Source organism: Sceloporus occidentalis, unplaced genomic scaffold, assembly GCF_023333645.1.
Source record: "Sceloporus occidentalis isolate IW3139 unplaced genomic scaffold, rSceOcc1.0.p SCAF_7, whole genome shotgun sequence".
NCBI classification, from domain to species: Eukaryota; Metazoa; Chordata; class Lepidosauria; order Squamata; family Phrynosomatidae; genus Sceloporus; species Sceloporus occidentalis.
In genome coordinates this window covers 87,109,446-87,181,534 of record NW_028316987.1, presented here as the reverse complement: position 1 = coordinate 87,181,534, position 72,089 = coordinate 87,109,446, and the positions used below count along the sequence as shown (strand labels likewise).

Genomic DNA, 72,089 nt, shown 5'->3' with positions numbered 1-72,089 from the left:
CATAATGGGACTTGAGCATTAACAGATTTTGGTATCCAAGGGGTTCCTAGAAGCAAACCCCAGCAGATCCCAATGGCCCGCTGTACCATCTCCCCAAGTAAGTGAGAAGGAATAATCCACTCATTTCATCTAGATCTGGGAACAACCCCTTTAGCTAATATTTCTGTTCAAACTGGGTAATATGTCCAGTGTGTGTGTACATGTCTAAACAACAAGCTATGAGCAAGTATAGTTGGTTGGTGTATGTGACTTTGAGTCATCTGTCAACTTATATTGTCCCCATTAATTTCATTCAGTTTTTTTAGGCAAGGAATACTCATAGGTGGCTTTGTTACTTAATGTGTTTTTAATTACAAAATGCTTAATAATATCACCAAGGACTGCCTCTAGAACTCAGGTTTGGGTCTGGAAACCTCAGGACCTGGGACAATCCCCAACTGGAAATCCTGAAAGAACCATCTCACAATAAACTGTCATTTTTTAATTAAGCAAACAGTACATTGCATAACAGCCATAGGTGGTCAAATTAAAATATAGAAACAATCCGTATACAATGAAGCATGAAAACAAACCAGGAGCATCAGATAACAATAACCATTCCTAACAAAAAGGCAAAAAACAGAATGAGAAGGCAAACCCCAGATCATTTACTGGCCGGACAAGAGGCCTGCCAGAATAAAAAGGTCTTCAGCAGACAATGAAATGCCATTAGGGAGAGGACCCAATGGATCTCGTGGTTTAATCAATTGGTTAATTAAAGGATTCATCAGTTAATGAGAGGACAGTTAATCAACTGAATTAATTAACTGATTAATCAGTTAAAAACCGGACAGTTCATCGTCTAGGAAAGGGGAACTTTAATCAGCTAATGGAAGCTCTCCTATCGGATAGAAAATGAAATCTAAATAATAATAGTAACAGTAAACAACAACAGAATATTTGCATATGCTTAAGACTGCAGAACCTTTCTAGGGAAGCCACTATTTGTTGCAGAATGGTGAGAGAGAGAGAGAGAGAGAGAGCAGTAGAAGCAGGTGAAATCAGGAATGTAAAAGAAGACACTTCTTTTCCTGTGCAAGTCCTTTGGGTCTTTGCATCTTTACAATCCGGGAATTGGATGGTAGGTCAAAGAGCAAAATGGGCAGCTTCCCTATTCTGTTTAAACATAACCATTAAACATGGGCTGCTTTTCGATTCACACAGAGGAATGGGGCTTCCTGCTGCTCCTGCTTGTGTGCATCAGTTTGAACGTAGAAGTCTCTCATGCTCTGTCCCTTTTGTTAAGCAATGCTTTGTCTGAAGCTAACAGGATAACTACAGTGTTGTTCTTCAGGGATCTGTATTGACTGTGCCAAAGGCAGGGCAGCACTGCTCAAGGGCACTGCAACATTCTGGGGGAAAATCAACACTCTGTGTACCTGGGATAAATTTGCACACACACAGGGGACTGGAGCAAGTCTGTATTTGTGTCTGTGTGTGTTCACAAATGCACAAACACACACACTGAGGCCAACTCCCAGAAGTCAACTATGCCTTGCTTTGCCTTGTCATTATCTCCCTCCCCCTTTTGGGCTGCAGTCCTGTACATCATTTAGCTGTCTGAATCCCATCAAAGTAAGATGCAGAAAAATGACCAGGGCCGTGTCTGCAATGACAGGAAAACCCAGCTTACCGTCAAGGCTTCCAGATCTGCAGGGAGGACAAGCTGTCTGCACAACTGGCACCCACAATGGGCCAATACAAGGAGCACTGCCTGTACACATTGTTGTGTGAATGTGTGCTTGTGTGATCAATTTGCATTGGCATGCTGTTCTGATGATATTGTTGTGCACTTGTGCAATCAACTTGAAGATATAGAAAAGGAATGGCACTCGGGGAACCATGCAGCCTAGAAAGTTAAAGTGTTATAGCAGAAAGGTGGAAGTTCCCAGTGGGAAGAGGTCAGTAGCTCACCCATCTGCCAATGCTTTGCTCCTGTCTCTGCAGCGGCATGCAGTCCGCACACTCAGGGGATTATCCTACAATTCCACCCTGATTCAGGACAAAAGGGGATTCTTTTTATAGCGGAGAACCACCCTGAAATACAGTTTGGACCTGTGTTCTGTCCATTTGTCCTGTGCATTGTCTTTACAGGTCAACATAGGAATGGCAGGAACATTTCTTTTCTTCCATATGGACACAGCCCAGGATTGCAACTAGAGACTGTTGAGAAAATGAGCAAGGACTTTCCCACTGTCTTATGCCATCCTCTGTCTAATATCCAGGACTGTGAAGAACATCAAAATGAGAACATCTTTTTGAAATTATAGAATAAGGACTACAGCAGCTTATCTCCCTAAGATATACCTACATTTCTTTTTATTATGACAATCTTATTTCCTTATGCACTAACTAGTAACATAATGTGTAAGGCCTTTCTTTCTTTCTTTCTTTCTTTCTTTCTTTCTTTCTTTCTTTGGAGCATGTATATACTAATGTTTGTTGCAGCCTCAAGGTGGTTTTCAACTGTAAAAAATGAATAAAATACAGTTTTACAAAACCAGCAGACTGGCAGCCCAAGCAGCAAATTAAAAGGTGAAAGCAAAACATTTACCTGAAGGATCTTGAACATCAGTAAAGGCACAGGAGAAGAAGGTAGTCTTAGACCTGTGCCTGAAAAAAACACTGAGGTGTAGCCAGATGAAACTACCAAGGAGACAGGTCCATCAGGTTGGGTAACATTTTATAGATGATGATGATGATGATGATGATGATGATGATGATGATGATGATGATTATTATTATTATTTCTTACCCACCTCTGCCCATATATCAGGTGAAGGAACAAAAACCAATCAACAATGAACAACATCAATTCAAACAGATTAATAAAAACATGCAACAGTTTAAAAGGAAAAATAAGACATACACATTTTAAAATGGCCCACATTTAAAATTCAGCATCTAAATTCACAATTTAAAAACCAACTGGATAAGCCTACTGGAAACGACTGGTCTTCACTGCTGTTTTGAATTTGGGCAGTGTATTCTGCTGTCAAATTGCTTATATTCCACCAGCCCTGTTTCAGGTAATGCAAACCTGTCTCTTATGAGCTAGAAGAGCAGCAGAAGTAGAAAGTTACTTTTCTGGACCACAGTTCCCAGAATCTTTGACATGTTACCCAAAAAGGAACCTTCACAAGCTCTACTTTCCCAGATTTGCTATGTGAAATCCTTGCAGGGGCAGTGAATTCATGCTTAGCTTCACCACCATTCTTCCTGCAAAACTAATTGGCATGGTGTAGTGATCTGAGTTCAAGTGACTGAAAGTCCAGGTAGTAGCCCCACTTAGCCAGAGAAACTCACAGAGTGACTGTGAGCTAGTTCCAGTCTTCTATCGCCCTTAAAGGAAGGCAATGGTAAACCTCCTCTGAAGAAATCTTGCCAAGAAAGCCATATGATAGGATCACCATAAGCCAGAGTTCACTTGAAGGCTCATGATAGCAATATCTTCCTGCAGATGCTCCCAGCAAAACTGGAGTTCTCCCAGTGCTGGATCCTATCAGTTCATAATGGTTGCAGGAAGAGGGCTGCTCTTGGATCCTTCATTAAATTAATGATAGTGGAGATTATTTCTCTTATATACTTCTTTTCTTTCAATGCAAGACCCAGGACACATTATAATCATACAACAAAATACATCTAAAAGTCAAGACTGGAATCCTCTTTCTTCATGGAAAGTATGAGCAACACCAATGAACTATGGTATCTCCCCATTTAACAGTTGGGGTGAATGCAGAGCACAAAGTGCTCTTTTGTTGTTCTTTCCTTCTCCCATGTTTAGGTAAACTGGAATAAGCTGTGCACTAATGTGTATCACTTTGTATATGTATTAATGAAACATATGCTACACACTTACATTTAAAACAGATGGCATCTTGGAACAGTAGTATTAATAGTATTAGTAGTAAATTTATTTCTTACTCGCCTTTTCCTAAGGCTTGAGGTGGGGTACATCATAGATTAAAGCACACATGACCACTAAAACACATAAAACACATAAATTAAAACACATAAAACACATAGGACATATTCAAATCGTCCAACATAAAATTTAAAATATACCAATTTAAAATTAATAGTTTAAACTGATTGGGTAGGCATTTAATACTGTTTTAAATTCAGATAGCATATTTAGCTGTCTAATCAATTCTGGCAGGTCATTCCACAATCTAGGCCGATGAAAAGGTCCTCTGGGTAACAGTTGCATCCAGAGGAACTTTTCACAACATATTCACAAGATTCACTATTTTCCTAATGCTGATTTTTCTAGGATAGTTCCGATATGCCATCTGGCTTTTGCCTTAAGCATAAAGGCCATGAGCTGATAATGGAAAGTGCTTAGTGAGAACTGAGTAAGTTATATATCCACATCATCTCTCCGCTGCTGCTGGGATATCCATGTGTCTCAATTTACATGGGCCAATTCTCTATTGAAAGGGCTGTTAGAAGTCAGGCCTTCATTGGCTACTCTACCTAAGTCCAGTTTAAAGCAAATCATCACAAAATGGGGGAGCAGGAACACCATGGAGTTACCTATCAGAAACTGGCCACTGAACAGCAGGCAGGAAACGCTCACTTGGGGACAAAACAGACTGGCACAATATGCCAGCTTGGGGGCAGAGTGGTGTTTAGACAACCTCCTGACACCACCCCCAAGCTGACATCATGACCAAACAGCAGGCAGCATTGCGGTGCTCCGGCAGCTTGGCATTTATATGCCGCACACTGCAGGAGCGCCAAAAAGCCATTGCCGTAGTGGTGGATAATCTGCCCTTTTTCCAGTGCAAAGGGGTGACATGACACTGTCTCTGAAAGAGCTGGGTGGGCACCATGGCAACTACACCCAGCCCCACTCCAGATTTTTTCCATCACAAAAAGAGGTGGCAAAATGCCTCTCCTTTTTGCATCAGGAAAAGGGTGGCTTTTCTGCCATGGTGGTGCCTTTTCAGCTCTCCTGAGGCAGGCAGCATATGAATGCTGTACTGCCAGAGCACTATAACACTGCCCACTGTCTGGGTGGTAGGCAGCATGACCCCAGCATTGGGGTGACGTTGCAGCCGGCAGCGTCTGTACACCATGCCCCCATGGTGCCAGGAAGCCAGCATATTGTGCTGGTCTGTACTGGCCCAAAAAAGAGCAGCGTTTTGCTGCTTTTTTTTTTTTGCACTGATCTCGATATTCAAAGGGGTGGTGTCAAGCCACCCCTATATGGCCGTCTGTTTCCCTAGTATGAGGAAGCTCTTTAAATAACAGAAATGTATTCAAAATTTTCACTTACTCGTATAATATATGCAAATGTAAAGCTGATCAGTATCTTCTTTGTCCCCTTTTTGTTCTTTTCTTGGTGATGTCTACATGTACTTTAGCTTCCTAAATAGCCCAAAGACACCAGATCTCACATCTTGGAAGCTAAGTAAGGTCACTACGTGATTGGGGGACTGCCAATGAAAACCAGGTGCTGTAAGCGATATTTCAGAGGAAGGAACTGGCCAAACCATCTCTGAGTATTACTTGCCCAAGAAAGGCCTGTGGAATTCATGGCATTGTCACTAGTGAACAGGTAACTTGAAGGCACATTTACATACAAGTGTGCTTTCTAATGACTTTACATGAGAATGGAATGAGGTGCCTTTCTGCACCCAAACCTAGGAGGTCCTGATGCCTAGGCTTGTCTTACCCACCGAGCTAAGAAATCCAGAATAACACAATGTTCCAAGCCTCTTCTTCCAAAGAAAGCAGCCATTTTCAAGGCAAGAATAGTGTGGACAGAAGGATATGATTTACCTCCACATTTTGTGGTGTTCTGCTTTATTTATCTGACTTGACTCACCTCTTAGGTTGTCTGTTTTGTAATCCTCTTGGAGTATTGGGGGCTACATTCCTATAACAGCCCTTGCAGCCTGACCTCATAATCACTTTAACAATCCACAGATTATTGGAGTTGTGCGTTCTTATATGAAAGCATGCTTGTTTAAGACCGAGAAAGCCTTCCACTCATGAGAATTTAAAATAACTAATTTAAGGCTTGCCTTAAAACACTCTTTACATTCAGATTTATTGGTCTAGGGTTAAATTTTCCAATTTTTAAATTGTTTTCTTCCTTGCACTTTCTTACAAAAGAAAGAGAGGATACAAATTTTATGACACAACAGCAACACAATACCCCTTTGAATCTATGTAGCTTTATTAGCTAGTCGTAGCAGCAAAAGAAACATAACATCGAGTAAGTGCTTAAAGACCACTATATTTATTGCAGTTCAAGCATTCATAGGCTAGAGCTGCCTTCATTAAAAGTAATGTAACAGAGTTTGGAATGTCAATTTTTAAAGAGCAATTCATTTCTTGTTACTTTTCTATTTGTTGTTGTGTGCCTTCAAGTAATTTTCAACTTCTAGCAACCCTAAGGCAACCCTAACATGGGGTTTTCTTGTTGTTCAGAGGAGGTTTGCCATTGTTTTCTGCTGAGGCTGAGAGTATGTGATTTACCCAAGGTACTCAGTGGTTTCATGGCTGAGTGCAGAATCGAATCCTGGTCTCCAGAGTCATACTCCAACACTCAAACCATTATGTATCAATGTACCATGATGCTTTTTTTTTTTTTAAATGATGTTTAAACTCTTAAATATATTATTGGTTAAATGGCCTAAAACCTCCTCAGAATCACTTGAAAATGCTTCCCATATATAATATTTTAAACTAATGAATAAATGGTCCTTTTCTGGACATTACAGGTCATTGCACTGGTTCATCCCTTTTTATCCACCCATCCCACAGTCACATATGTAAAGGAAATCCTTACTCCTTAGATGTAATGAGTTACTTCCAAACTAGAAGGTTATGGGTAGATGTCAGAGTTGAAAGGGATGGCAACTTCAGCCCCTGTTTGCTTCAGGTAAATGAAAGGAATAATGAAAACAAACTAATATATGGGCTCTTATGCTAGCAGGATAAAGGGAAATTGGTCTAGGAAGAATGGTTGTAATGTCCTTGCCTTGAATTCATTTGTTTAAACTCAGTCGTCACTTGAGTAGACTCAATGAATCAATTGAAACCTATGTTAAATTTTGACTTATCAAGTTCCTACTGAGATTGTGACTAATAATTAGATTTAGGGCCTTGTTTCGGTGTGCTCGAAGGGTGTACTGAAAACCAACTACATGCAATTGTCTCTCTGATTTAATACTCAAAAAAGGGTGCTCTCCTGGTGTATCTGGTCATCATTGTAGAACTGAACAGTGGCACCTCCATGTGGCTCTAAGGGTTATGGAACATGAATACTGGAGGAAGCTTCAATCTTATAAAAGCAGGCCTGCTAATTACCAGGGATGGGAACAGGGCCAACTCAATACATTTTGCTTTCCAAGCCAAAGGACAATCTGACTGCTCACTCCCCATCTCAGTACACAGAACTCAACTGCCCGGTCAGTGTCTTCAACACAGTAGAAACTGGACAACTTCTTCCTTTACATCGGAGAACAGCAGCTTGGCTCAGAGGGTTCTGGGACACATGGCTCTGCCCTTCAATGCCTCACTGTCATTCTACCTTTCAACCTAGTGTTTGTGTACCTCCTGCTCAAAGCATTGCATATATGCTTTGTTTCTTAGGCCAGAGCTAGGAAAAAATACTTTTTACAGGACAACACCAAAACTTGCACAACTAGTGGCTGTGCTGGTTGGGGGAATCCTGGGAGTTGTAGCCCAACAAAGTAATAGTGCTACACTGGGCTCTACAGCCTGCAAACTCACTTGGTCAGGAGCCTTATCTAATGGTATTCTCTGTTCGGAGAGAATGAACTGAATTCTTTTGTTGGGCCACATCTAGAGGCCTAAATCCCATTGGGATTTATCTAGGCACTGATTACAATCAAAGATTTGAGTCACTAGGTCTATTCTAGTTAGGACTAAACAATAGGATTGAGGTCAGCAAGTAGGTGAAACAGTGAACCAGCCATCTCACAAACAAATGGCTCAAAAGAAGAGGAACAGCTAGGAAAAGGACAAAAGAGACCTCAGTCACCTTCACCCTCTTGCCCTCAACATCTGCTGCCTGCCGAATGGTAGGGCTGGCCCTGCCAAGGGAAATAAACCAGGATGGGTACTCATACTTATATGCTGCTGGACTGAGCATTAACCCATATTAATTTGGGATGCCAGACTAGTGTACTTGTTTAGAAAACCTATTAGATTATGCAAATATCCACATTAAAAAGAATCCAGTTCAGCACCATTGTTTGTCCTGGCTGCTGCTTCTGATTGGCACCAGTTTTACCCATTGGGCTGTTTCTTCTTACATGGTTAATCCCCCTCAATCAGGGATCATGCAATGAATGGGAATGTCATATATATGGTAATATCACTGGAAGTCTGTTTGGGGAGGAACAATCTGCAACCAATCAAATTTGACTAGATGTTGAAGTCACTGAGGGCACAGAAGCACAACTGAGAATAAAGGCAAGGGATGACAATTTAAACTATTTTTTCCAGGGAATCTCCCAAAAATATCAACCAGGGAAGGTGTTTTTTTCAATATCATCTGGGGGAAAAACCCATTTCTGATTACTTTTGACTTCATTGAAAATAAACTCCAGATTGGGGCAAATAAGCATTTATTAAATTCTGAGCATTCTCACATTTCTTTGATAGCATTTTGAATTTGAAAAAAAGGGAAGGAAGGAAAAAAGGGTGAGGGTTAATACATCTAAGAAATATTGCCTTCTTGGAAACTTGGCTTTTTCTCTCCACCAATTTGTGTGTTACCTCCAGGTTTGCTATAATTCTTTATTGGATGTTCTTCCAGTTCTTTTTTTTTTTAAATAATCTTCAGCAGGTGCAGAGAGGCCTGCAACATGGAGAGCAAGCAATATAAAAAGTCACAATTGAAAGATGAATCCCCCTTCCTCCTCTGCTGCCATGAAACCAGCTCCTCATAAAGTTTGAAACTGATATTAATATTTAACTTTTAAACTCACAAGATCTTTCATGGTCTCAGCCTGACTTAATTAGCTGACATTTAGTTCCCAATATTCCACAGCGCACTCTTTGGAGTCCTTGGGTACTAGTTTATTAACATTCCCCCACAGTCGACTGGCAAAGGCAGCTTCCAGATTCTTTATCAATTGTTCCTGTAGGCAACCAAATTCATTGCTGAACGCCATTAAACCAGCCTATTCTGTAAATATGTTTAAAGGCACAGAAAGAAGCCTTCCTTTTCCATTTCATTTAAATGAACTTGGTGAAATGCAACCTTTCCTTCTCTTCTCTTCTCCATGCCATCTCCTTACCGCAAGGGCTCCTTATGTTATTCCTAAAATACATACCATGGGCCTTTGGTATTCACTAGGGTTTGGTTCCAAAATCCGCCATGGATACCAAAATCCATGGATGTTCAAGTCACATTAAATACAATGGATAATAAAATGGTGTCCCTTAAATAAAACAGCACAATCAAGGTTTGATTATACATATATATATATATATATATATATAGCAAAAAGTAAACCTTGATTTTGCCCTTTTATAAAGGGACACCATTTATTATCCAGTGTGTGAGTGTGTGTGTGTATGTGTGTGTATTTTCAAACCATGGATGCTTGAATCCATGGATAAAGAATCTGTATATAGAAAGTTGACTATATTAAAAAGCACCACATTTACTTTTATGGGCAGTGGTGGTTTTGCCTTGAATGAAGACCTTTATCAAACTATTTAATGTGACCTTGACAAATACTCCTAAGCAAGATAGCACAAGGCTTCATCTTTCTTCCTTGCTGTATATAACTTCATCTTCCTTTATACGCCCTTCATCTTGGTGAAGGTGGTTGGTGATGCTGCATTTGAATTGGCTGTGAATGTATACAGTATTTGCTGGATGCATATGGATGGCTGCCCTGTTCACTCTTCTAATGGCGATATCTAGCTTTCTAAACCATACTAGATTTTCTTGCTGGACGCTTCAATGTTAAAAGTTTGCTTGCCATTCCTAATCCATTTTGGGAAATGAAACAATGTTCCCCACTGCGCCTCACCTCTGTGGATAGTCAGGAAGCATGCTTTTCTATGTTCATGGCTTGATGTCTGAGCCCAAACTTGCATGTTCAAAGAAAAAGGACCTGAAAAAAGATACTATGTATTGAATACTATGCAGAATGCAGAATGTACACCTTCCATAGTGTACTTTTGATTTCTTTATTGTGGCCCCCAGTTTGCAATGTTAGCTACCAAAAATTGAAGTGATAATAGTGGCTTTCTGTCCAGCTTCACAGTTTCCAAGAAAACCCTATCTAGGGCCCGTTACAAACGGGCATAAAGTATGGACTGGGTCTGTATTAGGATTGGAAAGGGGCGTCACTTCCAGACGCCCCTAACCCTAATATGGACCGAGTCTGTACAAAATGGCGGTGCCCGTTCCACACGGGGCCCGCCATGCTTACATAGCGGACATGCTGCGTCTGCATGTCGCACAGCGCATATGATGCTGTGAGTGCGCCATTGGCACCTTGCTGCATCATATCCGTGCCACAAAGAGAAGCGCCATTTTGGCGCTTCTTATTTGCAGCGCGGAGGAGCCTCGTGGTTTGGACGCTGGGGCTCCTCCGCGCTGCAAATGAAGGCGGTGGCAGACCTCCCCTTCTGGGCGGTCTGTAACGTGCCAACATTATCTTACTTTGTGGTACACTGTGTGTCTAATATGTACACATCTCAGAAGATATATGGGCAGAGTTGAGCAAACATAAAAACCCTAAAGTATTTGGTGTTGAACAGAAATCCATATCTTGTGAATCTCTCCTAAAGGATTTCCATGCACAGGGCTGGAGAGTCACTGTTCAGTGTTCCTTCTTGTCATTGATGTTCTGTGCCTCCACTCATTTCTGACTTGAATTTGTTTAAAAAGAAGGTGGGAGGGGGTGCCTCTAGGTCATTTCTGACTCATGGTGACCCTAAGGCAAACCTCCTGCTGCAATTGCTTCTCTCAGTACATCCATGACCATGAAAGCCCTGTATTCATCATTCATCATCTCCTCAAACCGTAGCACCTCCAAAACCCTGTTTGGGTGTTGCCTGGCTTAAGAGGTAGATATTTGGGGACGCATCCAGTCACTAAACACCATGAATTTGAAACTCAAAAGTTATGAGATCAATTACTGCTTGTGATTTCATAAACATTGAACAGAATTGTTGTTGTTGTGTACCCTCAAGTTGTTTTTGACTTATAGTGACCCTAAGGCAAACTTATCATGTGGTTTTCTTGGCAAGATTTGTTCACAGGGAGTTTCTCATTGCGTTCTTCTGGGGCTAAGAGAGTATGACTTGCCCGAGGCCACCCAGTGGGTCTCCATGGCTAAGCAGGATTTGAACCCTGGTCTCCCAAGGTTCATGGTCTTCAAAACTTCTAATCTCTTCCTATAATTAGCTGGGATGCCATACATTTTGCCCAAAAAATGCATGCATATTTATAATGCAATTCTATATATGTTTACTGCTCGTGTATGCAAATATATCTGCAGGTGTAAACGTGCATAAACTGTAGCTTACCTTGATGAAGAAGTTTCTTTTCTTGTAGTGCAAAACTACACACAGGCCTGAGCTTATCCTTCAGCAACAGCATATAAATTCTGGCGTAGTTGTGACAGATCCACAAACGATATCTAGCAACTGAATAACTTTAGCTCTAATTATCTAGTTAAGCTACCATAACAAAACATGCTGTATATGGTTGTGTTCAGTATAATTACAGAGTATTTCACACAGAAGTGCGATTAATAGTATTTCATTACATTTCGATGCGGCTTCCCTAATTTGTGAGGAATTTAATGCGTGCTGGGTGTCTACTTTATGTGTTAATATTCTTCCATCATATTTATTGACTTATGTCAATAAGATGCAAAAAAAAAATACAGCCAGACTAGTATACATTTTGTTATAAGAGGCTGTGTGTCTGTGGGTTCACATGCATGTGAAAGAGTGTGTGTACATATTTGTGCGTGTATGTGTGTGTGTGGCAGAGAGAGAGAGAGAGAGAGAGAGCACACCAGGAGACAAATGTGAGGAGAAAAATATGACTTGTTATTGAACAATCTTGTTTTTAGGGCTTATCTTAGTAAATAAAGTATTGATCTTTTCCATTGGGGACCTTTGGTTCGATTCCACTATCCATCCCTCAGTGATATGTATACAATGGTGGCAGCTCATTCCTAGCAAACAGTATCAGTCCACATTAAATATAATATCAGTCACAGCAACCTGAGTTCTTTGCTTGATAGACCCGATACGGAAAATGAAATCAGCCATTAAAAATAAGTGTATAATTCTAACTGTTGCCATCTTTGTTTCAAAAGAAAACAGAAGCTGGGGATTTAGCTGTTGCGCAGTCACACAGCTCCCTTACTCTTAGCTCAATGATGGCCTTTTATTAAACCATTCTCTGGCTTCCTTGAACAGTTATTTTGAACAAATGTTATTCATATATTTTTAAATATTTAACCACATTTTAGAATTTATTAAAAATTAACAATATTTCTCATCAGGATAATTCATCATTTCCCCCCAAGGATTTTTATTTTATTTTATTTTATTTTTCTCCTATACATTGTAGGGAAGTAACTATCAACACCAACTTCCCATTTGCAATAATTATACTGAATGAGTCTTAACTGATATTTAAACAGAAACATTTCACCTAGTGATATTATGGAAGTGAGCACCATCAGTATATACTGAAAATGCTTACTAGCAAGTAAGATGTATTGACATCAACCAAAATTCATTCCAAGTAAATGATTAGAATCAAAGCTTACAGTTTTGTCCCGAAATAAATGGACTTCAAAGGAAATCCCATAAATTTCAGTAAAAACCCTCCACTTCCATGGAATTGTGCATAAGGTTGCCTCATTCAGTGATGATTTGGTTTCCTTAAGTAGTGTTGATGTGACATATTCTACAGCATTGTCTGAAGATAGCATATGTTTTACATTAGTGATCTACAACGTTTTGCATTGTTCAACCTAGTTTTGAAAATATTCACTCCAAATATTTCAATTTAACATAGTAACCCTTACAGAGTGGCACTGCAGTTATGGAATTCCCTTCCATGAGAGATCTGTTTGTATCCACGCTTTTGTTTCTCAGGCACCCACCAAAAGCATATCTATTGCTACAAGGTTTGGAGGTGGGGAATAAGGAAATATTTACTATGTCTTTTATTGATGCTTGCTGTCCTTTGTCTTAGTGTACTTCAGCAGACATTTTTCTTTTTGATTTTAGATATTTGTAAAAGGAGATGTGTAATTTTGGATTTCAGTGCATTTCCTTTTAGATATGTGTAAATTTAGACGTTCATTTTGTGGGTTTTAGATTTGTGCTACTATATATTTGAAATTTGTGACTTCATGGTTTGTGTCAATTACTAGCCTCCCTGGGGTCTTATTTATTGATTTATTTTGTTAAAATGTTTATATTGCACCTGATAGTCAAAGATCACAGATCTGTTTACAGTAAAATCAGATTAAGACAATGAATAATAAAAATAATTTTATGGGGAAAGACTGGGTATAAAGTGAATAAATAGCCATACAAACTAGAATATTCTTAGCACTGACGCTGTCTGATGTACTATCATCATAGGGCCATTTTGTTACTTTTAGAAGATCTGGGCCTAACCATCCAGGTCTCAAGATGCAGAAAAATGTAATATAGGTTTAATAATATTGCTTTTTCCTACTGGACTTCTTTGGCGTTCATTACTCAAACACCTGTGGTGCCACTGGTAGCCTTTTTATGTGGAAATGCTATCTGTAGCTGCTCCCAGATTTTGGAAGTCCTGTTCTAGGGAGGCTAAGTTGGCTACCTTTTTGTTGTGCTTTTATCAGATGATAAAGGCATTTTTATTAAAACATTTTTATTAAAACTAATTGTTTTACACAAAAAGTGCTCTCTAAGTTGTACTGTACAATGTTTACCCTTTGCTTTTCAATCATTTTTTCAAATGCTGTTAATTCAAGAGACAGTTTAAGCTATTTTAATCATAGCATCATTTATCCTTTTGGCCACATCTGTTTTCCTCTGTGATATTTTTTATTTTATTTTGTATGCCTCAGCATTGAGGGAAAACTTATGCAAATGCATCAAGAGATGGAAATAGAATGGTGTTGCCACCATTACTCTGGATTCTTTTTGAAGGTTGTGGATTGAAGGCTTTAAGATGCAAGGTACAATTGTCCCTTCATATTCATGGTGGATCTCTTCCGGACCCCTTTGTGGATAAGAAAAAATGCTGGACCTCATGTCCTCTTGTTTCCTATGGCCATGTACATGTGCATCCATTAAACAACGGAGCTTGCTGTCCGCAGAAGCTCAAATCTGCCGACGGCAATCTCTCGGATAAGAAGAGTTCACGTAATATCATGCAGTTTAATAAAGGGGCACAAGTGGCCCTTCTGCATTGGTAGCCCTTGTCCCACTAGAGCTTCAAGTTAGACATCTGGATATCCTACTCCTTCATTTTCATTTAGTCAATGTCTACAGCATCCATAGTTTGCTTGGAAAATAATTTGCCTGGGTTGCAACCTGTGTATGCATACACTTAAGGCTGCAACCCAATTGATGATATTTATTTGATTTCTATACTACTTTTTCTCCCAAAATTTGAACCACTTTCCAAGAAATGAGTCCAAATGAACTAAGTGGGACATATAACATGGAAATGCATCAAAATACAGGGGGCCCATGGTATCTTCTGGAATTTGGTTCCTGAAACCCCCATGGATACCAAATACCATAGATGTTTAGGTCACATTATAAACAATGGCATAGCAAAATGGTATCCCTCATATAAAATGCCAAAATCAAGGTTTACCTTTTGGAATTTACATATTTTTTTAATATTTTCAAGCCACGACTGCTTGAATCCTTAGATAAAGAATCCATGGATACAGAGGGCCAACTGTGTCCTTGTAGAATTATTGGCATATAGGTGGATCAGGGCAACCATTTCCTAAGGCTGCAATGGCCTTTTAGTTGTCCATTATAGCTGTAGAAGATAGCTTTGAAAGTCTTCTGGTTCTGTGAAGAAATCATCTGGAAGACCCAACATTCAGACCCAATGATCAGTTCATAGATTTTGCCTTCTAACCCAATCAAAATTGCACTGACTTGCCAGTGCTGGCCAGACAGTATGAAGGTACTGGAGATACAACGATAAGCAAAGCAGACGTGGGGTTAGATTTTCATTCATACCCTGCGAGCACAGAAGTCTATCGTAAAAGATCCCCAGTATTTACCCAATAAATAAAGCACAAGCCCTGCATCAAAGGGCTAAAAGTAGGTATTTAAGACAACACAAACATCAACATTTCATCTCGATACTGACAACAGTAAACAAAAGCATTGAAGATTACTAGTACTAGCAGAGATAGATAACAATTATGGCTTTAACTATTGACACTTTCAGTTAGTTTACTTAGTGTGGTCATATGTGCCTTTTTTTAAAAAAAATCACTGACTTGGTCTTTTCCTTGACTTTCGGACACTCCACGAAAACAGCTGTTCTCCCCCTTTGAAAGCAGGGAGGGAACCCACAAAGGTTTACCATTCCCCAAACTAATTGGGATACTGAGACCACTTCTCACTAATTAAAATAAGCTGATGAGATTTGAAGTTGATTATAGTCCTTTTTTAATATATATAAAATATAGATTTTGGGCAAGTTCTTTCCTTATCTTCATCCTAAAAATCAATAGGATTCCATGAAGTGTGAAGGAAGCAATTCGACCCTTTCCCATCTAATTTTCCATCCACCATGAATAGGGACAGGGTTTCCAGCTCTATTTGTCTAAATGAAGCCAACTGGAAACCTCTCTGTTTCTTCTTCATCTCCCCAGTATTTGCTGAGCACATTCGTGGCATGTCAAAATTAAAAGTCCTCCCACCAACGGGTGTATTAATCACAGGAATAGAAACCAGACTAATTAGCAAAAAAAATGTGTGCTTTAAATGAAAGAAAGTAAGTGAATGCCACTTTCCGAGGTAGACAATAGAAAGTTCAAGACAAGACAAAGAAAGAATATTCAAGAAGACAAAGGAAGAATGGGGGTGGGTGGTGGCGGAAGTGAGAAGATATCACTAGAAAAACACCTCACTAGGAAAAATATTAAGGCATCAACCCCAGATCCAGTTAGAAACAAAGAGCTTATATTTTTATGGGAGTTGGTGCAGGATGATAACCCATCACTGATTCTAAAGCCATTATTTGGAAGTAAGTCCCACTGTTTTAACAGGTCTTGTTTTCAAGTCAGTTACTGAGGGCTATGCCCTATGGCTCTGATGTCCAGTTGCGCTGTAACCCAGTGCAGTTCTCTTTGTCATGGCTTGGTATCATTTTCATGTAAGCCAACGTAGTTTGGTTTGCTGCCGTGAGGATGAGACCCAGCCCTAACTCAGCACATTCCTCAAGAAGTACATTCACTGATGTCAGTGGGGCTTACTCCCAAGTAACATTTTCAAGATCAGGTTGCCAGTCATTGTTAATCCACCATCTGTGACTTATAAGACTTGTGGAAAGGACTGTAAACCATGCAGCAGAAATCCTGGTAAAGATATAAAGTGGATTACTGGCTCCAGTAAAACCAAATTAATAAAAGTCTGCAGTGACTCAAAGGACCATGAACTTGTACTTGGCTCAAATACGCCTATTTAGTGAGTCCTAAATATAAAAGTAAGTCCTGTTGGTTTCAAAAGAACACACTGCTAGTTTAAATTTTTGGAAATATTAAGATATGTAATAGCATGGGAAGAAAATTGCAAAGAATAAAGGGTGCTTCAAACCAGACAGGTATGGAGAGTTATTCTTTAAAAACACAGCATAATTATATGAATACATGAAAGTTCAGTGCTAACATCTTATTTTTTAAGAATGGGCTATTTTAACAGCCCCTTATATTTTTAACCATTTAGCGAGAAAACTTCGGTAGTTATTACAACCAAGAAGTATGGAATGAAAGAGAGCTTTACATTACAACATACTGAAAATTATAAACAAACACATTGTGTGGATTAGTAATAAAAGACCTTCCAATCAAAAAGGAAATTATTAGACACAGCTTCCTGGTGCACGAAACATCAGGGGCACACAGACATTTCCCCACTGAAGCAGGCCACTTACAATCTGATTGCAACCTATTATGATAACCACATTAAATTCCACCATTTTGCTTGTTTTGATTGCAAGAAACATAAACAGCTGCCATATGGACTTCTTGGAGTTTACCACTGAATAGGATACTCTGCTATTGGATTGTCTCTTGTAACATGATCTCTGCCAAAATCCAGCTTGGAATTTGCCACAAAATGCTATGGAGATGGTTTACTCCTAATCAAAACAGATTTCTCGACAACACATTGCTTTTAAATGATTACTTAGGAGTCTAGAAAAGCACTACCTTCCGCTATGGAGCCATCTAGAGCAAATGGCAAAAGCCAGCATTTACATGAACTGGTGTAGCTCCATTGAAATCTGTGTTATTATACCAGTGATGGTACAGGACTATGATTTGTTGGCCCTTAACTGTTGGCGTTTAAAGGCTGGTTCTTCTGTTTTTGAAAACTACCTATTGACAAAAGTGAAAGAATCATAAGGCACAGGTAACATGTTCAATCATCAAACCTCCTATGCTTTGTTAAGGTATAAACAACTGCCACTGAACTAATATGTTTACTAATACTTGCTAATATTTACAGGGTATCTCAGAAGTGAATATAACTAGTGGAACTACCTTATAATTTGAAGAGTGTTCGCCATTAACCCATTACAGTTATGGAAGTCCTAGTCTACTGTCATCAACAAATGGCGCAGGCAGCAATATCTCAGTCTAGGTGGGTTTATTATTATTTTTTAAAGCAAGTAAAGATGAAGGTTAATGGAAGGCAGAGCTGGAGGGATATTTCATTTGATTCTCTTCATCTGTAATAACAGCAGACTGCTGTTTCTCTAAAGTTCACTGTGCATTTCGGGCTTTTCACAAAGACCTGAAGAAGAAAGGACAACATTATGGACTGTTAAAGGATGCAACAATACAGTTCTATCAAAACAATACGACTTTTCAGTTTGTTTTGTTTCAGAATTTCTTAACAGGCTAATGATTTTCACTGTATTTACTTTCCTAAGAGTATGTCCCATTGGAATAAATGGGACTTACTTATGTAGAGAGAAAGAGATGATTGCAAAGTAAATGGTTCATCGTGGTTAGAACTATGTAAAATATGCCATGTTTTGATATATATTGTGCACCAAAGAGCTGGTGACAAGTTACCAGGGAGGTTTTTCCCTTTGACTTTGATAACAAACCAATTTGTTTTTGCTAATCTGCCATGGCGATTCAAAACAGTGCAACCAGATTTTTAAAAAAGATTAAAGGGTGGTAGATCTGCACAACTTTGCACTTTCATGATGGGATGGGTTAAGAATCAAAGTGCTTTAGAACTGGAAAGGAGCACTTTTGAAGTAAAATGATGATTTCTGGATTTTGCAGACAATGGAGCATCTCAGGAAATATTTTAAATTAGACAACATTATCTTCTTTTAAAATGGTTTCCCCCTCTGTTATGAACTATACAGATTGCTCTGCTAGGCACAGGTGAAACAAACTCTATTTCTACCTTGTTGTGAAAGATCTCTGACCATTATCTAAATATTATGGTTGTTGTTTTTCACCTAATTATTTGAAGCTAACTCACACTGGCATTCATGAGACTTACTTCTAAATAGAATAACCTAAATGCTTAGAACTGAACTATAGGACAAGAAAACGGGGACAGGGTTCAGGTGATCAGAAGTAGCTTTCAGGTATGCCACGTAACCAATGTCTATATTGTTTATATGTCCACATTACACGCAGTTTGTTGTCTTTCCTCCAAGCTCAAAACCAACATCTAAATTAAAATTAGACGATTACTAATTTAAAAGAAAAAATGAATGAATGTAGCTCTAATTATTGAAATCATCCAAGCCAACACACACATTTACAGAGCCTACTGTAGAAGAGGGCTATCATGAAACACTTTGTTTATGTACTGAAATTTTCCAAAGGATTTGGCGAGGGGAAGAAAGATAAATATGGAACCGTGTAAGGTTTCCTTAAAAAGAGGATTCAGAAAGAGAATATATCTTCTTTATTTTTTTAAATCCCAGAGAATGTTATTACATCCCAGAGAGGTTATTACTGAATACTTCACATGATTCATGTATTAAAACAGAGCTGTATTATTTGAGCTCTCTTGTACTGCTTTGGGCTTGGCACATCATCCCGAACAGCAATTCTCAGTAAGGACTAGTCACCTGGAAAGTATCAACTTTCAAAGCTGTGTTGTGAGAAGAATAATAGACGTGCTGGAGCTAGGTAGACCGAGAGGAGGGAAGGGGAAGCAGAAACACCAGGCTTTTATAAGGGGATAGAAGCATTTTTCTACCCGTGTGCAATTCAAAAATGCATGAATGGTTTCTGCTCAAGCTTTCTACATACATAAATAAATTCACCTGTGGGATGAGAATGGAAAATTTCAGCCAAAGAGAATAATTTTGCAGAGCTATGAGCGTGTGAAGACGATTAGTACAAAGGAAGTCTCTATGTTACCTTAATGATAACTTTGGGGGGCAAGTGGGAGCTACAGCAGTGTATTATATTCTAGTGGTAAATCAACTGACAGAGCTCCATACATGAACTAGAAATATGCATGGCCAACTTTTTGATTTTGACTGTAATTAACAGCATAATTGCCATGGTGCCATGTAAAGGGTCAGCTAGAAATTAATGAGATAACATTGGTCATTCAACTAGGTCCATTTACTCCCTCCTTCAACACCCTCCAAAAATATTTTAGAGGAACAGAGTGGTACATCCAGAAATAAGTATTTATACTGAGATGCACCAACACTGTTGTGATGCCATTGGTTCTATGATAATTCTCATCTTCCACTAATGGCTAAACCAATATCCTGAAAAACAGTTTTCAGTACCTTATGGGGGGGGGGGGGGGGAGAGAAGGCACAATAAAATGGCAAAAAAATGTATTAAGTGTGTTTTATCCTTTTCGATTCCCTGTCTCTGAAAAGTATAATATAAAGATTTTGAGTGAGATCAAAGAAAACTTTTGACAGATAAGTAACTGATGCATGGTTGTCTGTATCAAACAGCTTCATCATTTTAACAGACTTTGTTGGTTGTTTCCCCCCATCTTTAGTCAAACAAGGAAAACAACTATCACGTAAACATGTACTGACATGCCAGTATATCTGTCTAATGAAAGGCTTCTTGATTTTTGACAAACTGATAGTAACAGCACATATTCTTAAGGAGTTGATACAACTCCCCCATAGATGTAAAAAGACTGTGACCCTTAATACTTTCTCCATGATACGACAGAAGAAACACAGAGCTGTTCAGCTCCATTAAGTCACTTTCCTGCAAGCCATCCCAAACATGACGTATGATCTGAATGTTGCTTTCTAAAACACTTCAAAATATCATTCCACAGTCCGTTTGCATTTTGCTTTCCAGTGCCATTCACAGCACCACAGTCAGGTCTTTTCTGTAGGCAAAGCCTTTTGGGGGGCCATTGGGGTGATTTTTAAAAAGTTCATTTTTTCACAAAGCTACACATGCATTTATAATAGGATCTTGACTAGCTTCCTGCACAAACTGAGGGCAGATGAGAATGTCTGCCAGGCTTTAAATCAAGCTTCAAACAAAGATGCAATACGATTAATACAGATGGGAAATGAATTATATATGCACAACTTACATAAAGATTTAACCATATTTTGTCTTTTAGCCCATTCTGTGTAGTGATTTCGGGAAAATGCCACTTTTCTCTTGTTGCCAAATATGAATCTCCTGCCAGTTTCAGAGCCAGATTCCCACTTGACCAGCGGTTACCTTAAAATAAATGCTTGGTCGTCTAAAGCTAAATAGTGTTATTTTCCCCCCAGTGATGATGATGAGGAGGAAGGTGATCTGAATTAATTTTAATTTCCTAAGGCTAAGTAGTTTTTATTTCTCTCCACTGATGATGCTGGGGATCTCAATTAATTTCAAAACAGCGTGTCATGGTTTCCTCTTAATTTTAATCTCTCTCTCTTTAAATTAGCATGGTCTGTTGCATGTAGAGTATGTTTCCCCTTCTCTCCATAGAAAAGGAATGGTAGCCATATAGCGTGGCTGCTTGGTTTTCTCCCCCTCCTTTGCATTTCAGGGGCTTCTCTTTAGCATGTCTGCCATGTTTGTAGTCCTGTGAGAATTTTACAAGGTTGCACACAAGGACTGCTCTATTCTGCCATTGCATCCTATAAATCTCTATGCAGGCAAAAAGTGCAAATGTGTTATTACAGTTATTGTTCCTATTAGCATTGCTGAGGGTTTTTTTTTTGTTTTGTTCTGTTTATTGTAAAATATTTTTGGTAGTCTCTCATAAACTGTAGTCTCTGTAGTTGCCGTGAAAGTCCCCCTCCTTCTCCCTTCTAGGTGTATCTGTTGCATTTTGCCACAACCCCAAACATACCACCCTTGGGGATGATTTGCTTTTCAGATTTGCTTCTACACCAACTTGTGCAGAATGGCAATATAGTCCCACAATTCTGAATATTATTCCTTGGAAATGGTGAAAGTTAAGGAGTTCTCAGGAGGCAACTGATTTCAAGGAAACTGCAGTGCTCCTGACAATTTTAAAAAGGTGGTTCTAGACTTTCATGAAAATTAAAATCTGATTAAGGTAACCCCTTATTTCTGAAATCAGAGAGAAAAGCTGACAAAGGCTAACAACTATCATCCTAGGCCAATGCACGATTACTTGTTGGGATTAAGTTCAGTAGTATAACTAATGTCTATGTCAATGTACACAGTGTACAGGCTAGATAACCTATTCTGGCACAAGCTTTCACAGGCAAAAGTTCACTTTGTCAGATGCTCCAGGAAAAAGAATTCATTGTTCTATAGGCCTTTAGCGTAAACATGCAACTTTCAACATACTTCTAGCTATTGGGTGACAGCAAATTACTTCACCTAAAGCTACAGTCAAGCACAAGAGTTAGATCAACATGTTGGAGAAAATGTGCTCCTACAATTATATGTTTCTCCTTGCTCTATAATGTCCTTTTCTCTTTACCCACCCTATTGCATCAGGAGAAAAAAAACTTTGACAGAAAAAGACAGATTGTGGCACAACTCCATGCAAAGCTGTGAGAACCATCTTGGTCGATTGCATTTTATACTAGATTAAGAAGAACCAGTATAAATTATAGAATGATCAAGAGAAACAGGGGCTGAAAGCTATAATTTTAAATAATTCATCTCTCTCTGTTGCAACAAGGAATTTTTAGCAGTTAAGAATCTAGCTGTTAAACTTTTCCAGGCCTCTTAAATATTTACTTTTTTCTTTTTTACTTCTTGCAACTATCCCAAAGTTGTGGCATCTTTTATCTCACACTGCTCTTGTCCTTTATACTTACAATTAATATTAGATCTTTGAACTTTTCAGACCTGTGTGCTGGTTCTTAGATCAACATTTTCACACATACGTAATCACTTGGTCTTAATGTCTAGAATATTTTTATCCATTTGTGGTGATCTAACGCCACCACAAGTCTATGTATTCTTACTCAGAAGCAAGGCCCACTGCATTCAAATATCCCTGGGGAAGTGTGTATAAGATTGCAGCTTACTTTATTTAGAGTTTGGCTCGGGAAGAGTATATCAAAACAGAATGCCCACTTGGTCTTAGATATAAACATACACACCTAGCACCTTTACAAAATGATGACTGAATTTTCCAAAGAGAGAATTATTTACCTGATCACTCTTTCAGTTAGATTTTTTTTTGGAGGGGTGGAGGGTGATGATATAGAACAATCAGTTTATCCCCAATGACAAGGCAAAAACATTATCTATATACATTTCCTCAACTTCATTTGAGCAGAAATCAACCTTGAAACTGCTTAAGGACCAGCAGCTGGCCAAAACGTTTTTGCAAGCAGTGCAATGTTTGATAGTCACATAGAAAGAGAGAGATTGAGAAAGAGAGATCACGAAAAGAGGAACCACTAACCTCAATCCTGGGTGCAATTTAGCTCCATTAAAAACAGTTTTTGCCACTGGCTTCAGTGAGGTTCAGATGGTAACCTCTGAGCTTTGTACATAATGAATGTTTTCATATTTTTGATGTTAGAGGTCTAGTTTTGAAAGCTAAGTATTTTGGGTAGTAAAAATGTGACAGTTGCAAGACTTAAGGAAAATACAGAGCATGGCCATGACATTTTTTTTTAATGGTTGCACATTGGGACCAGTGGCAGAATTTACGCACAGATGCTAAATTCAACTTCCCACCCCTTGCTCTGTGGAAGTGCAATGTCAAAGCTCCTTCAACCTACACAGCTTTTTTCCCTGTACCTGAGCAATACAACTGGCTTCAGCGGGGAGGGGAGGGGGGGAAGAGTTTCTGTTGAGAGAGAGCACATGTTACATCAGACACAGTACCTGATTTTTCAATGCACAGCTTGTCAGCCAGAAAGTCTGCCTCCTGGGCGATAAGTGAGAATATTTCATCTTCATACTGTTCTATGATAGTTTCACACTGAAAGGGAGAGAAGAAGAAAAAAACCCATACAGTAGCTCTCTAGCAAAGAACTAAACAAGGCCATTTACACAGAGCAGCAAAACAGTACAGTGCCAGGAAGACTGTTTGCTCATTGCAGCATAATGGGCAATTGTACTAATTGACTTTTTAAAATAATTAACAATATATTGAAAGTCCAATATATGCTAATTTGGGCTCCACTTTTCAGAAACAGAACAGCTCCCTTCCATTAAGATAATTTTAAAAAAATGTTTCATAAATGATCACATCCAAATTGCAAATGATTCCTGTTCATTCAAACTATTGTCATTTCTATACAATACGAAGAGGTAATTTAATATATATGTACAGATATGTGTGTGTATATATACGTGTGTGTGTATGTGTGTGTATATACGTGGGTGTGGGTGTGATTACCCCATAGTATTCTTACTTTGCAAACAAGCACACACATACAGTATATTTGGGATGTGTGCATATACTTGGGAGAATGCATGCATGTGTGTGCATATACGTATGTCCTATTTACACACATTTCCACTTTATATGTAGGTTCCATTTTTAAACAAAATTCTAACGTTTTTCAAATTGTTAGATGCAATTATTGAGTTTGGGTGCTACCAGTTAGTATTATGACCTTCTGAGTAGAGCGCACAACCCTTGCAAAATCTATTTGGGAGGCTGAACTATTTGCTTGCTCATTTTATCCATAGATTACGAGTTTAAGCTCCCACCAGCAAAAGTCCAGAATGGGGACAGAATAAAAGAAGGAAGGCCTATAAAATGTTTTTTTTAAGGGAGGGGGTTGTCAGGATACCAAAAACCTATAGAAATGGATACCAGCTTTTACTCAATGGAAAACATCAAGAATTTAGCATTAAATGTCAACATATTAAACTGAATCTTGAAATGCAGTCGTGGATTTTGATGTTGCAGAAAGCAAGAGCAATTCAGTGGGGCAAAACTATATTGATGATTTTACAAATAGTTTTGACAGACCTTCTGAGGTCACTTCACTGTTGCTGAAATTATATCTGAATGCTATTTAGAGCAGGATTAGGACGAAGTAGAAATACGGATACTTTGGAAACAGATGGATTTTGGACCAGAGTGCAAATCTATCACTGGCTTGTCCCCCTTTGTCTGCTTTTTTAAAAATTGTAACCATGATGACAATGAGGCGCAATGCATGGAGGGAAATTATTATTTGACAAAGGAAGAAATGGGTGCTAGGCCAGATTGAGGAGTGACGCTGTCATTTCTGTATGTTCTAGGCCCTTGTTCTAGCTCAGCCTATGTGAAGTCTTTCAATAACGCCCAAGGATGTGAAAGGCAACGATAATACCACACCTTTCTTTCTATGCACAGCAATAAATATTTAAAAAAATTGGCATTAGTTTGGATTCTTAACCCTGTATTACAGTTGCCAGTCACTTACAGACGAGAATAGCAAAAATATTTCCTTACCGCTAATCTGTATTATTGAAAAATAACTGTCAGCAAATCAGGTCCATTTGCTGTTCTTTTACAAATATTTTTAAAGAGCAACAGCCCAGAAATGGACAACTAACAGCATCTATATTTGCAAAAAAAAAAAAAAAAAAAAAAAAAAAGCATGGTATTATAAAATATTAGGTCTGGCATGCCATGATGTCCCACATTCAATGAATCATGCCATGATGTTTATTATTATTAATAATAAACTAGTGCAGAATTGCAAAACACAGTAAGTTCTGAGTTTACATTTGGTGCCAAAATTTAATATTCACTATCAAACACTATGCTAACAGCAATTCATCCCCCCCAAAATGACCATTTGATTATATGTTGTCTTACCGCATATCTCAAGGGCTTATAAGCATCAGAATAAAAGAAGTATTTTTTATATTCTGCATAGATTGGCTCATCCTTCCTGGGAGCATATCTCTTGAATATCTTTTTCTTAGTTACCGGGTCATCTTGGAGTTGATAATCATTCATCCGCTCACATATCTTTTCCAAAACATCTGTTAAGAAGGTCTCTGACTTTGCAAAAGGAATCTAAAGGAAAGGGGCAAATATAGGACAGACAGACAGACATATACATATACGTGTGTGTATGTGTGTAAAATTTCAAATGTCACAAAAGCCAAGTTGCAGACAAATATAAGTACTGGGTTTTTAATAGAAATTGAGGAATCAGAACAATGCTATGAGAGCTCCACATCTGCATAACTATTGACCCATATTATATTCAAATTTTGATTGGTTTTAATAGTCAGTGACACAATGATCGTTGGAAACCACATTGCTGTTTATTCCATATACAATTCAAAATGCCAGTTGAACACTTGAGAGGGGGGAAAATCAAACATCTAAGGCTCCCCATAAAACATTCCTTTTAAACAGAAACGATATAATCGGGCATTGCAACCTTTTAGATTTTTTAAGTACATTCTGTTGTTCAAAGAAGAGGTACAAGATGTGATGGCTAAAGAGAGAAACAGCGTCCGTTCCTGGCCAACATTTTCTCAAAGCAACCTCAAAAGATTTCTGGTTGGAATCAGCTTGGTTTTCTTTAACTGAAGCTGAGTTTCCAGAAAGTCTTCTCCACCCTCGCCCTCCCATCACACACACACACACACACACACACACACACACCACTAGGCATTCGGTTGGTCTGTCTTACTTGCTGTTCGTCAACTCAGATGCAGCTGTTTAATGCCTCCCAGGGGTCTGTACAAAGAAAATAATCGCTTACAAAATTTTCACTTCTCCCAGGTTCTACTGTTTCAAGCTTTATTTTCAAACAGCTGGTCCATGTCTTCGCCCAGTCCTCTTCCTTCAGATTTGAGCCAGAATTCACGGGGGAAAACATATAGACACTACCTACATGCTTAGCGAGAGTTGAAACAGCTAGTGCTGCAGGGGTCAAAGAGCATCCCTCACCCTTGGAAACGGGGACAAAAAAAGAGAACTTCTCTCCCCCGTCTAGACAGGTCAAGGTGCAAGATGGGCCTATCCCTGTTGCTTCTTCCGGAAGGGGGCGTGAATTGAAGCCAAGTGCACAGTAAACAACGGGGCTGCATCCTTGGGCCTTTAGAAGATCCCCGTCCCCCCCTCCACCCTCTGCTGATCAAAGTAGGAAGTTATCATGACAACCATAGTCAAAGGGACTGCATCACAAATGAACTCGATTTCTGCAATGTTGATATATCCAGTCTCCATTGTCTCTTTTCAGACGCAGTATGAACCCTTCCGGTCTCAATGATTACATTACAGAAGCACTTTCATATGTGTGCTCCATTTACACAAAGGCGTTCCTTGCTTCACCACCATCTGGCTACAAATCAGATAAATAAAGGCAGGAGAATTAAAATTAAAGCTTAGCGTCCCTTCCCTTCCTTTCCTTTCCCTTCCCTTCCACCCCCTTTGCTCTCTACCCCACCTCCTCTGCTTCTTAAAGTAGGCCCTTTCATGAGACTGCCTCCACAAACCCCATCCTCCATTTTGCATTTTGCATTTTAACTTTCCTTTCAATAGGAATCAAGGGGGAAATAGAAAGGTAAAACCTTGCAGTTCAGGAGAGGATAATAAAAGTGTTTGGGGAATGGTTGTTTTGTAAGGATGGTGGATGCAGATTTCAAGAGCTGTATCAAAGGCCAAATAATAAATTAAGCAGACTATTTAAAATGTGGGTGCACATGGAATGTGTGTGTGTGTGTGTGCGCGCACACACGCACAAACTCACACATACAGTGATCAAACAGCATGGTTCCAAAGAGATTAGCTAAAATAGACAATCCATCACAACCTTTTCTTCCCTCCTCCTTATGGCTTGGGGTTAAAGAGCCAAATACCCTGGCGTCATCTCAAAGTCAGTCCCAGTGTGAATTCAGTTCAGCTTGGCTTCTTATATTTGGGTTCAAATTGGAAATTAAACCAGGAGGTGGTTGTCTGGAATTATTTTGCAAGTAGGCTTTAAGAAATTACAGTGTCTTCATTTTTCTAGGTGAATTATTGTCCAACACTCATAAAAAATCAAAAGATATGACTGAAGAGGACATGCAGAGTAATGATAGCGTTAGGTTAAAGTTGAGGAAGTTTTATCTGAGATGTATGCAGCTGAGCTGCACCATATTGTGGATCTCATAGTCTTAGTCTAATACTGAGTTCAAGGATTTCCATTTTGTAAGCATGCTTAGATACATGTTGGATTGTGGGTATGGCATGTCACATAGAAAAAAACATTGGTTATTAAAGCAGAAGTTATATACATGATTTAATTGTATTAAGGCCTTAATATTCTATGTATTTTTTTAAATGGGACATATTCTTAAATAAGTGTGTACAGTATATCTGCCTACCTGGGAGTAGGTCCAATTAAACTCAAAGGCAGGTACTTCTGAGTAAATATGCATAAGATTGTACTTCCTATTAACTTCCTGTATATTACTTTTATGCATTTAAATGTCACAGTTGAACATGATGGGAAGAAATAGAAAATTAAATAATGGTTGTTTCTCAGAGCAGTGATTTTAACAGACTTGTAATACTTTCATAAAACTGTTTTTTATGAAAACGGGGGGGGGGGGTAAAATGTTATTTCTGCTACTATTCTGTTTTCTGATTGCATATATCAAATACAGTGAAAAGAAGTAGAGTAGTAGAGTACTAAAATACATATCACATCTGCAGTAAATATAAAAATAATTTTGTAAACACACAGACTCAAATCACAGAATGTTTGAAATTCTGTAATTCAGGGCAAGTGTAAGTATATTTATCCTTCACTGGAATTGGGCAGCACAAGATTGTGCTCAGTTACATTAATAGATCTTTGTGACAGACATATGCCAAAAGACAAAAATTTACTTAATATGCTGAGAGTGGTGTGTATACACACTCCTACACAACTTATGCATATAGCATATTATACGATATTAATTATGTAGGCTGAGCTAAAAGTTACCTAAGATTCAATATATTGTATGTGTACTGCCAAAGTGGTTTGTTTTAGAACCAAATTAATAATCTGCATTGTTTTCATGTACTTTTTAAATAGCCCCATTTTTACCTTTTGTAATTGGCAAAACCACCTTTGAGTATTCCTTGCCTAAGGGGAAAAAACTATGAAATGAATGGGTTGCCACAAGTCAGCAGGCAACTTGAAGGCGAGTGTGCACATATGCACTCACAAGCCAACACACACAAAGCAGTTGTAATAAACAGGGTCAGCGCAATGGCTGATCATAGTTACAGACACTTCCCATTTCCAAAGCTCCATCCCTTTCTTTGAAATAATAAGAGTTAAAGTCAGTATGAGCTCTTTTCCCCTTTCCCCAAGGAATCTTGAGAAGCATAAATTCTCTTTCCAAATACTCCAGGGGACTATTACATATGCAGAATTGTACATAAAACAACATACACTTCTATTGTTCACAAGTTTAGGCTGTCCTCATTACAAATGTAATATGTTAAAGGAAATCAGTTCATTTTAGCTGGCTCACTATTGTCTTTTTCAAGGTTTTACTACTGAATGCAACAGGCATTTGCCTATGAACTGAAAAGAAACCAGAGTATACTTTTGGTGGAGATACACCACTTTCACCAACTTTGCAACATCCATCCACCAAAAGTTTAGTATAAAATTGATTTAATAATAAAAGGGGGGGGGGTATTATTTGGACAAGTGGCAGAAAATGAAAGCCTTTCTTTGGTGACTCTGAAGATTCTGAATGGTACTTGTCAGTAAAGGAACTCCCATTGTAGTGACACCGGAGATGTGGGCCTCCACCTCGGAAAAAGCTGTCTTAGAGATAGTAACCTCATTAAAATATGAATAACAAGTCAGCCATCATTGTGAAGAGAGAAAGGCATCTCACTCTGCGTCAAACTTTAGCTATCATTAAAAACAACAGCAAACCCAGATCAACAGGCTTCTCTTTAAAAACAAAACCCTGTTTCCTACCCTTGATTTTAGTGGTCAAGGTACATGTTAATAGTAGATGGACTGCTTGAAACATTTGCAAAATAAATGCCCACTGCTGCTGTTCATTCAAAGCATGTCTCACACTTTTAAAAAAAAGTGTAGGGGGGGGGCAGTTGATTTTCCAGTAATTCAAACTGCTGAAAGAGGTGGGGGCAAAGGGAGTTCATATCGACACACATAGCCATGTGCACAGAGAGACAAATCAGTTTCAGGAATTCTTTTTAGCCAATTTTAAGCCCCATGATGGAGCTTTTATTACAGACTACAGAGATGACACCTTCATAACAGTCAATTACAAGGGAGCTCATGAGCCAGGTCATTACTATGTCTCTGCTAATCTCGTCGTAAATTTCTGCCTTGATGGATCCCATAACCAGCCAAGAATGCAATTGGGGGGGTGGATTTGGGATAACAAAAATAAAAAATGTAATGGCTGCAGATGGACATCTTCCAAAATCCAGAGTGCCAATCAAATATATTTTTTTTCAACAGCAGTTTTCTTGTAAGAGATAGTCTCCTCCTTTCCCTCTCCTTCTCTCCCCTTTCTTCTGCCACTGTCAGTGTTGCAGTATGTATGAATTATGCATGCACCCATGTATACATATGTACAATCACCCATGTATACAAGTATACATGTCAGATAACACCCAAAACTTGTGACAGCGGGAGGAGCCATTTCTACGAATTGGGAAACAAGTGTTTATAAAAAGTGTTTCATGTAAGTTTCAAGTCAAGCTTTGTAAATGGCATAAAAGAAAAAGAAAGCGTATTCCTATCATTTTGGATATTTATTAAGAGTCAATATTTAAAAGTGAAACATACCCCCTCCCCATCCCGCTTGCTCTAGGCAAGAACAGGAGAAACATGAATGCCGAGCTACTCAAAAGGCTGATGGGATATATAATTAGCTATTATGTTAATTGATTCCGCTGTGAGTTTGTTGTATGAGATTTCTTCATATAATATGCAAATGATCTCCAAGGTTTAGTTTTATTAGACAATATAATTAGAAATCCTTTAAAAGGAGAGAATTCTAATGAGGCATAATAAAGGTTGGAAAAATATGTCTGTTATGTGGGTCTACCACCTGGGTTTGCTTAATTAAAAAAAGGGGAGAGAGATCGAGAGAGACTTTATTCTCCAACAGGAAAAAAATATCACAGAAAGTTTAAAGCATTTACAGTTACGTGTCAGAGGCAGAAGTTTATTCCAGCTGTAGGAGGGAGTGGGGAAAGAGACATTTGTTTGTCTGGGGGAATGGACAGATGGACAGATTTTCTCTTTTGTTTTCCAACCTAGTAATGTCAGTCCATCAAACGTAAACTATTTTTAAAAAATTATTATCAAATAGATATTGTATGCAAAGTTGTGACTGTATGTGTGGAGATGTATATTACAGATAGCAATTCATTGAGAAAGAGTTAGTGTTGCCATTATTGTGAAGGGACATGATCTCGGCAGAAGATATTTCCAATTTTGTAATGCAACTGATCAGCATAACTACATTTACAGACATGAATGCTGATGTTCTAACATCTGGAATGAAAAGCCTTTCTCGAAAGGCAACACATTTGTGCCTTGCTGTTTCTAGATCTGACTACAAAGGCAAGAGTTACTTTCCGTTTCATGAGAGTCCGCCACCAATGTCAGCTCTGAAACTATTTCAACTTTGTCAGTTTTTGACACTTCAGAATATTCCCTTGTCATTCGTACAGGAAACAGAGACAAAATATCCAGTGTTTGATTCAAGACTCACTTCAGCAACAGCAGTAATGACAGCAGCTGTGTTATTTTCATAATTCAATATGATAAAATAATTTACGATACAGGTAATCTTTCTACCTTTTTTGTTTTAACCACATTTTCTCTGCAATAGTATACAATTGATACAAGAGGAAAAATTCCTACAATATCTCATCTGACAAAGTGGACTGCAGTCCATTAATGCTTAACTATTCTATGCTATTGTTAAAATGTTTATCCATGTGTTATGCTACACAGAGCCACATGGTTGATCACAGGAGTTCCAAACTTGGTGTGCTCTTTAAGGATTTGTTTGCTATTGTGTACTTTCAAGTTGTTTTTGACTTATGGCAATCCTAAGGCAAACCTAGTTTCTTCAGAGGGGTTTACCGTCTGAGGCTGAGAAAATGTGATTTGCCCAAGGTCACCCAGTGAGTGCATTTTTTGCTTTTCCTGGAGTCCCTGGTCTCCAGAGTCCTAGTCCAACACTCAGCCTTTAAACCATGCTGGAGACCACAGTAAAGTTTGGGACCCAGTCTGTCAGCTACTTCAGATACCTCCCTAACAAGCACTTCAGTTTTAATTTTTTTGCTCTGGAAAAGTTCTTTCCAAACTATCCAATGCAGTTATCTTTCCCAATGTGTCAGGGACTGGTATCATATTTGTGCCTATTGGGTACAATTATTTCTTTTCCTGGAGATTAGCAACCAGTGGCTCATGAACTGGCACAGGGACTGCCATGCTGAATAGCACTACAATAGTACAGAAACAGATGACAATTTGGCTATTTTAATGGCTGTGCATGTATTTTTGTGTGCTTTTATTGACATTTTGTAACTGTATTGTTCGATTTTATCTGTTGTAATCCCACCTCGATCCGCAGGAAGAGGCGGGAAATATAAATAATAATAATAATATTTATTATTATTAATAATAATAATAATAATAATAGTAATAATAATAATTTTAGAATGCATGTTTATGAACAAATTTGAGACTTATGTTGGCATCCTGATAATTTTTGTAGATGTTTGGGAGCGTTGTCAATCTTTGGATTGAAAAAAACAATGTTTTTGTCTATCTTGCATGGAATGTGGTGTGAAATGAATTTTAAAGTGCTACCAATCAGATGTGTTTGTTTCATTCAAGCCACAAGGAAAATCATCAAGATCAACTGGGCAATGCTAGGTAAATTTCCTAGTCAAATCAGTCAACTGTATTATGATCACAGAACAGTCATAAAACCTATCATATCATATATGGATGTGTTATGCTATATCATATATCCACTCCTGTGATGGATCATAGGAGTTCCAAACTTGGTGGGCTTTTTAAGGAAGATCACAGTAAAATTTGAAACCAATCTGTCAGCTACTTCAGATAGGGGAAGAGAGATAAAAGATAGCTCACAAGTTAAATCAGCATCATCATTATCATCATCATCCATGTGTTTGACCAGTGGGCAAACTCCATATAATTTAATTTGTTTTTTGGTGGTTTCTTTCTTTTATATAAAGCAGCTACTTGTGTTCCTGTCTATATACAGTCATTATGGAGAAATCTGCTCACAAAGCAGTTTACAACAACTTAAAAAATAAGGATAAGGCAATCCCTACAGCACAGGACAACAGTTGAAATAATGATGGTGACACAATCTCAGCACCAGAAAAATCCCATAATAGGTTTGCTTTAAGGTTGCCATAAATCAGAAACAGCTTGAAGGCACACAACAACAAGACATAAACACACCCATCCACGTAGTTACACATCTTATGCATGTAGCATATATTAGATTATGAATTATGTTGGTTGAAAGGAGAATGACCTCAGAGTCAGTATACTGTATGGTTTAGAACCAAATGAACAATTTTCATTGTTTGTATGTGTTTTAAAAACAGCTTCATTTTCCTATTAGTGACTGGAAAAACCACTTCTGAGTGTATTCTTTGCTTAAGAAAACCCTCTGAAATTTCAACTGTGTATGAAATAATGATGATGATGAGGATGATTAGGATGATGGTGATCATGGATATATTATAATAGCCACCTTGAATGTGATCTAGCATAATGTTGGTGGAGGAGAAACTCCACCAACCTACCTGCATTGTATAGAATAGGTATTTTCTTGCATGAGGTCAGAAACATTCCATCTGCTGGGAGTTACATGGTCATAATGCCCAAGTTGGATCCTGTCCCTTGAATCTTTGGGGAGAAAAATGGGACATAAACTGAATGCATGTGAGAATCATGGGACTAATAAGAAATGCAAAAAGCTCTATCAGTCATGTAAAGGACTGTTTTATCTATGAGAGGAGATTGATTTCAAAACTCCAGGGCCACCAAGGGAACTTGTTATTTCCAGCTGGACATTTCTGAAACTTATTTCCAAAGTACCAGCAGTTTTTTTTATGCCTATCCTTCTTCCATCACACACACGGATTGGGGAGGCAAGCTAGCTCATAGGACCATAGCAAAAGGGATGGCATTTAATTCTTTGCCCCTTCATGAGCCATTATCTGGATATGGGCACCTTCCCTCTGTAAAATGCTATTTACTTTAAAGGAATAAAACCCACACCTTTAATGATGGTTTGATGGCTGTCCCATCTGTCTTGGACCTTAATAATTCTAGTTCCATTCCAGTCTTTTAGAATAGGGCAAACTCCATATAACTCCATATAAAAGAAAGAAACCACCAAAAAATGGTCCCATGCAGAAGATAGGGTGGCTATCTGGGGAATCCAGAAAGCAAACAGACTCTACCCAGGCTAGATTTTGGCCTCAGGGACTGAGGTCCCCTACCCTTGCCATAAAGTCAGTTGTATGCATGAATAATATGAACTTGCAATGGGACAACCATAATGGTGTTGGTTCTTCTTTGCCAGCACAGAATCAGTATGTGGATCCTGATATTGGACCCTATCTTGTCTATATCTGGCAAGGTATGGGAACTGCATCTGACAAAATGGGAAACAATCCATGAATGCTTAGGTTGTATAAAACATGCCAGCCTTTAAACTGCCACAAGTCTCTTTGTTGTTCTTGTAGCAACGTATGAACATGGCCATTCCCTTATTAACTTTAGCAGTAGACTGCCCATACCATTTCAGATGCGGTCAATAGCTCCATTATTGTGGGACAGTGACTTTACCATCAGTATCCATCAGAGATTTGTCTGCAGCTGTCAAAGTGTTTACAGCGTCTTCAGGAGCTAGCTATCCAAGTGCTTAAGCCTATTCTCAACATAGGTTCAGCACCTGGATAGCTCCAGTAATACGTGAAGGAGCTGTAAATGGGGATGCTGTGAAAGCGCTGAGTGGAGTTACTGCTCCATAATAAGCCATCAGCTGTACCTGAGTACTTTCAGAGAAGAAAAACTGTTACACAGCTAAAGTGAAGTCCCACAGATTTCATCTGAAAAAAGTCATGAGTAACTTGAAAGATCTATAGGGATTCAAAGTACTGAACGTTAACTAAATCATGCCCTATTGTCAGTACATTTTCCTAACAATTTGTAACTTATGTTTAGAATGATATTTTCCTCATGCTTATTTATTATTATTTTTTTTAAAATATTGTCAAACTCCAAACACTAAAAACAATAATGAAAACATTAAATTAGAGACCATTTCAGCTAAAAAGTCAGTTAAGTTACTCTTTTCCCATGCATTGTGCTTTGACTGATTAACATATTGCTTACAGTCTCTAATGGGCACTCCAAAATTGGCCAACATGCGAATAATAAGCAGATAATCAAAGCAAAAGCAGAGCAATCAAAATGCAAACTATTTCTTCTCTGAGTCTGAACTTCATCTTTTGGAAGTGCAGCGGCAAACCTTCTGAAAAGCCAGACTACCAAAGACGCAAAGGGATATCCTGATATTAGCATTCTCCTATAATGCTAATAACTAACTATTGTATCAATTGAGCATAATACAGTACTAACCAATAAAAGGAGTTGTTTGCATACATAAATATACACTCGTCCCTCCACATTTGCTGGCATTAGGGACACAGGATCCTTGTGAATGTGGAAAAAACGCAAATTACAAAAACACTACATTTTTACCTGAGAGAACAGCTCTCCAGGAATCTCTTCCAACTGTATGATTCTATGGTGCGTTACAGACCACCCGTTTGGGGCGGCCTGTAACTGGCCCTTTCCCCGCCGGATCAGGGCCTCAGCTGCCACAATGGCAGCTCCGAGGCCCCGATGCACCACTTACCAGGCTGCGGGGAAGCTGCAAAAGGCCGCTTCCCCACAGCCTGGAAAGGGGTGTCCTTGGGGCTTGAAGCCCGAAGGACACCCAGTGGTGGTGGGGAGGAGGAGAAAGGGGCCACTTGGCCCCTTTCTCCTCTGTGTCGCTGGCACAGCCATGTAAAGGCTGCACCCAGCGACGCAAAGCTGGAAGGAGCTCTGAAACAGAGCTCCTTCCGGGGCCGCAGAAAGGGTGCCCTAGGCATCCTCTCGCGGCCCCACTATGTCACAACCGCACCGCCCCATTTAGAGGCGGCGCGGTCGTGACGTAGTCATGGCGGCGCCCGTGTGCATAGGGAGCTGCCATTTTGTCTGTACTAGGGTTAGGAGCCTCAAGAAGTGACGCCCCTTCCTAACCCTAGTACGGACCCAGTCCGTACTTTTATGCCCGTTTGTAACGGGCCAATGATTCTAGGTCCTCCTCTGGTCCAACTCTGGAGGTCAACATGTAATGTAAGTTTTAACTTGTAAGCTGCCTCGATTGTCATTGACAGAGAGGTGGGATATAAATAAAGTTTTATTATTGCATATTAAGATCTGCCAGACATTGACCATAGAATTGCGCTGGAGGAGCTACAAATGCCTAATGAAGTGTTCTTTCTAAGAATCTCTAGGTCCTTTAGTGCAACTTTTTGTTAAAGTTGACCATACAGTTGTGCTGGAGGACCTAGATATTCCTAGAGACAATATTAATAAAATCAGTGAATAATTGAATCTGCAAAAGTCAGAGCTGCAAGTGTGGAGGGACAAGTGTATTTCTGTATGCATTTACATGAAAGTGGTGTAGTGGTTTGAGTATTGGGACTATGGCCCTAAGACCAGGGTTCGATTCCCCACTCAGCCATGGAAACCTACTCTCAGCCTGAGATAGGCCCTGGTAGGTTCATACTTAGGGTTGCCAAATGGTGGAAATGATTTGAAAGCACACAGCTCCAGGAGCAACCATGTATTTATACCCAAAGTTCTTTGGTTATTTGACATTACATATATGTGGTACAACAGTGTGTGTATATTAGCACTGCAGGAGTTGTATCTTCTTGAAGAGACAGTTGAAGAGGCCTGAAGCCACTGTCACAGACAGGAAAGTATTTTCAGATTGGAGCTCCTCAGGACGCTTCCAGACAATAGCTCTTGGAGGGAGAAGAGATGCAAGCAAATCACTGGGATTCACAGTGCCTAAAACCAGAAGCCTCTGTGCAGCTCTGCCAACCTCCCTACCCATCAAAAAAAGTGGCTAGGTCAAAAGACAAGCAAGGTCTGCGGGTGTTGTACAGAAACTCTTACACCCAGTAAACCAGCAGCAGGGCTAGTAAATTCCCATATAAGACCACGTCTTCACTTAGCATTACCTTTCACTTCCAGCATCACTAGAGGAGGCAGTAACCTGGAAGCATAAGCAATTGGAGAATATCTGGAGCTAGTAAGATTATACTAATCCAGCATGAAGATTAAGGAGAGGTTTATGCTTCCAAATGGCTTTAGTTCAAATCAATTAAAAAGAAAACACCTTTTGAAAGACACCAAAAAAAGGTTTCATCTCTTCTCATCCCTGGAAGTGAGCCACATCCATGCCACTGTTACATTGTGTGCATGTGTGTGTGTGTGTGCTCTATGAATGAAACAGATCCAGCACAGGCTGACCAACATACACAAAAGCAGGGGTAGGCAACCTGCGGCCCGCAGGCCGGATGCGGCCCGGCGAGGCCTTGGGACCAGTCCCAGCCCGGTCCTGCCGCCGATTGCCGCCGGGGCCTTTGGGGGGGCAATTGTCTATAGAAGCCTCAGAAACATGCATTTATCTTAACATTTTTAAAAAATCAGCAATTTTTTTCACGTGTCCTCCATTTTTTTTTAAAAAAGTGTCTTCCATTTGAAAATTTTGTCCTACATTTGTCCTGGTTTATTTATATATTTAATTTTTTAAAATTTATTTAATTATTTATTTTTTTGGCTTCAGCCCCCCAGTTGTCTGAGGGACAGCAACCCGGCCCCCGGCTCAAAAAGATTGCCTACCCCTGCACAAAAGGAATGAGCAGTAACCAGGACAGCCTCATTCAGACTGCCAACAGTATATACCTACCCCTTTAAATACGGTAGGATGTTCTGAGCACTCACTCTATCTAGATAAAGGCTTTTTTGCTTCACTTTGCTTATTATGGGGCTGGGGGTGCCTTGAGGAATTGTAGAGTGGATGGTAGGACCATTTTTGTTGATGTATATTGGTGCAACCTTAGTTATGCCAACATATACTGTACATTTTTTGAGATGTAGCATATGGAAGTGATGATTAAGATCCTACACTGTAGTGTAGGAGTTCTGTAGTTGTAACTCTGCTATGGTTTCCTGAGGAACCATACACAGGCTCACAGTTTTGCTATGTTAGCCCCATGAACAGCCATTCTATGGCTGTGGGGAGCCTGGAGAAACATCTGACTAGGCCTCATAGCCAGATGCAGACCAGTGACATCTTCTCAGCAGGGTTTCCCAGAGGTCTCGGTAGGTGATATAATCTTTTCCATCCAGCTGCAGGGGTATAGCCAGATGTTTCTCAGATCTCCTACTTTCTCAACCAGGCACAGCATGGCTATTGCAACAACATTGTCAATCCTGGGGGGGGGGGGGGGGGGGGGCTTTAGACATTGCAGGGAGTAGAAGAAAATATCATCCTGGCACCAATGTAATGTGAATGTATTCTTGTGTATGTCACTAACAGACTAGCAGGCCACTCCTCAAAAATTTCATTCCAAATCCCCCCTTTTTTGAAAAAAAATACCTTCCGATCAGGGGCAGCCCAATTAATATGTTGTCACACATTTCCAGATATGTGTTTGTGTGTGTATAATTTTTATACATTATATAAGATTGTACAAGACAAAGGGAGAAAGAAAAAAAAAGGAAATGTTTTTTAAGTGTCCCAATTTCCCTCTCCTCCTCTCATTTTCCTTCTTTATCTTCAGCTTAGTTCACTTGCTGCAAACTGAGATCAAAATGCAAAAGGAGTTTGCATTCAGTTATCTCAATGGAAAGAAGAGGAGGTGGTAGAGTCTTACCATTCCCAGTATGCTCAGGCAAAAGCAAATGTTTGCAGCCTCTCCTAGTGGGTGTACTCTTCCTCATTACTAACTTTTGCCACCTTGACCACAATATGATGTTGCTTGACCCACACATGTCCTGGTTTTCATCTGTGAGATATAAAAAAAACACCTGGGAATGTTAGAAAATGATCTAAAATGATTTATAGTCTCCCTTCACTTTCGCGGACTTCAAGTCCGTGGTCTCAGTCCTTCGCGGACCAGCAAGCAGGGAAGGTTAAAATGGCACACAGGAGCACACAGCCATTCACACCAATGGGGCTTAAATATTTGTGAATTTCCATTTTTGTGGGGGGAGGGGGGTCCAAAATGGATCCCTCATGAAAATGGAGGGATGGCTGTAATGTGTTGGATTTCTCTTTTCTTTTCATGTTTTCTTCTTTTTTGGATGGAGGGGATTTTATCCTGAAACAACAAGGGCTCTGGAGAAGACCAAAATGAGAAACATTTGTTGTCCAGGCAGAGGGACATCCCCATCCTAGAATTAAATATTGCCAACACTGTAATGATATGTATAATCTCCTCCTTTGCAAAATATGTGGCTTTAAAAAAAAAGATTGACCACACTACGATGGAAACCTCCTGGTATTCCAATTCTGAGCTGTAGGCAGACCAAAGGCACCCAATCTTGCCAAGAAACTCACAGATATTATGCAGAAGGAGCCAGCTGGCCACGTATGTGAAAGTCAAGCCAAGACACTTTGTATGGCTTCTGAGTAAGAACACCGACAGCTGAAAGGAAGAGGGATGAAAGGTTTGCTGACATTCCACTCAACCTTAACCATCCTTTATTCACCCCAAATAATGGTGAACTGCAGGGGACTTGGCGCAATGACCCCCATTCATCTCTCCTCCTATGCTAACCAGGGAGAGAGGGAGAGGGAGAATAAAGTGGATTGCAGCAAACACTGCCATTTAATGCCCTTCTGGACAGCCGGAAAAGTTCTTCAGGTGATCAAATAGAGGAGGAGGAGGAGGAGGAGGAGGAGGGGAAAGAGAGTTTTGTTGTTGTTGTGTACCCTCAAGTCATTTCCGACTTAGGACGACCCTAAGTCGACACTGTCACAGTGTTTTCTTAGCAAGATTTCTTCAGAGGGGGTTTACTTTTGCTTTCCTCCAAGGCTGAGAGTGTGTGTCTTGCCCAAGATCACCCATTGGGTTTCCATGGCTGGTCAGACATTCAAACCCTAGCCTCCAGCACTCACAACAATACACCATGCTAGCTTTCTGGAAAGAAATTACAGATTCTTTAGATGCCTTATGCCTCAGCAGTGCTGGCCAGACCAGGCCAAGCTGAACTCTGGAGACCACACTGGAAACATATATTATGAATTTGAGAGCAGCAGATAATTTGCATGATTTAATAGTGTGCTATTTATTTAGTCTGCATCCTGTTTTCACCTCGCATCCTGGACAGCAAAGAAGCATAGACTTGTCTTACACAATATCCTTATTGGAAAAACCATGTGATCAAATATATTTTGTACAAAACAGAAACAAGACTAATGAGGATGCTCTAAAACCCACCTTCAGATGTGGACTTTCAAATGACCACACTAAAGAAAATATTTGGCAACTGCCAAATACTACACTTGGCAATAATAGGTCATGCATGTATGCATGCACACATGTACACACACACACACACACCCAAAGATTACTTGAGAACAATTTAGAGTTTGCTTTGGACATTCTCCAAAAGTAACCCCTCCATTGGCATGGTGGATAAGTTACAGTGGGATTCCAGGAGGTGTACCAATTAAAATGAGTACAATATAGAAAACATAAAGACTAAAACAGAATTAAACTATTAGCGATACTAAAACAATTTTAAATACAATTAAGATGGTTAAAAAAACCAGTTAAAACATACCGTACCATTAAAACAATACAGCACACTTTTAAAAGCCCTTTCCTTAAAAAAAAACCCTTCAGCTCTAATAGCCTGTCAGAAATAATAATAATAATAATAATAATAATAATAATAATAATAATAAAGTCTTCACATGATATGGGAAGGACAACAAGGAGAAGGACCAGTCTAGCCTCCCCAGGGTTGCTGCCACACTGTAAAATTTGACACTGCTTCAACTGTCATGGCTCCATCCTATGGAATCCTAAGATTTATAGTTTGTAGTGGCACTGGCTAAATATCTCACAAAACTACAGCTCCCCCAGTTCCATAACATTGTGCCATAGCAGATAAAATGGTGTCAAACTGCATTAATTCTGCAGTGTAGATGCAGTCTTGGCCGGGAGTTCCTTAATCACAGCACTGTGCGATCATTGTACAGCAGGCAACAATGCCTCACACTCACTTATTGCATTGCTGTTGTGCTGCTTTTGCAATCCGGCATAAGATGCTGCCCTTGTGTAACCTCCTAGAATGTTGAATCACCCAAGTAAGTCAGAATTCTGACACACACACACACACATATTTCCATTTTTAAAAGCAGGATTGTTACTATTTTTGTCTCACTCCCCTCTCCCTTGTACAAAACAGAGTGGAACAATTACTCAATTGTCTTTCAAAAAGAAATACAAACTTGTAACCTTCCACATATTTTTTTTTCTCTTTGGGGTAATTTAACCTTGTGGATAAACAAATATGGCAAACAGATTCTGTGCAGACTTATCAGCTATCACTTAAGAGAGACAAAAAGGATTAGCACCACAGCTGTCAGGAAAGGCAGGCTTGTTATACAACCGTTACAGGTACCAAAGGTCGTGTTCCTATCATGGCCTTTGGGGACCGGGCACATCTCTCCAAAGAGTTCAATCCTTTGCTGAAATAAACAGAGCTGAATGATGACTGATTTAAACACTGAAAACAACTTCATGGTCGGGAGAGCTAGAGAGAATGGCAGAGAAAGAATAGCAGTAACTGATCCATTCCTTCATCTGTGTTGGAGGTTTTTTGGTGTATATTTGCCTCATACTTAGAATGGCTCCAACTGTATTTGGCACAGAAGTACCATGTTTCCCAAATCAAAACTGGGTGGTGGTGGTGGACTACAATTGAACATTGGGACATGTGTGGCCAAGCAACATCAGAGATGGTTAAGATGACAAACATTTTTAATGAGGAAGAACACACAAGCTAGGAAAGGCTGCAGCAGTTTGTTTTTGTCCGACCTACTGGGAAGGGCACGATGCAACCCCCTCTTCTCTTCATCTCCCTGTTAAGATCACTGAGTGCAAACTCCATTTGCGATTTGAACTCTGTTTGCAGCAACTGAAGTAAGGTGAGCAAAAAGAGGGAAAATGAGAGGAGAGAGAAACTGGGGCATTTTAAAAGCAGCTGAAAAAGTCGGACAGCACAGGATTAATCGGGATCATCCCTGCCAAAGTGGTACAGTTGAAGAGTATGCGATTCTCAGTTGTTAACCATGAAGGCCAGAGGATTCTGGTAAATGTAGTTCAAAAAAGTAACATTTCCAAGCTCTGCAGCAGACACAGGACTTTTAATGCACATGTGTGCATATGGCTGTCACAGCCCAATTAGGGCTCCCAAGTCTATCTTTTAGCTATTTAAGGATATTCAATTTGCAGGTTTGGTGTATTTTTTTAAAAAACTGTAAGCCACCTTGAGTCCCATGATTATTTATATCACTTTAAAGTAGACAATGGAGGATAGCAAAATAGTTAAGGATTTTCCATACCTTGGCTCAGTCATCAATCAAAATGGAGACTGTAGTCAAGAGATCAGAAGAAATTTGGGAAGGGCAGTTATGAAGAAACTAGATAATATCCTCGAGTGTAAAGTCATTCATTGAATGCAAAAGTCAAGATTGTCCATGCCACTGTGTTTTGAATTTCTGTGTTCAGTTGTAGAAGTTGGGCAGTGAAAAAAGCTGATAGACAGAAAATCAACTCATCTGAACTATGAAGCTGGTGGCAATTTATATGGATACCATGGACTGCTAAAATGATCAATAAAGGGGCCTAAAGCAAATCAAGCCTGAGCTCTCCCTAGAAGTCAAAATGACAAACGGAGTCTAACATATGTTGGCCATATCATGAGATGCCATATCTCATTAGAAAAGACAATAATGCTCGGTGAATGGGAGGCAGTAGAAAAAGAGGAGACTGCATTCTAGATGGATAGACTGAAACAAGGAAGCCATAGCCCTGGTTTTGCAGGACCTGAGCAAAGCTACAGATTACAGGATGTCTTGGAGGCCTCTCACTTATAGTGTTGCCATATGTTGAAATTAACTACAACAACAACAAGCCAAATACGCAGTGTTTGGTCAGGCCTTGTCTGAACACAAGGAATGCCACTAATGGAGTCATCCTACAAAACATTATCATGGGTGGGTTTCACACCACTATCTGACTGTGGGAGCAGTGAGCCCAAGAACCTAGCAGAACATGTACACACATTATAGTAGAATGCATGAGCAAGATTAATCTTTTAAAAAGAGAGAGACACTGGGGACTCTCAAGGGACCATGATCAGGCCTGTAGTAGGCTATTAAGCGTAACAAGGAATCCAAAAGTACGGCAGCATTTCTGCTACAAGATAAAAAGTTGATTTGCCTGGTCATTCCAAAAATGCTGATGCTTAAAGCAAACCCTTTGGGAAGTCTTTACAAGAGAATGTGGATGGCAGAGTTTGAAATGACAAGGGGATTTCATATTTCCCATTAGGTCCAAAGGTTCATTATCCTTAATAAAGACCTGGATTCAAATGTATCTGATCTGCAATTGTTTGTGCCTGAATACCTCCTATGGGGATGGAGTTTTACAAATTAGGAGAGTTAAGCTACTTCCAGTGTCTCCTGAAATACAAAATACGCTATTTGTTACCATTCAAACTGAATTAATTTGTGCTGGTTTTGTTTGGTCTCTCATTACAATCAGATGCTGTCATGTGTGTCTGTTTTGTGCTGGGTTATTTTTTGGGGATGAAACTGCTTTTGGTTGTGATGAATCAGCAGCTCGGGGTTTCTCTGTTCATTATTCATTACCAGATAAGAAAAGCATAAAACAATGCAGGATCATATGCCTTTATATTAATTCCCAAAGAAAACATGCTTGCTGGAGCATCTGGACTTGAACAAACATCTTCAACAGCAATATAACTGAAATTGGTTCAAAACTGAAAACAGGTGGCAATGCTTGGAAAATTTACATTTTTGGATCATAACTCCCAGAATTCCCCAGGGATAGTGGGAGCTGCAGAAAAATAAGTATCTATAACTTTTTTCAGTGGCTGGTGGGTTGAATAATCTGGACTTGAAAAGAAGGGGTCTCTTTCACCACTAGTGGGAAGCACTGGCCAATCCATCTGCAACTTCACCCTGAATATCAAGTAGTGTCCTTTAGTACATGCTGCATGAGAAGAATCATGAACTTCTATTGGTTTTATACCCAGATATTTATAATGAGAACAGATTTGGGATGTTCAAGAAATCTGCTCTGATGGACTTTTTATGTAGACTTTCCCCTGTTCAAATTTCCTGGTCTGGATGCAGATCAGACATACTACACATTCCAGACTCTGCTTATTACTATACGGCTATGGACACATCTGATGAAATACACACAACTGAAAAGTACATTGAAAAATGCCTTCTTTACTCATGGATGCCAAAATGCTACACAAACTCCCTTTAGTCAAAGTTGGAAGATGCATGCAAGTGATGCTTACAATTTGGAAAACATTACCCAAAATAGATGAAAAAGCACATATTTTATTCAGCAATGAAAGGGGGGGGGGCAGACAAAAGAGGCACAGAACAGACATAGAGGGAGGGCAAGGAGGAAGCCTGTGGGAATTTGATAAAATACAATTCCTCACAGGGAGGAAAAGGGCTGATGGACAAGGGTTTCAACCCATGGGTCTGCAACAGTGCTTGGAAAAGTGGCCTACAGCTCCCAGAATCCCTCATATAGCTTGATAGTTTGCTATTAGTTGAGAGTTTGCAGGGCTTGGAAAGGTTACTTGTTTGGACTTCAGCTCCCCAAATCCTTCAGCTAGCATGCTTCTAGCATCTGGGGATTCTGGGAGCTCTAGTCCAAAAATGTCATTTCCCCAAGCTCTGTTCTGGAGAACCACTTCCGGCCACAGTCTGTAGTACTAAGGCTAGATAGATAAGTACTCTAACATGGTAAAATGCATCTTCCTCCTGTCAATTCTGAATCTCAAGCTGGCAATCATAAATGTCACATTGGCTGATGTGCCTGGATTGGGAGAAAAGTAGATTTGTTGAGCTGCTGACATATTCCAGTGACATAGATGTAGACACTGTACAATTTGAAGTATAGTGCCAGAAGGCATCGCTCATTTTAAAGAAATGCCGTTCACCCTCTTCTGCAGGTACAGCTTCATTTTTGTCTTTAAGCAACATCACCTCTGTAATGTACTGGCTTGTCTACATGGTGTAATTTTACCTGGACACCAGAAACATGGCAATGAGACAGTAATCTGTCAAGAATGCTTTAAATCTGTAAGAAAAGAGACTCTCTGAGTAGACCAACCCAGAGCTAAGAAGAGTTGCTTTTCTAGTCACCTTACTGGATGGGATGTTTTGGGAATCATCATGCAAAAAAGTAACTCTTTCAAGGCCTGGATAGATGTGTCTTATATAGATTGCAAGCTTTGCAAGTAATTTTTTATTAAAAGGTACTGTAAAGCCATTTTTGTAACCCTGCAGTGTAGCTATGAAATTTTATATCCTGGACTTTTTCCTTGTAAAGACTTTCTTCAAATGTGTTGGGAAGCAAACAGCTAAGCCTTTTTTCTTTCTCTATCCCTCCATGTTGCAGTTGCATACCTTACAACTACTTCTACATCCCTGCTTGTTTAGAACAAAAACAATTTGACAATCCTAATAAAACAAGGAAAACTCTGAAGATAAGTGAAGAAGTTCACCAAGTGGGTTTGAATCATCACCTGTTTCATTAAGGAGCTCATCCTTCTTCTTTTTCTTCCTCTTTTTCTTCTCTGCTCTGGTGCCACAATAAACTGCAGTTCCATAGCATTGAGCCAAGTGGTGTCAAACTGGATTATTTCTGCAGGGCGGATGCAGCAGGGACGTAGCCAAGGGGGGAAGGTTCTTGGGGTCCACCCCCCCTTCCATTAGAAAAATGAATGGTGTGTGCTGCTGCACCACTGCACCCAAGCCCCATTATAATGGTGGCACTTAGTCTGGAACCCCCCCCCCTCCTAAAATCCTAGCTACGTCCCTGGATGCAGCCTATGTGGTCTACAACTGAGTACCATGGCCACATTAAGTGAGCACTGATTCTGATACCCTTCCTGAGCCTGGAAGCTCAACAAATACAGCCTAGACACTATCACTGAAAAGCTGTAACCCTATGAATGAATAACTGTGGTTACTGTTACTAGCAGCCCTGCTCAGATCTTGCAAACTCAAGGCTGTGACCTTCTTGACTGAGGGTGCATCTGCACATAATGCAGTTTGACATCACTTTAAGTACTCTAGCTCCATCCTATGTAGTCCTAAGATTTGTAGGTTTACAAGGTGTTCAGTCTTTTCTGCTAAAGAGGGGGCTGATGCCTCACCAAACTACAAATGCCAGGATTCTATAGGACAGAGTCATGGCAGTTAAAGTGGTGTCAAACTATTATTTCTAGCCCAAAAAACCTACAAAAAACTATTATTTCTACAGTGTAGATAAACCCAAGTCAATCCACCTGTAATGTATTCTTCCTCTTTTTCTGCTGCCTTCAGCTTTTCTAAGCATTATCACCCATATTGTCTCATGATATGTCCAAAGTATGACAGCCTATCCATATCTCTGTCTATATTCATATCCATATCAGTATCAATCTCTAAAACCCACTGGGTGATCTTGGGCAAGTCACACTTGACCAGCCTCAAAGAAGGGCAATGGCAACCCCTCTCTGAAGAAACTTGTCAAGAAAACCCTACAATAGGTTCACCTTAGAGTCACCATTAGTCAGAAATGACTTGGAGGCACACAACAATAATCAATATCTTTATCTTTCTATGGCTGGAATCTTCTTTGGAATTTCTGCTAGGAGTTATATCAACACAAGTACTTTTTGGATGTTGTATAATGAGATAAGTCATACCTCTCTACACAACACTTTCTTCCAGGCCATATGGATGTGCTTACACTGTTGCCCAACTTCCAACTATTATCCTCTAGAACCTCCAGCATAAATATGCTGGGTGAGCTTTATATGCCATCAGAATCAAATAGGATCTTGATCTTAGCACCCTTTCATCCATCCCACCTCTGCATGCTCCACAAAGGAGGCAAGTACAATGAAATAATCTTCCTACTTGTGCATAACTTGCTGGACCAGTAATGTCTGGGCTAATAGTATCTGCTAGTGTGAGGCACATGATGCATGGAGAGTAATTTCCTCTCTGCCTACCATGGTCCTGCTCCTGGGCCCATCATCCACTCCTGGAATTTTCAACTCTCAGGTTCTCGAAGCACCCCCAAAACCTTGCAGTCTGCTTTAGGTATAATTGGGTCAGAACTGTCCTGCAATTACCTATCCTTTTGCCTTTGGATATTCACAGCCCCTGAACATTTAATTCAAGTCCCAAACCAACATCCTGCGAGCTGAATAAATTAAACCAATTGCCCCATGACATGACACAACACTGCCAGTTTGAGTCAATGACCCTCAAGAGGTGTGTGGTGGTGTGTATGCAGGAGATGTCCAGAGTCATGGGAGAGCTCTCTCTGAGTAAGACTCTGATCCCATCTCCTCCTTTCATGCTTCTTTCCCTCAGTGGCTTGGATGCTTATGATTGACTTCTCTTTAACACCATCTGGCAACAGAACAATAACTCCATTCTTGTTGTTTTTTAAAGCCCCCTCCAAAAATAAAAAAGGTCCCAGAAAAGAAGGGAAAATACCTCAATTTCAAGCTCACAGATTACTTTGGGTCCCAGAGGAAAGAAAAGCAATTTAGTGGCTGCTGGCCTTACCAAGGAAAAGGTTAGAAGATTAAGAGACCAACTGCTGTTTGGATAAGTGGCTGGTAATTGCACATGCCAGCAATTACAGGCGGCCATGTCTCCCTCTCCCTTTTGCTCTTACCTTTTTCTTCCCTCGTGTGCCGTCGGGGTTGATTCGATAGGTCCCCGAATTCACAGTCCTTTTTGGGCCGATTTTCTTTATGTCATAGGCCAGTTCATCTGCAAGGGCTTTACAAGCTATAGAAAGCCAGGAAAAGAAAACACAGAGATACCAACAAAAGAAAAAGAGAAAAGGGTCACATCACCTACTAAGAACTAACACAAAGAAACTTGACAGTTTTTTGCAGTTTTGCAGCAGTTATTGAGAGATGCTCCTTTTTTGTCTAAGAAGGGAGATGTGTGGTCTGCTTAGGCCACAATAGTCTTTGTTAGTCATACTAGCTGGTGCTTCAACTTATATGCAGTAGCTCTTTCATATTGCAACAACTCGGGTGGAGGCACCCTCTATACATGGAATAAAGAACAGGGGTGCTAAGAAAGCACTTTTAGTTGCAGCTTAGAAAAATTACTCTTGCAAGCTTTGCTGTTAATCCTTCAAAATGGAACCAATTAGACATATTTATGTATTGAATATTATATCCCACCTTTCTCTTAAGAACTGAATGTGCTACTGTAGACCTAAAGAATGTGTGACCGCACAAAACAGCATACCACAAGCCGAATAGGAGCATAGGATTTGAACTCAAGGAATCTGATGGCAATGCCAAGGTGCCTTGTTCCCTGGAAAACAGTGGTGGCTGGTGGCTCCCACTTCAGTGGAGCAGTCAATTCACTCCAGGTTTTTAATAGCTTCAAAAGAACTGTCCAAGATGCTAAAGGTATTAAGTGAAAGAGGCTTCAGGCCCTCGGATAGCTGGTTTACAGCCTAGTTTAAAACCTGGAGTGGATTGGATTAGATTCCCATTTAGATGAAAGCTATCAACTGCCACTGTTGGAAACATGTGGACACCTCTAAGAGATATTTGCTATTCTAACAGAATCGTAAAATGGAGGCTAAAATGAGTACTACAGCTCATAGCTTGGCTTTATTAGGTGTTCTGCAAAGCCAGTCTTGAGTTCTTCAGTCAGAGCAATCACATGTCAGAGTAACTGTACCTAGATCTTTTTTTCTTCTAGAAACTGACACTATGGTTTATTATACTGTTCATAGGTCCTTTTGATCTCTTTGACATAATCTAGAACAGTGGTTTCCAAACTTTCATCCTCCAGATAGTTTGGACTTCAGCTCCCCAAATTCCTGACTTGTGGTCAAGCTGGCTGAGTCTTCTGGGTGCTGAACTTCCAAACATCTGGAGGACCAAGGTTTGGAAATCCCTGATCTAGACTATGATTACTTCTTTATCTGAACTTTGCATTATCCCAGGTGTCTGCTTCCATAACTTTGACAATGATCAACAATTGAAATAGCTCACAAAGGATTCAATAAACCAATATTTTTACTCACCTGGAACAGGAGAAATCATGGTTTTCAAGTAAGTAACGTGAAAGCCCAGATCTAGTGGGCTGCATTTGACTTGTTGGATCACAACCAGTGCAGACATTCCCTACTGTAGTATGATCAATTTATGTTCTTACAATCCTCAATCACCCTAATCCCAATCTGTATTGAACCTTTATCCTGGAACTCATGGAACACCAGTTGCACACTTGGACCCAAAGAATAAAATGTGGCTCACAATAAAGGATTACAAGGTAAAACGGGCATTGTGTATTTTTGCTGTGGTGTTCAGTAAAGGCAACATCTTATCTCATTTGTTTATATTTTCATTTTTTTAAAAAAAATATCCAGTTTAATCCAAAGAGTTTAGACCATATTATGATAAATTTTAACCTGCACAATCAGAATAAAAATGTCACACAGCACATGGCCTTTATACCCAAATTTATTCTGAACCATTTATAGACACAAGTTCAAGCACAGAGAAATTAGTAACTGCTCATGTGACATGCAGTTGGATATGCTGCCGTGTTAAGCTTTTTTATGCTGTAAAAGAAGGGAATTCTTTGTAATATTAACTGGTTCAAATAGCAGATAATAGGCCCACATAATCCTCAAATCTTCTCTTTACTGGAGTTTTTCCCCCCTTCCCCATATTAATATAAACTATTGTAATTATGCTTCCAATCTCTATCAGTATTTGTAAAATTTTAGGAATAGGAACTGGTTTCTAATATGCAAGTCTGTTCTTATAAAAGCTAATTTATACATTAAGTGTAAGCCAATACTTCATGTATTTTGGCCCCAAGAAGTTATCTTCCCAATTATAAAAGAAACCAGTGTATTAATTACTTTCCAGACACAATTTAAGGTATTCTCTTTTTATCCTTCAAGAGCCCTTAACTAGACAATGTTTGGAGTATAAACAGAGGAGCACTGTCCCTCCGTGTTCCAATGGATAAAGAAACGAACAGCCATTTTCTCAGCATTTTAAAGACAAACTAGTTTTTAGACACAAAACACATATTCAGGGGTTTCCAAAAATTTACGAGGATAAGAAATATCCCATTGTGTTAAAAAAAAAAAGGAATAAATTCTTACAAAACATGATGTCTCAGACACCTGTGATGTTGTGATTAATCCAAAGTTATGTTTATTACCAATTGTCACAAAGGTTGTTCTTAAGACAGTCTACAGAATCTCTTCATCATGTGCTTAAACAAAAGACTAAATCTAGAGTTAGAATTATGGAGAGAAGAAGGAGGCACTATCAGACATGCAAACTGGGCTTTGTGATAGATTTGACCATTAAAGGGGAGGAAAACACCACATATAATGTTTGGATCAGCCAAAAGAGAGAGAGAGAGAGAGAGAGAGAGAGAGAGAGTTGTTTTATGATTCCCAGGATTATACAAAGAAATAATAAGTTGTATTTGGAGAAGGGTTCAACAATTCCATACTGAAATGAGTCGTGTAAGTACTGTATTTCCTTCAAATCATAACTTTAAAAGCCTCCCCGATCCAGCAGAATTTGGGGTTTCCTACTCCATGCCTAAGAACACTGTGATTATAATTCCACCCAGGATATTCCTCTCCTAAAAATAAGTGGCAGCCAAATGTACTGTGGAGGAAAGTAGAGGAATGAAATATTAAGAGAACTGTTGTGTGCCAAAATGTCATCATCCACATGCATACATATGTATGCAAACACTTTGTCACCATCAAATATTAATATACATAGCTGGCCCAGAACATCTCTTGAAATGAACATCTCTCCTCCTGAAAATAATAATCTTTGGGGAAAAGCTATGAACATAAAAGTATTATGTGCAGCATTTGAAGGGGGAGGGACACCTCCACAGAAATGGCAAAAAATACGTTATGCAAGGCCTTCCTTACAGCAAAGGGGATGCTATTCTGTTGCCAGTCTAGTTGTGCTCTGAACATGGAAGAAAGGAGCACCATTTTGTTCATTAACTCAAGCAGCAAATTGTATGGAACTGACTCTAGTAATTTAAGGGGTAAAACTTGGTACCTTAAGGTGGAGGGAACTTATTGGCATAGCTTTTCAACTTGATCTTCAGACCGTTCCCCTCCACTTCATAGTTCACTCAAAATTCCTTTCAGCATTAGCTCTGCCTAACTCCTTCTCCTCTTCTAACTGTTCTCCTTTCTTTCTTTTCTTTGCTATCCCCTGCTTTCTCTACAAATACCAAAGTCCCTGACATCTCCCTTTCTCTGTGCATCCCTTATCAGTGCATCTGGGATTTTCACTCTACAGTCCTCTACCCCTTTCCAAAAAACTTTTTCTGTGCAACTGAGATGGATTGGTGGATAGATAGATAGATAGATAGATAGATAGATAGATAGATAGATAGATAGATAGGAATATTATATTTTGTGCTTACAGGATTATTTTAAAATTATTGCAACACAATATATAATTTTTCTTTTCTGCTACACTGAAATCTCCAGATCGAAGCCATCTACAAATGTGTTGCTTGTTAGTGCATTGAAGCTGACTCTGACTTATGGCAACCCTGTCACAGAGTGGTTTTTGTTTGCTTTTTTGTTTTGTTTTTTTGGCAAATTTTATTCAGAAGAGGTTTGCTATTGCCTTCCTCTTAGGCTGGAAGAGACTGTGACTTGCCCAAGGTTACCCAATGGATTTCCATAACCAAGAGAGGATTCAGACCCTGGTCTCCCAGAGTCCTAGCCCAACAGTAAAACTACATAAAGCTGCCTCTATAAATATATATATCTATAAACAGATAAATGAAAGATTACATGTACAATGATTTCTCCTTCTCTCTAAATCTCCTTTTTCTGCACATCTTGGATTTTCTTCCCAGCTGAATGCATGGCATCAGTGGTTTCTCCTTGAGAAAATCTTGTTTTGTATTAAAGGAACAATATATTCCAGCACAGTGCAATTCTGCCCCTTTCCACTTTGACAAATTGCAAGTATTCATTATTTGCTCCATTTTTAATTAATTTTTCCAGCCAGGGAAGCAGAAAGAAGAGCTTGAAGGTGCCAAAATAAGTGCTAGACCAGCCTTCTTGTTGTTGTGTACCTTCAAGTCATTTCCAACTGGTGACAACCTTAAGGCCCTCTATCACTTTTTTTTTGGCAAAATTTGTTCAGAGCGGGTTTGCCATTGATGGGAGAATATGACTGTCACCTAGTGGGTTTCTGTAGGGATTTGAACCCTGGTCACCAGAGTCATAGTCCAGTGCTGAAACCACTAAACCACTTTATGCTCTCCCAGCCAAACTTGAGCACTAAGCAGTTTCCTCTTATTTTTTATTGGATCTAAATATGTAAATACAAGGAGGGGAGAAAAAGGAGGATATGCTCACAGGCTAGGTATATATATTAGGGTTCTATACTGTATATTGGGATGTGGTGGATATCATTAGCTGTTCTGAGTCAACCAACAAAATCTCCTGGGCTGACTCTAGTCTTATCTGAAGGTGAATGTTGATTACTAAAGAATCAAACTGCATGGATCTTCCAAACTACCCTCCTCTGCATCTTTAGGGTCGCTTGGGAATTTGAGCTCAGGGATGTGTCCCAGTGGTTCAAGCTTGCAATAGGGCCTGCCTGACCCTGGGGAGAACATCCAGCAGGGGTTCAGCTTGTCCACTATCTCCTACCTCTGGCCAAAGGAGGGAACTACAAGGTGACCAGTTTGGCTCTGCAGACAAGGAATCTCTGCAAAGCAATAGAGGAAAATCAGGGCAATCAGTTCAAATCCATGAAAAAAGCAGTCAGATAGCTTGCCATTTCTTTTAAATCAAAATAATTGGTGTCCCTGTTCTTTGGTCTGCAAAAACATTACCTGACAATTCTCATAAACTCCATGCCCACAAAAGCATCCCAGAGTGCTGAAATATTTTCTTTCTTTCTTTCTTTCTTTCTTTCTTTCTTTCTTTCTTTCTTTTTTGCTTTGAGCATTGAACTAAGACTCTGGAGACCTGAATCCCAATTTAGCCATATAAATCCACTGGGTGACCTCGGGCAAGTCACACTCAGCCTCAGAAGAAGACAAATGCAACCCCCCCCCCCCCCCCGAATGAATCTTGCCAAGAAAACCCCATGAAAGGTTCACTTGTGGTTGCCATGTTTCTAAAAGTCCCAATTTCTCTCTCTTCTGCCCCCTTTGTCTTCAGCTTACTTCTATTACTGTAGACTGTGTTCAAAGTGCAAGAGTAGTTGCACTCAGTTATCTCAGCTAGGGAAAGGATAGAAAAGGATAAAATCTTGCCCTTCCCTAAAAGCAAATGGCTGTAGCCTCTCCTAGCTTGCCTAATTTATACCTTTTACCATCATGACTACTCTGCTGTTGCTCGGCTACTTGTGTTCCAGCTTTCAAGTGTGAAATGTTGGTGAGTACGCCATACAGGCTGATACTATCTGTCAGATAGTTTGGATCCAAACCAAATAAGATCTTTGTAGGTCGCAGCAACCCATTTGAGCTGTGCCTGGAAACAGATTGGCAGCCAATGGAGCTGTTGTACTAATGGTAAAAAAAGGACAATAAATAAATAAACAATGGAAATGAAAAAACTCAGGAATACCTAGAAATTCACTTCCGATTTTGAAAAGTGGGCACTGTTTAAATAGTAAACAATGCAGGTGACCAGCAACCTTTTTATAAGGTGAGTCACTTGGAGGCTTTCAATAAAAGCAGTTGCTCTCCCTCCTTGGAGGTCTTCAAATGGAGGCTGGATGGCCATCTGTCGGGGATGCTTTGATTTGGATTTCCTGCATGGCAGGGGGTTGGACTGGATGGCCTTTGTGATCTCTTCCAACTCTACTATTCTATGATTCTACTGTGTTTTGGTCAGAAAAAGCATGATCTGTACAGTTGGGGTCCACAGACCACAAAACCAACCCTGGGCTGTATGTGGCCTCCACAACCATACTTTTCCCATCCCTGTCCTAAATGGATAGGGTACCACTCTGCCATCTTTGCTGTAGGCACTTCCAGGCAATGCAAATGCATTAAACTGAACAATTCCACCTGGATGTGATAAAGGAAGAGGGTATGGGGGTGATGGTCTTTCCTGAAAAGGAAGGAAGGATTTCGTTTCCTGTCTAGTTAGAGATTTGGCATCTTTCAAAGGGGAATACCATCTGTTCTAATACAAACATACACTCTCCCATCCTCACAGAAGAAACTGATTTCCCAGTAAAGTGTCAAAAGATAACAAAGTCTGTTCCAACAGAGCTCATCTGTTTATTGCCTGCGGGGGAGCCCTTGGCTGATAAGGCATTGACTGTTCCAGCCTGGACTGTTTAGTCGGCTAATCAAATTTTGCAATGAGTCAGAGCTGCCATTGGTATCCATTTTTCATTAAATCACAGAGGCTTCGTAGCACTCAGATGTAATGGTCTGAAATAAATGCAGGCACCAACACCATTTGCAAACTGACTGGCCAGGTCGCTAAATTTGCCTTTCACCTGCTCAGGTTATGTTAACAGTCGATTCTCCCTGTAGTTTTGTAGTTGGCTGCACTGTGTAAAGCATCAACATAACTTGGACAGGCACTGAAGTAAGGTAGCAGGAGTCTGGAGCTTAGAAATAGTTACAAGTAATGCAGTTATATGTATCTAGTTACTTTGAGGGATAATAGTGGAACAAAACCACACTGCAAGAGCAATGCAACTATTAAGCAAAGATACTTTATTGCTGGAATGATTGATCATTTCCAGATACCTGCAAAAATGACTTTTGAAGGGCATTTTCAGAATTTTGCAGGAACATTTCAAGTTTTATGACATTCTCATTAATCTTAAGGGTAGGAGTTCTCAAAAGGCATAAGGGAATAACGGAAATGTAACTCATAAGGCAACATATAATGGACGATTATATTTATTTTCATCATTGCATTGAGTAACAGTGAAAATCTTTTTTAAAAAAATTAACAAGTAACTGAATTGGTTTTTTAAAAAGTAACTTTCAAAGAGCCCAAACAGTCAGGCCAAAATAAAGCTGCTTTGGGTCACTTTGGAGGTATGCTGTTTAAATGATGCAAGCGTCCTAAGAGGCCGGAAGCTGCATCAAAGCCACACTCCAGACCTAAGGACTGGAGTGCAGCTTTGGCACAGCTTCTGGCCTCTTATGATGCATGTGTCATTTAAACCACACACCTCCAAAGTGACCCGAAGCAGCTTTATTTTGATCTGTCTGTTTGTGTCCCAAGCTCTGCTCTGAACTGTACCAGTTTAAACAGTCAGAAAGAAAGGGAAACTTGTACATTTGTTTTCTACCACAGGAAAAAGCAGCTATGTCTTGGGATTTTGGGGATTTTTGTTTTGTCTAATGCATCCCCTTAGACATGCCTATAAAAATTAAGAATGTAAAAGAAGGCCCTTCTGAATTATGGGCAGCAATGTGGGCAAACCCAAAAGCATCACTGGCTACTAAATACTGGATGTCAGGCTGTATCTGCACAGCTAGCAACAACACAGGGGACTGGTTGTGTGTCCTGCACACTCCTGCTGAGCCAAACACAGGATCAGGACCATTGCATCTGACTCCTTTTTTCCTTCTGCCTTTCAAATTAATTAAGCCAGGAGCAGGAGGCCCAGAAGGGCTGATGAAGCTGTGAAATTTTCTGTCGAAACCATCTTTCAACTCCTGCCAAGGGCTTCTGTGGAAGTTGGAAATGATTTAGAAAGGTTGAGAGGAGGCCAAAGAGCGAGTAATTGAATAATCCAGCCCAGATAGGAAACAGCAGTGAGCAGCGGCGGCAAAGGCTTGTGCATCCTGAAATGTTAGCCCTGGTTTCGAAGCCTGGAGAGAAAGACTAAAATTGCAGGCTGATTCCTCATGACAGAATGAATGTGTCTCTCAATTGTCATCCTGAATGAGGGGACAAATAACCTAGATGCCCAGGTTACTGCTAGGACCAAACATAATGACCCTGTAACCTGCTGTCACATATTTCTTCACTGGTTGACAACTCCTTTGATTAAATAAAAAACAAAAGCATTTGTCTTAGTACATCGAGGCAAAAAGAGAGCTTTGGAAGTATCAAGTAGCAAGTAACATACCTGTTTTCAGTTACTATTTGGAGGCCAGTGGGGGTATTTTTTGGAAAGCAGTGAGGGTACAACAAAAGTGACATTTCAAAAGTAATCCCGCTAGTGGAAGCAAAGTTACTAGGAGTTTTGTAAAAAGTTACTTTTTGGAGTAAAAAGGGTGTGAGAAAGTTACATTTCATAAGTAATGAAACATGAGGAAAACACAACACTGTGTGGTTTGGAAGCAGTTACTATAGGGTTACAAAAATAATGAGGGGTTGCTCAGCAGCATCTCATAGTTTAAAGATCTTACTGCCAATAACTACATACCCTCCAACTGTCATGATTCAACAAGGATAGTCCCAATTAATCCTACAGTTTCAGCTGCTTTTTAAATGTCCCAGTTTCTCTCTCACTTTCCCCCTTTGTCCTCAGATAATTTCCCTTGGCTCAAACTGATTTCAAAGTGCAAACGCAGTTTGTACTCAATGAACTCAGTGGGGAGAGAAGAAAGAGCAAAATCTTACCCGTGCCAGTTGCCTCAAGCAAAAGCAAACTGCTGCTGCCTCTTCTAGTTCATCTGTGAGATGTCAAACTATGTAACTATGCTTTAGGAGTCAGTGGGTAGGGGGAGTATAGAATAGTTGGGACAATGCTAAAGTGATGGTTCATGGGGAAAGCAACACAGCCATTCAAAAGGCTGGATGGGATTCCTAGGAGGAATGGGTTCAGCTCCAGGGCCTGGAGATTTCCATTCCTGCACCTGTAGCCTCCATAGTCAAGGACTAATACCTTGTGACTGAGATGCTACATCACTTCCACATAGCATGTTGTCATGTCCTGCTTTCAGAACATGGAAATGGATTCTGTCTTACAGACTGAAGCAGTGGACCTGCTAGGGCCTGCTGCTGAACCAGAGCAGGAGGAGGTTCCAGAGCCACTAGTTTTAGATACAGACAAGAGTGCAGTACCAGCTCTGGCAGAGAGTCCTGCCCATTCCGATACATAAGACAACTTACCCATACCTACCTTTGCTGAGTGGAGACAACAAAGCAAGGGCCTGAGGAGGTCTCAGAAGATTTTTGGTAAACAGCTATTAATAAAGGTGGGCTGCTGATCTATACATTTGCAGCCCTGTCCTTCATGAATTGTTGAAGATAATCTAACATACCTGGCTCCTCACTGTATTCCTGAACTCTGTGCTTGACCTAGACTGTGTTGTTGACTCTGGAGGATATTGCTGAACAATCTTGTCATACCTGAAGCTTGTGATGTTACTTTCTTTGGGACTTAAAGCTTTTGCTTGCTAATCAAAGTAAGTGGTAGACTTTAAGCTGCTCTGTTACTTTGCTTGCTCATTCGCTGGAGCCACATTACTGCTATCAGTTGTGTAGCGACAAGCCTTTGGCTAGTGTTTGGACACATACAGCAGGGTTGTGCTACTCAACCCCTATATGGAATACCAGCCAAGTGCAGCATATAGTCAATATTCATGACTAATAACTGACTGCACAATTGCATTGTACAATGCATAGAGGTAAAGAACACAGCCAGTGTGCATTCTCATGCTACTCTGTGTCCTTTAATGCACTAATACATGTGCGATGCACCCATATGTACTGTTCTGCTTATGCCACTGTCAGCTGGATATGACCCTTGTACATTGCCCAAAAAACAACCCTCTATGCGTAGTGTAATTTAAACCATTGTGTGTCACTCTGTGTGTATGTGTTACAGAATTCTCTGCAACCTGTAGATCTTTCCCATTGATACACATTCACTCTGTGTCAGATGAATCAGCTGAAGGGCAGAATGCTCTTTGAACTGTGCTTCATACTCCATTCCTGTATCTCACATTTTCCACAGCTTGCTCTGAGCACCTTTGCCATTCTTCAGCGCGGAATGAGCCTCTTGTTAAAACATTTTTAGTCTAATGAAAACATTAGATCAATTTCTACCAGCAGAACTTGTCATTAAATCAATTGGATCCCCACATTCATTATGCTGGTATCTGACATACAAAGAAGGGCTGTTAACAATAAGATTACACAGAATTAGAGCCTTCTATTTAAGACATGACCAAAAAGGGGGGAAAATCCACAGAAAAATCTTCCTGGCATAAAGTATGTAAAGCTTTTAATAATGACAACCGGTTCCAAGTCATCTGAAATGCTGGTAGATTAAAATGACTTGTGTGTAGTATAAGATTAATCACATGGTGCTGCAGAGAAGAGCATCCGGCTAAATCGAGAGGTCATCACAGTGCTACAAAACACAGCCCAACATTTCAACAGTGGGGAAGACCTTTTCTCATATTTCTCACTGATCAAGAAATATAAATATATACAAAATAAATACTTTAAAATCATTCCCATTTCCAATGAAATTGCTTGTTAGTTTATTGTGATGTTTTTAAAAAAATGAAAGATCATAATTATGTTTCAAATGAAAGAAAAGAGGAAAGATGTATCAAAGGAGAACACACATATAAACAAAGCTTAAATACTGTAAAGGCACCAGATCTTGTATCATCTTGGAAGCTGGGTAAGATCAGTCTGTTTAGTATTTGGATGGGAGACTGCCAATGAAAACCAGGTGCTAATAGCTAGATTTCAGAGGAAGGAACTGAGTATTCCTTGCCTTAGAAAACCCTATTAAATTTATGGGGTCACCGTAAGTCTATGGGGGAAACATTGCATCAGGGTGCCAAAGGAGGCACATACGTGCACAGACTCAAACACACAGCTCATTTTAAAGTGAAGTGAATGGGAATACTGCAAATACAAGGTTTTCTTTGATGCTTTATTTCTAAATGCTTAACGGAACTTTCCAGTGACTGCAAAGATAGATATTTGTGGACTGAAGAAAATTGCATTGTGGGTGGCAGAATTCTTATTAAGGAGGCAATGCCATCATTTAGTCCCCCCCCCCCCCCGCCATGGATACATCCCAGCACACACTCAGTGCATTTACAAATGTGTATTCAAACTATGTTCATTGCACATATAAGAGATGTCTGCCTTTAAGTTCATGTACATCTGGTAGAAATATGGAAGCTAGATGAACCCTAATGCTACAGTGGGTAAAATCCAACATTGTGCAAGTAGAGGGCAAGTGCTCATGATGAATCTTTCCTTGCAGGGGAGCAGCTCCACAATTCTTCTAATAACAAAAGCATGGGGTAATTTCACTTCTTTTACAGTGTAACTGTATTTTGAAAGTTATTCTTACAGTTATGGGTGTGAGACCCCCTTAAAGTATGGAGCAGAAATATAACATAGTTCCATTGCCGGCTTGTCCTTTGCCTTGTGTTCTGTTGTGGGTATTGCGGTGACTATGGCTGAATCTACATTGCAGAAAAAATGCAGCCTGACATTGCTTTAATGGCCATGGCTCAATGCTATGGAATCCTGGGATTTATAGTTTGTTGTGACACCAGAGCTCTCTGAGAGCAGACTAAATATGTCACAAAACTACAAAACCAGAATTCCTTAGCACCAAACCATGGCGATTGAAGTGGTGTCAAACTGACTTATTTCTGCAGTACAGATGCAACCAAAGAGGTTGTCAAGAGGAGAATGTTTTTCTGCCACAGGATATTCAGTGTTTGGGATTTTTTAAAAGTAAAGAAAAGCAAATATTTAGTTACCTTTGAGAAATGGAAACATTGTGAAAACTGTGACTATATTTGGGCTTTATCAAATACTGGACTTCTGCTTGCATGAGATCTAAGTGTGTTTCATATTGGGCAGTTATAGCACTTTGATTCCACTTTAACTGCCATGTCTACATGCTGTAGAATCCTAGGATTTATAGTTTGGTGAGGCACTATTGCTCTCTGGCAGAGGATTCTAAATATCCTTACAGTTAATGGGTGGTTTTAAAACAGGTGTTTTTGGTGCTCCAAAGGACTGTTTGTGAAATCCCAGTAGTACTGCGAGCATTGCATTGATTGAGGCCATAGTAACTAATTACTTCTTAGAGCCATGGAACAATACCTGCAACCAAATACCTTCATAGTAACTTTCCAAGAGCTGTGCTGAAAATGGAGGGAATTATAATTTGGAAGATACAAGATGGGAAGCTTTAGCAGCTTCCTCCTCTTCCAGTTCATTAGCAGCAAAAAAAAGTGAGTGGAAAATGGAAATGGTTAAATTCCAATGGAATTCAGTTTGGGGGCATACTGTTGACATGAACTAATTGAACAGTAAACAGTGTGGGATTATCCCAGAGATGCACTTCAAAGGCCCTTTCACACTGTGCTGTTATAGCACTATGATTCCACTTTAAATGCCATTGTTACATCCAGTGGAAATCTTGGACTTTTTTCTTTGATGAGGCATTAAATGCATTAAAAGCCAGTGTGGTATAGTGGTTGCTTGTTGCACTACAACTATGGACGCCCTGGTTCAATTCCCAGCTCAGCCATGAAACCCACTGAGAGACCTAGGGCAAGTCACATTCTCTCAGCCTCAGGGGAAGGTGATGTCAAACCTCCTCTGACCAAATCTTGCCAAGAAAACCCTATGATAGGTTCACCTTAGGGTCATCATAAGTCAGAAACAACTTGAAGGCACACAACAACAACAAAATCTAAACACCACTGCCTAAACTACAAGTCCCAGGATTCCATGGAATAGGACCAGGGCAGTTTACATGAAATCATAGTGCTATAAATTTGTGTAATGTATAGTCTGAAAGAGCCCCAGGTCAGAATCAGGAAATCACACAAAGAGATACACAAATATTGCATATACTTGACTGTAAGTCAACCTAATGTATAAGTCGAGGGCAGGTTTTCAGACCAAAATTATGGCTTCTAATATGACACATGCAGAAGTTGATGTTAAAACGTAGGCACATGTCACAAAGGATCTATGAAGCAAAGGGAAATAATACCAAAGAACGTACAAAATTCCAGCAGGCATAAGTGTTTGTGCTCACCCTAAAGGCTGGATGGAAGAGAGAGTGGAGGGCTGTGCGTGTGTGTGTTTGTCAGTGCTTGCAGGAAATATTATGCTCTTGCTTTTCACCAGGCAATGGTTCCTTTTAAAATAAGAATTAAAGTACAGTACTTACATTTACCTGTGGATAAGTTGGCTCGGATTTTTTGAGTCAGTCTTTTGACTAACATTTCTAGACATGTACATGAGTATGTACAGTAGCTTTCTTACATTGATCTAATTTTGCTTGGGATGGCATGCTATCATATCAGGTCCACTTAAAAAAGAAAGGAAGAAAGAGGGGGAATTGAGAGAGAAATCCATAGGCATCTGTAAGCCACATATTTTGCCTCTCAGTTTCCTTCTGCTGCTTTTCAGGAAAAAAACACGGCGGTCTGTCTCTCAAAACTGCCGCGCTTGCATCACCCAAGCAAGACTTTTGTCAAGGGAACCTGAGGAATGACGAATGGCTGAGGCTGCAGCCACCGGCATTCATGAGGGAGGATTTATTTCAATATGTTGCTGAAACTATTTTGTGTCAGGTTATCTGTCTCGGGGGGGATGTACATTTCTTATATCTCATTGTGCCATCTGGTAAAAGACGCAACCACTTGTCTCTCTGCTGGGAGACTACAGATGGAGAGTTATCCCCCCTTCCCCTTATGCCTACAACTGTCAATAGATGACAAAGGCTTGTTGTTTTTTGCAGCCAGGTGGAATTGCTGGGGAAGGAGAGAGGGTGGCATGGGTGCTCCTAAATAGAATGACTCCCTGGCACACAGGTATTAGGTTATTTGGAAGGAACAAGGCCAGTCAACACCAGTCTGGGGTGATTTTAATACCAACAATTTGGCATATTCTCAAAGGCTGTTGTTAAATTATCCATTTTGATACATATACTGTACATTTTCCAAAACAGGAAGCTTCAGATCCTCACCAACAGAGTAATCCTATGAATGCTGCTCAAAAGTACCATAAACACTGTTAATTGCAGGGTAAGTCACACTGTATTGAACAGAGCTTACTCCCAGGAAATGCAAGCAGTAATACCCTTTCCAAGGGTACATTGCGTTGATTTCAGTGGAGCTAACATATATGTAATAAAGTTATATATATGTGGAGCTAACATCTGAATATACTGTTGCATGTTTTTAATTGTATTGTTCTTTTAAACTGTAAGCTGCCCTGAGTCCCAGTTTTGGGGGGAAAGCAAGATACTAATACTACCACTAATAATAAATATATACACACAATAATGTAATAAAGTTATTTGTGTTTTTCACCCTCCCAAACTACCCTCAAATGGGTCTAAATTGCAAGCCTCACAACCTCCCGCTTTGAGGCCCAGTTTTGGGAAAAGCAGGATACAAATAAGTATAATAGTAATAATAATAATAATAATAATAGATATATGCGCACAGTAATGCAATAAAGTTATAGGTGTTTTTTCGCCTCTACAACTAGCCCCAAATGGGTCTAATGTGCAAGCCCTGTAACCTCCCACAGAGCCTCAACTCGAACTCCACCTGCCTTCGGGAAAAACCAAAATCTTCAGCAAGCTAAATTGCATTGTACATCAAGAGAGGAATTGGCTGAAAATGAAATATTGCATCATGCCATTTCCAGTCACTGTGTAGTGTGTCAGTCTGGCGTCACCTGGTGTGGGGGAGAATGCAGAGGGGATGGCAGTCAAAAGGGCAAACTCACCCTACTCTTTTGCCATGGCTGAGGAAGGAGCCACCTTCCTCTGCCATCTTCCTTTGCCATTCTGAGGAGGGATCCACCACCATGGCAAAGCTGGGTGGGGCACGCTTGCTCCTTCTCACCCTGACAGGCCTGTCCAGGTGTTTCCTCTCTTCTAAGATGTCACCGAGTGCAAGTTGCACCCCCTGCACCCCCTAATAACACCACTGCTTCCAGTCACATCAACCACACCAGTGTGATCGTCATGGAGAGTGTGCAAAAGAAAAATTGCCCCCTCACCCTTCACAGTGGCCTGTCTATGCTTTAACTACTGCATCACATTGCCTTTCTCTTAAATTCCTTCTTCTGCTGGAACAGATTGGTCTCTTTGTGTTTTTCTCATATGTTTTTCTATATTTCTGGCATCTGCATTTTTCTAATTCTATGAAACCATTAGAATCCTAGTGTCCCAAAGAAACCCAACAGGGGAACCCAGCGAAACCACTCACCTCCGCAGAATACTTCTGGGTCTCTCTGTCCTTTTACAGTGTTGCCAAACAGAGTGAGCAGCAGTGAGAGTGACAACACCAAGTGGAGTACAGCCATGCCCCATCCACCAGTCTGAAGAAATACACAGAGCTTTTGTAAACACGTGTACTTTTTCCACAAGATTTTTACAGACTTTATCCTGATGCTTAAACAGGATGAAATTGCAAACCTGGGATACAACATCTGAGATAAACACCCCCGAATCTGGATTTCTCCCCTTTCCAATTAATCTTTATTCCTCCATCTGTGTTTCTCTGATGTCATGTAGTTGTTTTTTTGTTCCCATGGCTTCCATGTCAGTGGAATGGTGAATTTAGCCAGGGTTCAAAATCTTTAAGTAACAATGCATGATGCTGAACCTTTTTTGGGGATAGGGTTCAGCACATCATCACTGATAGTGTTTTTGAGGTTTAGGCTAAAACCCTGAAAAGGATTTGCTATACAACTGACATGAGAGCAGAGTGGGGGAAGTACATCATCTACATGCACTGTTATAGAAGTTAGACACCACTTTTAATGCTGTGGCTCTGTTGTACAGAATCCACCAAATTCTAGTACTTGAAGTCACTTGTGATTCTACAATGTTCTGTGCCTTCAAGTGATTTCCAACTTATGGTGACCCTGTCATGGGATTTTCTTGGCAAGATTTGTTTGGAGGGTTGCCTTTGCCTCTCTTTGAGGCTGAGAGAATGTGACTTGCCCAAGGTCACCCAGTGACTTCACCATCTTCTGTGAAACCAGAGCAACTTCCCACAGCCTCCAGATGTATCAGGCTACAGATCCTATCATCCTCAGCCAGGGGTGATGAGAGTTTTATTCCAACACATCTTGCTGGTGCCAGATTGGAAGAGGATACCATAAAGTCAGCAAACTGGAGCTCCTAGGATAGATTGGGATCAGCCCGTCCCCCATCCTTAACATCATTGCTGAATCAATTCATCTGCCTTTCATGAAGCGCCCGGAGTAACACACACCTGTGAAGCCAATGAAGCATGAACCCACTTATGGAAAGAAGTGGTTCTTTTGCATGCTGGTCACAGCCAGGTTTCAAAATAACACAGATTGCTTTTTCAGCACCCAATGAACAGCTTTCCCCAAATGAGTGAGCAATAATCTAATGTAAATTCATCTCCACCCAAAACTTTGCTTTGGCTGAATGTACATGAAAGCTTCCCTTAATGCAGCCCCACTTTTATTCCTACCTGAAGGAAAGACTATGACAGTACAAAAATCCCATGTAAACAACACACACACACACACACTTCACTCAGGGTCAGCTGTCTCATTATTTTCTCCAGCTCAACACAGTTACTCAGGCACTATGAATCACATCTTATAACATAACCTGGCTCTTACACTACTGAGCAAAAGTGTTTCTCTCCCAGGTCTGCAGTCTTAAATGATGCTGCTCCAAATTACCTTTATTCCAGTTGATAGCAGGGGTGGCACAAAATGTGGCCCTGGGCTGCAACTCCCATCAGCCCTAGACAGTATAAACAATAATGGAGAATGCTGGGAGTTAGAGTCCATCAGTGTCTGGAGGGCTGCATTTTGTCTGCTTAAGGAAAACCTTCGCTTGTGTAATAAGCTTTAGGCTTAAAAGCAAACTTCATCACTTTGATTGCAAAGTCCCAAAGGACAGCTCCTTGCTCTTCTCTGTTTATGAAAAGGTCTCAGCTGCCCTCAGTGCAGAGATGGCAGGCTCTTTTTTTAGTTTTGAGATCCCACTGTGGTTTAGTGATTTTAGTGTTGGACTAGGAGGCCTCAAAGGGAGAGAAGAACCACTGGACCTCATCCCCTTTCCCTCCACCATTCCCTTCTCCTTTTGTTTCGTGTCTTTTAGATTGTAAGCCTGAGGGCAGGGAACTGTCTGATTAAAAATAATAATTGTAAGCCACCCTGAGAGCCATTAGGGCTGAAGGGCGGGATATAAATATCTAAATAAATAAATAGGACTCTGGGAAACCAGGGTTCGGATCTCCACTCAGCCATGGAAACTAACTGGGTGACCTTCCCCTCTTCAGCCCCTTGAATAAATCTCACCAAGAAAACCCCATGACAGATTTGCCTTATGTTTGCTGTAAGTTGGACATGACTTGAAGGCACACAAGAACAACAGCAACATGCTAGTTTAACACATATAGAAAAGCTTTCCCCTTTTTCTGGGCAGAAGAAAGGAAAATTCTCCTTGGGCCTTCAGTTCATCCCATGCCCCCCGTGTTCATTAAAGCTTCTATTTTTGCTTAGAGAAGGAAGCATTTATTTGGGTTGTAGCCACCCAGCCTTCCCCAAACTTTAGTATATTCCAGATGTGTTGGACTACAATCCTGTCTTGCACACACACAAACACACAATGAACTACAACTCTCACAATAATAATACATTTTGAAGTGGCCAGTTTCCCCACAGACTAATAAATGTCAAGGCATTTCTTGGTCAGTTAACAATTGAAAGAGCCAGTGTGGCATAGAGGTTTGAGCGTTGGACTATGATTCTGGAGACCCAGGTTCAATTCCTACCTTAGCCATGAAACCCATTGGGTGACCTCAGGCAAGCCATACACTCTCAGCCTCAGGGAAAGGCAATGGCAAACCTCTTCTGAACAAAGCTTGCCAAGGAAACACCATGATAGGGTCACCTTAGGGTCACCATAAAGTGGAAACCACTTGAAGGCACACAACAACAGTTGACCTGTAGGACTTGATTGTGATGAGACTGCTTTTATTTGGTGAATTTTGGCTTTTCATTTCTTTTTTGGTTGGCAATGAACCCTTAAATCAGAGATGGGCAACATACTACTCTCTAGATGTTGTTGAACTACATGTTCTTATTGTTCCTAGCCAACATAGCCAGTGATGAAGGCAGATGGGAGCTGCAGTCCAACACCCTCTTAAGGGATACACATTTTCCATCCCTGCCTTAATAGGATCCATCCATTCTGACTTATATACCTTAAAGCTAATTAAAGAAGATATTTTTGCTAAAGAACTCCATGTGTGTATGCATTGATACTGGATCATCAATGGTATACATTACTGGCATACATTACTGATCCAATTTCTCAAGGGCTTTCCCCCTATAAATTCACAAAAATGTGATGTTATGAGACTCTCTTGTCATCATTCCTGCACTATCTCATCACCACCCATTCATTTGGAAGTGAGGGACATATGCCACCCACTCATTCATTTGGGTGCGGTGGGGGAGGTATTTCTTATAAAAACTCCCAACTTTTGGTTTGCCATGTGAAATGCAACACTGCAATATATCTGGGGAAAGCAGCAGCACTGAGTCTCATTCTAACTTACAATGTAGCTGCTCCTACAATTGTAAGTGTTAGAACAGGGGTAGGCAACCTGCGGCCCGCGGGCCGGATGCGGCCCGGCGAGGCCTTGGGACCGGCCCCAGCCCGGTCCTACCGCCGATTGCCGCCGGGGCCTTTGGGGGGCAATTGTCTATAGAAGCCTCAGAAACATGCATTTATATTAACATTTTTTAAAAAATCAGCAAATTTTTTCACGTGTCCTCCATTTTTTTAAAAAAAAGTGTCTTCCATTTGAAAATTTTGTCCTACATTTGTCCTGGTTTATTTATATATTTAATTTTTTAAAAATTATTTAATTATTTATTTTTTTGCTTCGGTCCCCCAGTTGTCTGAGGGACAGCAACCCGGCCCCCGGCTCAAAAAGGTTGCCTACCCCTGTGTTAGAACTTTTTGACCTCCAGTTTCACATATTTACATTTACCAGTCTTGGCATTTTTCTTTCCATTGAGCTCAAGGACAGTTCTGATGATCAAACATTCTCCAAACTGAATTTGACTGCCCTCAGGACACTTGGCTCCAAGTTGACAGGAAAGAAATTTCACCCTCATCATCCTCACCACCACTATTGCAATAAAAGGGGGGAGGCAGAGAAGGAGGAGGAGGAGGGAGGGAGCTAGTTCTACTCTTGAGTATCTGCCAGAGCTACACAGCCACAACAAAGCCAAAAGAAAAGAGGCTACCACTTTTGCTGGACTCCAGCAGTCTTCCAAAAACATCCTGAAGATTTGCCCCCAAAGGTCAGGTTTTTGATCCACAAATGCTATTCAATGTATGTCAGCTGAATTTTGAAGGCTTACCTACTTTGCAAGATTTCAGCCTCTGCTCAGCTCAAACTGTACTATACACAGCTGTAAAATTCAGACTAGGCAGCTTTGGCACGCCCTCACAGCCCTTGCTGTTCATCCACAAGGCTTGCTCTTTCCCCCACCCCACTTCAGCACAGGGCTCTTCTCATGGCTATAGATCTCAGCAAAGGAGCTGAATCTGCTGTGGATGTTGCAGCTGTCACTGGCTTGTGAGCGTGTGGGCTCTCCCTGCACTTCTGTTATCATACCGTGAAGGCGCCTGGATGGATGGATGGGTGAGAGGGGGGAGGGGGAGCCAATGAAAGCATACCATGTGGGGAAAACATAGAACCATACAGCCAATGGAAGGCTGCCCAGGGCTGAGTCTGCTTCCTTGCCGGGAGCAGGTAGTACAAGGAAGAAAAATGGAATTCCAGTTACCATGGAGAAGGCAATCACCTGCGTGACATGTGGCCCTGTTTAAGGTTTCTGCACTGTGCTTCAAGGCACTAATTACAATGCATCCAATGCATATTTTTCTGCCTATCAGCAAGAGCCAGAGAGAGCCAGGTACTAAAGTCCAGCCAAGGTTTTTCTTTTGAGAGTTCAATCTCTCGTCTTGATTTCTGTAACACACTCTACATGGGGCTACCTTTGTACCAAGTTCAGCAGCTTCAATTGATCCAAAACGCTGCAGCCAGATTGGTCACAGGAACATCAAGATCTGACCCTATTACTCCAATATTAAGATCTCTTCATTGGCTGCCAATCAGCTTCCAGGCGCAATACAAAGTGTTAGTTATTACCTTTAAAGCCCTACATGGCTTGGGCTCGAGTTACTTAAGGGAACGCCTCTCCCTTCACAATCCGCCCCACACTCTTAGAACATCAGGGAAGAAACTATTGGAACATAGGGAAACTAGACTAACTACAACTTCCCATAAAGCATTTACAGCTGCGGCCCCTAAATTATGGAACAACTTACAGGAAGAGATTTGTCTCATTACCACCTTAAAAGCCTTTAAAAAGGCACTTAAGATGGATCTCTTCCGGCGGATCTATCCACCTGACCTTTTATAGCTGATTTTATGGAACATTCCCACTCTGAACTGATAGCATGGAAAATTGACAATGATTTGGCTTTTTAATGATTGGTAGTAATATTGCCATTGTTTTACTGACTGTATTTTTAGATAATATTGTATTTTGTATTGTATTGTGGTTTTTATTCTTTGTTGTAATCCCGCCTCGATCCGCAGGGAGAGGCAGGAAATACAAATAAAATTTATTATTATTATTATTATTATTATTATTATTATTATTATTATTATTATTATTATTATAGCTGATGCTTGAAGTCCCAGATCCCAAATCTGGAACCTTGACTGTCTTTTCTATCACCACAGGCTGAAATGACAGCTTCAGTTGCCACTGATCTCAGATGTATAGAAAGTGTCGTGCTTGATGGAAACACTCCTGGGGCAGGTCTATACTGACTAGAATACTTCAGGCTGGCCCTGGAGTATTCTGGCCCCAAAGCTGCCCCGAATTCATGCCCACTCTCCTGTTTCCTCTGCAATATAGACACCGGGTGGCTGTCTACACATGTATCATGCTGTGTGCCTGGCATTGTCATTGCTGGCATGAGTCAAAGGGAGAAGTTGAGAGAAAAACTGGGACATTTCAAAGCAGCTGAGAAAGTGAGATGGCAGAGGCTTAACCCAGATTGTTCCTGCCATATCAGGACAGCAGGAAGGTATGCTGTCACTTGGAAGATATATGTGCAATGGGCCTGGGAAAGGTCCTGGTGCCCAATAGACTTGTGTGGCTCATTATTATTTATTATTTCATTTACTTAATTCCCACCTTTCTCCCAATATAGGGAGTCAAGGGGGCGCACAGCAAATTTAAAACTAATGCAATTTAAAACAATACAAGAGCAATGAAATTTATAAATATAACATTTAAAAAACAATTAAACAATTTTAAAAGTTAGAATAATTAGGCATTAAATTTTTAAATATTTTAAAAACTCTAAACAAGCTTAGAATCTGAATTTCAGAGCATTTAAAGCCCAGCCCTTGTCAGTTTGAAAAAGCCTGATGGAACAAGAATGTTTTTATCTCCTGCCAAAAGGAGACCAGAGTTGTGATCATCCAGGCCTCTCTAGGGAGGGAGATTTGGTCTCAAATAGAGGTCTGTGATTGTGGTCATGGCTTTTGTTATTACTGACATTCATATTCTGTCTTTTCCTCCAAGGAGCTCAAGGCAGCAAGCATAGCTTTCCTTCATCCCACTTTACCCTTGCCTATAAAGTAGTTCAAGCTGAGAGAGAATGAGGCACCCAAAGCCACCCAATGCATTTCACTCAAATACTCCAAATCTCAATATGCATCTACCCTGTTGCAGAATTAATGCAGTTTGACACTGTTTTAATTGCCATGGCTCAATGCTATAGAATTCTGGGATTTGTAGTTTTGTGAAATACTTAGTCTTCTCTGTCAGAGGGCTCTAGTGCCACAACAAACAACAAATCTCAGGATTCCATAGCATTAAGCCATGGCTGTTACAACACTATCAAACTGCATTAATTCTGTCGTGTGACAGCAGTCCTCCATTCTTATCACTCACTATACTGGTCCAGCCTCCCACTCCCCCTCAAATAGATATCCTAACAGCAAAGGATGACAAGGTACCACAGAGTTCATGACATCCAATAAAAATGTAGGACATCACCAAACAAAAGCTAAAAACACACATATAAATATAAATTCATGCTTCTTAGTCATGCTCAAAATGAAAGACATTTTGGAATTCTTCCTGGACAGAAGGCTGATGTGTAGGACATGTCCTGGAAAAGGAGGACATCTGGTCATCCGCACCTGCCGTCACATTCTTTGTAAGCCACATGGGCTTGATAGCAATTCTCTGCAATACACTGGACTTGTTTATAACCACACCCCAGTCATGCACATCTGTTGTAGGCAATTCCCTTGCTGTGGCTCAGATGTTTCATGTTTGCTGCTGTGTCATCATCATGTATTGTTAGGAGAAAGATGGCAATTATCATATTAGGTATATATACTGCTCTTCTCCATGGTCTTTTAACAAGCCTGTCTCCGTGTTTATAGATATTGTTTCTTGAAGTATCTCCACTCCTCTTTATTTCAGGTCTTTTACCTCTTCTTTAGGGCCATATAAAATTTGTCAGAAAATGTAACAGTATGAATGAATGGAGGGGAAGCCCTAACTGGGTGATGTATAGAGAAAGGAAGAGTAAAGGGGAAAGACATGTGGTGACACTGTTCATTTCATGGTTGTTTTAATGCATGGTGTAATTTTAATCACAAAGAAGAAAGAACAACTGTGCCATAACTTGGAAAGTTAGCTTTTAAAGAGTGATTAGTTAATTATAATTCTAGTGTCTCCCAAAGCAGTTTAGTGGCAATAGATAGATTTTTTAAAAAATTAACATTTACTATTTCATTTTTCAAAAATAACTGAAACAATTACTTTTAGTAACTTTTTAAAAATCTGAATACTAAAAGTAATTTGCATATGGCCCAAAAATGTTCCTGCCTTTCTGATCTGGAACTAGTTGTAATTCCAGGCCTCTCCAAGATTTTGGCTGCATCTATACTGCAGAATTCATGCAGGTTGACATTGCTTTAACTGCGATTGCCCAATTCTATGGAATTCTGGGATTTGAAGTTTTGTGAGATATTTAACCTTCTCTGTCAAAGCTCTGGGGCCACAATAAACTACAAGTCCCACGATTCAATAGGATGGAGCCATGCCAGTTAGTGTCAGACTGGATTAATTCTCCAGTGTGTCAGAAGCCTAGATAGAAAAGAGTGAAGTTATCTGTTGTTATGTTAGAATGGAAATGTAATATAGTCATGCCTTCATTATTAGGGAAAGGAAATTAATTACAAGTTAGAATGGAAATACAGCATATTCACACATTCATGATTTGGAAAAAAGAATTAATTACAAGCAACGTATTGTTTTTAATGAGTTGTGAAGAGAGTAACATTATCTCTTGGTAAGTTAGCATGGATATATAACATATTCATACCTTCATGATCAGGGAGAGGGAATTAATTGCAAGTAACTTGTTATTACTAATGACTTCTGAGTTCTGAACTGTGCTCAGTGTGAACAGGTCAAAAAGCAAAGATATAAAATTACTGGGAATGATACTGAGGTAGTAGAACTCTATAATCATTAGCGCACTTTTAAAAATAATTTGACAATATGCAATCCTTTTAGTTAAATTTCTGCCATGAATGCTGTACTGTTGCTGTTGTCATTGACTCATACCCTATGCTTTCTCATAAGAGTGCATAGTGCCTAAAGCTAAAGGCAGCATCAGTTACAAGGTAATTTTGGGGAAGGATATTACATAAGACATCTTGATATGAATGGCTACTGGGCAGAAGCCTATCTGTGGAACTTCCATTCATTTCAATGGGATTGGCATGGTTTCCAAGTAGATCATATCCATATTCTAGCAGTACCCTAATTCTACTGTATCTATTTCATCTTTCTCTTTATTTTCTGACTGAACTAATTTCCAGACAGAAACATCTGATGCTCTATAGGAGATTAACTGCATA

General features: G+C 40.0%; 1 protein-coding gene across 1 annotated transcript; it reads right to left on the bottom strand.

Moving 5' to 3' along the window:
- Positions 1-17,652: 17,652 nt before the first annotated feature.
- On the bottom strand, positions 17,653-67,563 carry CNPY1 (canopy FGF signaling regulator 1). Its single transcript, XM_089531450.1, has 6 exons — positions 67,483-67,563; positions 63,321-63,432; positions 47,776-47,891; positions 25,495-25,698; positions 23,559-23,655; positions 17,653-18,060 (listed from the first exon to the last, which is right to left on the bottom strand). The coding sequence occupies exons 2-6, from the start codon at positions 63,415-63,417 to the stop codon at positions 18,023-18,025; spliced, it is 552 nt and encodes a 183-aa protein (XP_089387576.1). The 5' UTR covers positions 63,418-63,432; positions 67,483-67,563; the 3' UTR covers positions 17,653-18,022.
- Between the last annotated feature and the right edge of the window lie 4,526 nt (positions 67,564-72,089).

Coding starts and splice junctions, on each gene's coding strand:
- CNPY1 (XM_089531450.1), bottom strand. CDS start 63,417: ATGGCTGTACTCCACTTGGTGTTGTCACTCTCACTGCTGCTCACTCTG. Junction 47,892..63,320: donor CCCAGAAGTATTCTGCGGAG/GTGAGTGGTTTC, acceptor GGCTTTCTATAG/CTTGTAAAGCCCTTGCAGAT. Junction 23,656..25,494: donor ATAAGCCCTTGAGATATGCG/GTAAGACAACAT, acceptor TCTCCCTTTCAG/TGTGAAACTATCATAGAACA.